Here is a 51,163-nt window from a genome sequence, read left to right as displayed (position 1 = left end):
ATATTTATAAGCATATATGAACAGTATTGTTAATGATAATGATTATTTATTATTTACTTGATTTTTTGGCTAATGTATAATATTTTCTAGTAACTTATCATATTTGCAATTGCATGTATTAGTAGAAATGGTGGTATATAATTAAGTAATGTAAACATCAGCTCATATTTTTAGTTTAATTATGAAATTATTATGTATTCAATATACAAACACTTTAGTAGTTTTATTAGGTATTATGTTATTTCAATTAATTAATTTCTTTATTTCTTTGAAATGTTAGATGATGTTATAAGAGTTACAATAATGTTTTCTCTTAATCCTGGTCATCACAAAACAATAGGGACTAAAAGAAAGAGTTAAGAAAGCAACCAAATTGTAAAAAACTTTTATTTGTTGATGCTCGTGAAAAGTAGAATGATTTAAAAGAATATTTTGCTAATACACGCACTTGTTTTCGTGCTAATATAAATGACGGTGAAATAATTGAAATTTCACAATTAAGTTTAATTTATACTTCAAATTTAGTAGAATTAAATATGTATTTAAGGCATGTATGTGGGTTAGTTTTAAACTTTAGAGATGATAGTTATGTTTAGACCGAGAGATGAGAATAGTATTTCTGGGGCTTGTAAATAGTAAATAAATTTTGGGCCTTTGAGGTTGAGACGGGATCATATAAACTCAAAAAGAAAAGAACCACGAGCTCGTAAGTTTGTGAGGTGCATGTAGTGATCAAAGAGTTTATCTTAACTTTTCCTTTCTTTTTTTTCTTCTTCTTTCCCTTCTTCAAAAGGAGCCAAACCTAAGCTCTTTTTATTTCCTTTGAGATTTACAAAATATAAGATAGTTGAAGGATAGTGTAGAACATCCACACAGAACTTTTACATTAAGTAATTTATTTCTCATTTCTCCAATTTATATTTTTTTTTCTTATGGGTTTTATGTATGCTTTAGATTTTGAGAAAAGACGGGCTTTTGAGTTTTAAAATTGATTTTGGGATGTTCTAAAAATTAGGATAAGAGTTTTTTAGGTGATCAAGAAGTTTTTATAGTGTTTTGTTTCATCATCTTCGGTTTTCGAATAGGGTTAGAACCAAAAGAATGATTCAGACCACTCATTCGGTCGGTCGACACTTCACTTCCTCCTCTTAGTTGAACTCTCACTTGCTCCTCCACTCCTCCTCCTTGCTAGCTTTGGACTCGTATGGTACCTGCAAAAGGTATTTCGACGCTCAAGTCAAATTTCAACACTCGGCACTCAATATTTAGGATTAGATGATTGCATACATGATCCATTGGGATATGTGCTAATTTATACAATTATTGTGGCCCATTGTGGTTAATGGGCCTAATAAAAGGAGATTAATAAACATTGGGTCATTAGTCAACCTCGTTGTTGGTCATGTCAGTCACTCTGGACCGAGTGCTAAGTCAAGGTCTCAGTCGTGCGAACCTCACCGGTACATTTGCCCCCAGACTCGAGGATGATTAATCCGAAGAGTCTTCATTCGAGATCATAGTGACAGTTGGACTTCCCAAGGTTAGACGTGACGTTGGCGACATCGAACGCGTGATGTGACGTGTAATGATGACAGGGCTTTTTTAAGCCATTTGATGAGAATTGTTGGATCGAGGGAGATCCAACGGTTGAGATGGGAGTGATGCTTCGTCTCTCAAGCCTTTCAAAGACTATAAATAGTGGTCCCCTATAGTTCCGAGTCACTACTTTACTTACTCCGACATCCAAAACCTAATCGTCATGGCGCGTTGCTTTCCCTACACCCTGAAAGGTTAGTCATGTCTTCTTCCTCGTCCTCTTCTCGCTTTTCATTTTCGTCTTCCTCTTCTTCTGGATCATCCACGACTGAGCCCTTGTCAGTCAGGACAATTCAAACATTGCCCTCGTGGAGTATTCTGTAAGGGTTGATGATCCAGAGGATGCTATCGATTAATCAGATTCCCTTAAAGAGTCATCTCATAGTTCAGGAATTTATACAATTATTGTGACCCTAATGTGATTAATGGGACTAATGAAAGGAAATTAATAAACGTTGGATCATTAATCAACCAGTAATGGTTAGATTGTGTAATGCTTGAGATATCTTGAAATTGAATTGATGAGTTTTTTTTGTGTGTTGATTCTAGGATGATTAACTTATGTAATCATGGTTTCAACATATTAACTTGTTTGTAGTTTTCGTATTTTGGATTCAAAAAATATTTCAATTCATCCTCTTTGTTGCAAAATTTATCAGGAATCACATGAATGTGCTTCTGGAGATGAAATCCTTTGATAATTGATTCTGCTTGCTACAATCGAGTGAGAAAGTTATTATTAAAATGTTTTCAAAAGATTGCATTGAAAAAAAAAAAATCTAAGGATTGAACTGATTGAATGTGAAAGCCATAAAAAAAAATTATTTAAGTTAAATTGATACCGTATAAAAAAAAAGCAAAGAACATGAAAAATAGAGTGAAGAAAAAGAGAAAACAAACGCATTCAATGTTAATATTTTAGATTCAATGAAACAAAAAACTTACTTACATAGAAAAGTGATTTATATATAAAACAACCCTAAAAACTTACAAAATATAAATGATTTATTTTTCTTTTTTCCTCCGTGATCATTCTTTCCATGTTTCTTTGGCATTTTTATTCCTTGCAAGTCATATTCAATTAAACTTTAACAGTTAGTTATTATGTTTGAATACGTTTTCAATTCTTTACACTTGGAATAAATTTGTTTTTTTCTTTTAAAAAATAAAAAATTATTTTTAAATCAATTTAAATTGAAAAAAAAAATGTTTTAATTTTACCATGTCCAAACATTTTCTTCTTAAGAGGGTTACCAGAATCAATAATTTGAAAAGAAAATAAAGATTTGACAGAATGTTTGATTCCAAGAATGGTACTCTTTGTGTTTCGATCTAATTAAGATGTTATGCTGCTCTCAAAAACACATTTTTATTTGACAGAAAGTTAAATAAACAATGGAGTAAAATTTATATCACTTTGGAGTGGTGAAACTTAAATTAAACAAAGAACAAAAGGAAATAAAAAATTATATATTTTTTTGTAATCAGATAATTTTTTATTTTTTTTCCTTAATTAAATACAAAAGTATATTTCAAACATATCTCATATTTTTAACTGTAACATCGTCCAGTTTCTTTTTAGAATGCATATATGATACCGTTCCCATTATGTCATGTACATCCAGAAATTTGATGTGGAAATATTATTGAATATTATAATATTAAAATGAACTTTATGTCAAATTAGTGTGTTTTTAAACCAAAACGTCATGTCATTCATCTTCTTTTTCTTTATCAATTTATGATTTGATTGAATAAGTATAATCTCTGTGATTTCTCTCTTACTTTATAAATAAATTAGTTATAAAAAATACTAACGCTAAAATCTTCGAAATGAATTATAAAAAACTCTTTAGGACCTGAAAATTTGTTTATAATGGATAAGAAAATATAATTTTTCCTTTTTTTCAATATATTTTCCTATAGTTAACGGATAAACACCCACATGTTAATTTATATCTATAAAGTGATATAATATAATAATAAATAATATAAATTGTTACCAATACCAATATAAATCTACATATTTTCATTTGTTTCCATTAAAAAGGTATCTTTTTAGAGACAAAGTAAAAGAAGACATAGAGCAGAGTCAAATCTTATTAGGTGAGTAGACCCTCTCCGACATGATTATGGTTTGTGAAGTAAGGGAACAAATGAAGGTAGGTGTTTGGTGTGGAAACCTTCTTCGACAATATTTGGCCTCAAAATTTCACATTCCTACAAAGATTTGTTAGTTATAACGTTGGAATCTCACGTCAGTTAAAAAGTAATTTTTTTATATATAAGATGATATATAAATAGATAAAACTATTTATATATTAAAACTTCATTCACCTAAATCTTAAATTTGAATATTGAATGCTTAAAAGATCCTGATTATATTTTTATGCAGATCAACAAAATTTAGTGAATGTAAAGTGACAACACTGGTCATATGAACCAGAATCAATTTTTTCAAATTATTATCAACCTCAAACATTTACATACTAAAATAAGTAAGATGAATTGACTTCATCACATTTCATTTCCATTTAAAAAAAAATCAATACATTTGTGTGATATAACTTTTTTTATCGACAATAAATAAATAAAATGAGACATTTTAAGAGTGTTTCAACTTTTATACAAAAATTGGCTAAAGCAAACTTGTTTAACATTAGACCAATATACATTCTTCAGGTTCTACAGACCACCAAACCAAACCTCAATTAAAAGGAATGACAAATAAAAAAAAAAAACCTTATTACCCGAATCCTTAAAACCACTCTTTAACCTAAACAATACACACAAAACAAATCCTACCACATTCACAAATCCTACCACATTCACAAATCCTACTAACACAATTACCATGCCAAATTGAATTCTCTTAAAAAACTAACGAGATATTTATATCACTCTTTTTCTCTTCTTATCAGAAAGTGCATTTTACATACTGTCTTCACAAAAGTCACGTATCTTTTTTTTAAAAAAAAATCCAAACTATTTTCCTTTTTATTGTTACATGATAACAAATTAACCATCTACTTTTATATCATAAATTAAATTATTTAGTATAAATATAAAATATATATGTGTTGGAGATCCCACATCGACTAGAGATTAGAGCTTTTATGTATATAAGTGGGTGCAGACCTCAACCCTATGAGCCGGTTTTATGGGGTTGAGTTAGGCTTAAAGTCCACTTCGTAATATGGTATCAGAGCCATTTCGAGCCTATCCTAGTGAGTGTTTGTGTTGGGCCTATCGTGCCACCCGCTATCGGGCCGCTATTGGACCACCCATAATATATAGTCCCACGTCTTTCATTGTATATAAGTGGGTGCAGACCTCAACCCTATGAGCTGGTTTTATGGGGTTGAGTTAGGCTTAAAGTCCACTATTTCGTAATAATATGTATAAACTTTTTTTTTAAATAGTACGTACACTACAAGACAATCATGAAATAGAAACCAATTTTAGAGATAAAAAATAATTACTTGCTATACTGACTAAATTAGAGATCATTTAAAGACTAAAAATTTTTAGTTTCTAAATTAGTTTCTATTATTGTTAAATAGTTTCTAAATTGGTATCTAATTAGCTACCAATGTTTTAACTATTAATTATTTATATTCATATTCTAAAATTGGTAGAAAAATTTTGTTAGCTAATTAGATAACAATTTAGAAACCATTTAACAATAATAAAAATTAATTTAAAAATCAATTATTTTTAATTTTTAAAATAATATTTAATTTAATCACTATAATAATTAATTATTTTTTATTTTTAAAATTAATTTTTATTTTATGATTTTTTTTAGTAGTAGGATGCAAACATGTTAAGGTGCATATGTTAAGCTGCATATGAATATTAACTATTTTTAAAATTGAAAACTCGCTTATTCAATTGATTTAGTTGCTTTTAGTTAAAAAAAGGAGGCCCAACGGCCCAAACTGATTTAATTCTACCATTTTTTCATGCAGTAATATCTCGTCTATTTATTATAATATATCAATATTAATTTTCTTTTCCTTAAAAAAATCGTTCTTTTAAGTAAATTCATATCATTGAATATGAACTATATTAGTTTGATTTTTTATAATACGTCTATAACTTTTTTTTATCTCCTTTTCTATGTAGAAGATTTGTTATAGATCATTATTAGATAAAACATTATTTAGAAGTTAGAATGTAAAATATACGCAATATCACATTTCAAATGATGCAATATTTTTCAAAAATAAATTTAAATAATTAACAAACCTGATTGGTTGCCTGGGGTTGACAAAACTCTTAATAGTTTCCGTGTTTACACTTTTATAATTATATTATAATAATATGATAATATGAAAAAATAATTAACGAGTTAAATAAAATTAGTATTTAGTTGTACATTTAAAATGAAGTTGTTTCTATGACAATAGAAACTATCATGATATATTATAAATAAATAATTAAAGCTATATATATATTTCATGGAGATATTTTAGACTAAATATATTATTTATTAGTAATATCAAATGTTTTTTTGTGTGTATTGTGTACAAATAAATTGACATGTTATGAAAGTTAGTGTTGATTGAAGAGTTTGAAGAGAGACAAGGCTTATGCTAATTGGTTGTGCATCTTCTTTCTAGCATATCAAGTGATTTGTTTCTTCACTATTTTAGAAAGTTTACATTCAAAGAAAAAGTTGAACAATCTCCAAAAGAGTGTGTAATTATGCATCTAATTAAACTCCAATGACTAAAGAATAAACCAATGGTTAGTGTTTAGTCTTAATGGCATCACAAATTTGGGAAAGTTTGGTGATAAGATAGGGTTTTTTGTTTGAGGTGTCTTAATGTGAAAGTGAGAAAGATATAGTACAATGGAACCAAAACAAGTCATTGTCATCTTGTTATTCACACTTATCTTTTTAATATTTGTGGTCACTGACTAAGCCATGATTGTACATTGTATGAACAATGAAAATAGTTACTTTTTCACAAATATGTAAGTTATACATAATTATTTCATAATTTAAAAAGAATGGTCAAATTAAGTAATAGCATTCAATTGAATTGTAGTTATAATATATTTAAAATTAATCACCCTTGAATAATTAATGAATGAAGAAAAAAAATAGAATGATAGAGTTTTAATTGTTAAAACTAAATCTTTATAAGAGGGGGAAAGAGATAATTATTAATATTCATCATTTATACACTAAATTAATTAAAAATATTTTGATGAAAAACAACCAAAATAAACTCATAAAACGGATTAAAAAGATTGTAAAATAATTTCTTAGTTTGAAAGAATTTTAGAAAAGCAAACCGAACCATAATAATTTTAGAAAACAATTTGATTTTAATTTCTCTTCAGTGTTGGAGTTACTTTTGTGTTTATCAAGTATACTTCACTTTTTGCATAAGTTAGGTTCCACTTTTATATTGTATTCTTTGAATTTTTTAAATTTTGGTACCAAAGCTAAGAAGTGATGATAACCATAGTCAAATTTCTTACTTGCTTTTCCTTTATCATTTTCTTTCAGCATTAAGTATATACTATTGTAGTTATGGACTTAACACCACCTAGGTTTCCTTGCCTATGCAAATTGCTTTTTCTTCCTTCGATCATTTAAAAAACATTACATTTTTTCAAACTTCGATAATTTATCATTTGATTATTTATCTTCTTCAATCAAATGTGGTATACATGTTTCTCCACTATAACCACTTTATGGTGTGTGATCATTGTTGATTTTGGCTTAATTCCAAGTACCACATCGGTGAGTTCATTGTTTGGGAAGGAGGTTTGAGGGTTATAAATTAAACTCTCCTCCTTCACTGTTATATATCCAATTTGTAATATCTTCTCTCATAATAATAAAAGTGAGATGTTTTTGCTGTGCTCGGAGATTAGGCTAAATTGGCCAAACTCCGTTAACAATTTTCTGGCGTGTTTTTCCTCTTTATTTCTTTTATTATTCCGCTTTATTTATTCAATATTATTTTTCGGGTAGCTCTGTTAGGGTTTTGTTTTAGTAGGAAAATTATCCGTTTTTCCCAACAAGTGGTATCAAAGCCGAAGGTTCGCCCTTGGGTTGTTTGAAATTGTTTGTAATATTGAATACAATATTTTGAGTTTGTGATGGCAAGAGGTTGTCAGCAAAGTCACACAAAGGGGAGAAGAGGGAGGTCTAAGTCTAAAGGTCGAGTCGTTGCCAAAGATGAGTGTGCTTTCTGTCATGAGAAAGGACACGGGAAGAAAGACTGTCCAAAACTGCAGAAGAAAGGGAAGGCTTCGCAAGATGCAAATGTTGCAGAATGCAAAAATGATGTGGAATTAGATATCTCTTTAATTGTCTCGCTTTCAGCATCATCGTATCCAGATGAGTGGATATTGGATTCAGGTTGTACCTATCATATGTGTCCCATTCGGGATTGGTTCTTTGAATTTCAAGAACTTGATGGCGGGGTTGTTTACATGGGTAATGAGCTGCGAAATCATGATGGATCCACCAGAATTTTGCGGGATGTACGGTACATGCCAAAGTTGAAGAAGAATCTCATCTCATTGGGGGCTTTAGAATCTAAAGGCCTAGTTGTGACGATGCGAGATGGAATTCTTAAAGCAACTTCAGGAGCACTGGTGATGTTGAAAGGCGTGAGGAAGAACAATTTGTATTACTACCAAGGTAGTACAGTGGTGGGGAGAGTAGCGGCAGCAACTTCTAGCTCTAAGAAGGATGCTGAGGCAACGAAGTTGTGGCATATGAGGTTGGGACATGTTGGAGAGAAATCCTTGCAAATTCTTACCAAGCAGGGATTGTTGAAAGGTACGAAGGCTTGCAAACATGAATTTTGTGAGCATTGCATTCTGGGAAAACAACGAAGAGTGAAGTTTGGCACTGCAATTCACAATACCAAGGGTATTCTGGATTATGTGCATTCAGATGTGTGGGGACCTGCCAAGACTCTGTCAATCGGAGGTAGGCATTATTTTGTCACTTTTGTGGATGATTTTTCCAGGAGAGTTTGGGTGTTTACTATGAAGAACAAAAACGACGTGCTTGAAATTTTCCTTAAGTGGAAATCTCAAGTTGAAAACCAGACAGGAAAGAAGATTAAGGTTCTCCGAACAGACAATGGAGGAGAATACAAGAGTGATCCGTTCCTGAAGGTATGCCAAGATTGTGACATAGTTCGGCACTTCACTGTTAGAAAAAAACCACAGCAGAATGGGGTGTCGGAGCGTATGAACAAAACACTTGTGGAGAAAGTTCGTTGTATGTTGTCTAATGCTGAGTTAGGCAGAGAGTTTTGGGCTGAGGCTGTGACATACGCTCAACATCTCGTCAATCGTTTGCCATCATCTGCTATAGATGGCAAAACCCCGTTAGAGGTATGGTATGGAAAACCTACAACTGATTATGATTCTTTGCATGTTTTTGGTTCTATTGCATATTATCATGTGATTGAATCAAAGTTGGATCCACGGGCAAAGAAGGCTCTTTTCATGGGCTTTAGTCCTGGAGTGAAGGGATACCGTTTATGGTGTCTAGGGGCAAAGAAGATGATTATTAGCAGGAATGTTACCTTTGATGAATCTGCCATGTTAAAGAAGGTAAATCCAGAAGGAGTTGATAGTACTCCACAACAGGTGGAGTGTGCCCGGAAGCAGGTGGAGTTTGAGCCGACAATGGTGATCCCAACACGAAATACCACAAGTGACTCTCCTATGACAGAAGAAGAGTCAGATGAGGAAGAGGTTCCTACCCAAGAATCTCAACAGCAATTAGTGTCAATTGCAGTTAGAAGATAGAGACGAGATATTCAGAAGCCTGCTCGTTTCATGGATATGGTTGCCTATGCACTTCCAGTTGTTGATGACATTTCATCCACTTACTCAGAAGCCATTCTGAGTTCAGAGAGTGGTAATTGGGCAGGTGCGATGGAAGAGGAGATGCATTCTTTGAAGAAGAACAAGACGTGGAAGCTGACACAATTACCAAAAGGTAAGAAGGCAATTGGGTGCAAATGGGTATTTGCAAAGAAAGAATGATTTCCTAATAAAGAATATGTTCGCTACAAGGCAAGGTTGGTTGCTAAAGGTTTTGCTCAGAGGGAGGGAATTGATTATAATGAGGTATTTTCTCCAGTTGTTAAACATTCCTCCATTCGAATTTTGTTGGCCTTGGTAGCACAGTTGAATTTGGAGCTTGCTCAACTTGATGTAAAGACCGCGTTCCTACACGGTGATTTGAAGGAGGAAATCTATATGACTCAACCAGAAGGATACAAGGTTGATGGTAAAGAAGATTGAGTTTGTAAACTTAACAAATCGTTGTACGGACTGAAACAATCTCCGAGACAGTGGTACAAACGATTTGATAAGTTCATGAAGGATCAGAAGTACAAGAGAAGCAAATATGATCAATGTGTGTATTTGCGCAGACTTGAAGATGGTTCCTACATTTACTTACTCTTATATGTTGATGATATGTTGATTGCAGCAAAGAGTCAAGTTGAGATTGACAGGTTAAAGGCTCAGTTGAGTAAAGAGTTCGAGATGAAGGATTTGGGGGAAACCAGGAAGATTCTCGGCAAGGAGATAAACAGGGACAGGGAGAGGGGAAAACTTTGGCTGTCACAGAAACAGTATTTGCAGAAGGTACTACAACGTTTTGGTATACACACAGATACAAAACCTGTAAGTACCCCACTTTCTCCTCATTTGAAATTGAGTAGTCGTTTATCTCCGACGACTGATGAAGAACGAGAATACATGGCGAAAGTTTCATATGCAAATGCAGTTGGAAGCTTGATGTATGCAATGGTGTGTACGAGACCAGATATTTCACAGGCTGTGAGTGTTGTTAGCAGGTACATGCATGATCCGGGCAAGGGTCATTGGCAAGCTGTGAGATGGATTCTACGGTACCTCCAAAATACCTTAGATGTTGGATTGACATTTGAGCAAGATGAATCATTTGGTCAATGCATAGTTGGATATTGTGATTCTGATTATGCAGGTGATTTGGATAAGCGACGGTCTACAACTGGCTATTTGTTCACTTTAGCAAAAACGCCAATTAGTTGGAAGTCTACCTTGCAGTCTACGGTGGCTTTGTCTACGACAGAGGCAGAGTATATGGTGATTACAGAGGCTGTGAAGGAAACAATTTGGCTTCATGAGTTGCTTAAAGACTTGGGAGTTGGTTAGAAACAACTTGAGTTATATTCTGACAGTCAAAGTGTTATTCATTTAGCAAAGAATCAAGTCTTTCATGCACGGACGAAGCACATTGATGTTCGTTATCACTTTGTGCGTGAGATTCTCGAAGAAGAGGAGATTGTTCTCCGGAAGATTCACACTACGGAGAATCCTGCAGATATGCTCACCAAGGTGGTTACAAGGACCAAGTTTGAACACTGTTTAGACTTGGTTAATATCTTGCACATTTGAAGTTGGCGCCTGGAGGCGCAAATTTGAAGCACTGCAAAGTTTGTTTTTGTTATGTTTTGAGAAGATTTGTTTTAGGTGGGACTTGAAATTAAGCCAAGGTGGAGATTTATTGATTTTGGCTTAATCCTAAGTCCCACATCAGTGGGTTCATTGTTTGGGAAGGAGGTTTGAGGGTTATAAATTAAACTCTCCTCCTTCGCTGTTATATATCCAATTTGTAATATCTTCTCTCATAATAATAAAAGTGAGTTGTTTTTGCTATGCTCGGAGATTAGGCTAAATTGGCCGAACTCCGTTAACAATTTTCTGGTGTGTTTTTCCTCTTTATCTCTTTTATTATTCCGCTTTATTTATTCAATGTTATTTGTCGGGTAGCTTTGTTATGGTTTTGTTTTAGTGGGAAAATTACCCGTTTTTCCCAACAATCATATCATAAAAATGGTAAAAATAAGTTTAAAAGATGAGTCTTCCTAGTTTATGACTTGAATATGATTATGTATTTGTTTGTGTTTCATTTACTACTCTTAGGACCAATGTTTCTTGAATTCTTCGTAATAGGTAAAATACATGTCTTAGTTACTGTGGAAAAATCATATTTAGGATTTCTCACATTTTTTGTGAAAGAAATGCATGTGCTGACAAGCTTGCTAACTTATGGTTTATTCATAGAAAAAAAATTCATTGGTATAATATACTTTTATCTAGTTTTTTCTTAGAATTATTTATTAATAGGTATGGATTATCTAAGTATCTTTTTTGTTAAAATTTTTATATATAGATTTTGGTCTAGTCTCCCCATATTTTGCTTGTATTTTTTTTAATAATACTTTTTTCATGTGATAACCGGTGATATTATTATTTAAGGTCTCAACCTACTTGAGATATCAAGTTTAATAGTAATGCCTATAAGAGTTTTTATATAAAAATAAAAAAAAAACTTTGTCATATATATTCCATGCTTATATAAAAATCTATTTCATCTTTATTTTCTTGTTAAATAAAAATTTCCACTAGTTTATTTAGATGAAAATAAATAAATAAAAGTGTGCGGATTCAAAAAGAAGCTTTTTTCCTCCTTCCATTTAGGTGAATTTGACAGAGAGAAAAAACATTGGTGTGCTTACACTAACACTTTGTTCTCTATATGAAATTAAAATAGCTATCTTGAATTAAAGTATTAATAAACGAGTTAGTTTTGTTGACGTAACGTTATTTGAGTTATAATAAATATTATATATATACGCCCACAAAAAAGGTGTTATTATATAATCAAAGAAACTTAATCGTATTATTGTAATTTAAAGATAAACTTATTGACAAAGATAAGTTTGAATAATTTTCCAGTCGCAAGTTCTTTATAATTTAAATTTAATTGCTTACACGTGTATAAAAAAAGAGAGGAATGTGTAAATAGTCAATTAGTCTAATAATGAAAGAGATTAATATTCCGCTGAGTGAGAAGTTTTATTTTTATTAATAAATTGAGAAATTGTAATTATTGAATTAAAATTACCAGTAAAAATTAATACTTACACAACTTATTCAGTTAATTATATGTGGATTTTTAATTATATTATTTAACTTTATTTTCTAAAGTGAATTAAAATACTTAACTTTTGAGTAGAGTTTTTGTTACCAATTTATCACCACAGAAGCTATGAACTATTCTGTCGATAAATATTGCTTTATGCCTAATTAAGACGGACAATTAATTCTACTTATATGAATTAGGTATAATTCAATTTAATCAGTTCATCAATTAACTCGATATATATCTCATTTAATATTATTAAATTTATGTAATTAAATTTTATATAAAAATAAATAAATTATGGAAAATAGTTATAGTTTTAAATTGAGATAAGTTTTAAATTGAATATTTTTTTATCAAGTCAAACTTGGTTCTGTTTACTTTCTTCTTGTTGGTGTATCTTTTAGTTTGGCTAGTATGACAATATCCAAGTGTCTTTTGATTAAAAATCAAACAATGGTTATTAATGGATGAATAGAGTCTAAAGTGTCATTGAAGAATAATAATCAATAAAGTTGAAGTTCATGGACTATTAATCAATATTATTATGCATATGAATAGAATATTATATTATAAAAAGAATGGTTAAGGGTTGAACATTGATAAGGAGAGAGTAAGTATTTGAAACGTTTTGGGAAGGTAATCTACTAAGGATAGATTATTTGAGACATTGTGGTCAAAGAATGTTTGAATATTAATAAAAAAATATTATCTTGAAAGATGCCCAAAGATGAAATTCGTTCAAGTGTTTAAAAAATATATTTCATAAAAAAATGAAAATATAATAAGTGTTCTTGAAAAAAAATTTAATTTTAAGGTTATTCATGTTTCTCAATTTGTCGAAGAAGATATGCGATAGCAGGGGATAAGAACAAAACAATGAACATAGTAAAGGGCAAAGAGAGAAGATAGGCACAAAAATTAATCATAACTTTTTTTATCAAAATCGAATGTGTTTTACATTAGAAAATGAGTACATGTTAAATACACCATATAATTGGGCTTGGCCCATACAGAACAGAAAAAAGTCTAAAAAGATAAAACTTCCTTCAAACTGGTGGGTGAATGTTCTGTACACTAAGTTTGTTAAGAAGTCTATGAAAAACTTCACTCTGTAGCGGTTTTGTGAGAAGATCTGCATGTTGGTTTTTCGTGCTTATAGAAAGTAAGTTAAATAAATCTTGTTGCAGTTTCTCCCTCACCACATGATGGTCGATATCTAAGCGTTTAGTCCTTTCATGAAAACTGCTATTATGTTCAATGTGCCTCGAGATTGACTATCACAGTAGAGGCTCGTTATTTTGTTGCTATTGATATTCAGGTCTTCAAGCAAGTATTTAAGCCATTGAATTTTACAGCACGTAGATGAAAGTGTTTAATATTCAGCTTCAGAGGAAGACCTTGATATAGCGCTCTGCTTATTTGTTTTCCATAATACAAGAGATTCTCCAAGAAAGATGCAGTATCCAATAGATGAAAAGTCCAAAACTCAGCAAACAAAATATAAGTGAAGAACCTTACTATTAGCACCCAAACTATTGCTATTCAAACTGCCCAAGTTGGTGGTATTATTTATTTTAATTAAATTGTCATTCACAACAAAAAGCAAGTTTCTGTTTTCTATCTATCCACTACAAAAATAAGTTTCCCATTTTTAATGTGAATTTTTATATTTTTTTCTTCATATAATTTATTTATTTTTAATAATGATAATTTACGGGAGAATAAATTATGTCATTTTTCAGAGTTTTATCCGCATCAAGATAATATATATTAGATAATATTAGGAGATCGCCTAAGACACATTGTAGTGATTTGGGCCTAGAAACTGATTTGGGCCTTTAAACATAAAGTTTGACCTAATTATCTTTGTCATTATAATATAGAGGCAAATTTTCTTCCTGCACCCAATATTTTCAAATTTTCAAAATATCCATTTCGGATTCTACATCTGGAATACAAATTTGTATCTTAAATTGTAAAATTCAAAATAAAAAAAATTACAAACTTTAACTTCCAGATGTTATAATTCTAAAAATATCCAAATTTAAAATTTCAGAATTAAAAAAAACTTAATGAAAAATATGAAAGGGTAATTTGAATAGGGGTGCAGGAAGAAACGCATAGAGGTGCAGTACGAAATATTAGATAGAACCAAGCAGTCTCTTACTTTATTTGAAACTGAAATTAGAAACAAAAATGATTGAATATGATAATATTTTTTAAGAAAATGAAGTAGTTTTTTGATATCAAACTGTTAAACTTAAAACTTAGGTATGAAAGAAAATTTAATGAAGCATCAATAAAGAAGATTCTCTTCAAGTATTGAATTTTGTTTCTTAAACAAGAACAATATAATGAAAAGACATACAAAATAACATTCAGTGTGTAATTTTTTTTATTAAAATTAAATGTAATGAAATTTCTTCTCTATATGTTTAATATTTATGTTAATTTAATAATCTTTGATTAGCATCAAACAATGTTTTGAAAAAAAAAACACCTAGTTAAAATTAATGTTAGGAACATATTGATTTTAGTTAGGCATGCTAAAAGTGTTATTCTATTATGTTGATTAATTATAATTTGTAAGGAATTAAATTTATAGTCAAGCAATATATGTTCATTTACTTAAAAAATTGAGATTTAAATAATTTAATAAAATAAATTTATAATTTAAATTTATCAGGATAAATTTAATTTTAAGTAATTTATATAAAAGATGATTTTGTAAAGTTTAACCTTAAAATAATATACTTATTATAGTTTATTCATCATATTCTTTTAATCTATTAATGGTTTAACATCTTTTTCAAATTTAATAGTTTAATTTCTTTATCTTTTATTATTTATTTTAATTTTATTTAATTTTACAAAATATTAGAATTAATAAATAAATAAACGTTCAATCACTTGGATAATGTGCTATTTTTTTAAAAATCGACACTTAAAATTAAAAATCCGTTTTATTACATATGAACTTAGTATACCAACAAAAACCATTAACACAATATACAACACAAACAAACCTGTTTTTGTGTTTATTAACGAACTAGTAATTCTGATATATTTGAATTAAATTCTAAAATTCTAAAATTGTTTTTTTAGAAGTAACATTCTTATATATCCCTCTTTATTTGGTCTACTAGAATTCAATTCATAAAAAATATATCTTTTTATTTTAATTCAAACATAGTTTAACTTTCAAATTCTGAACAAACTCTTTTATTTCCAAAACAAGTTTTCTATGTAAGTATCTGAGGAATGAACCATTTACTTTTTCATTTCTGTTATTTCATATTTTATGATAAAAATTTCATTATAGTTCTATATGTTAAATTTTAATAGATTAAATATTTACAAGTATCTTTAAAAACAAAAAATATTACTTTAAACAAATCTATTCGAATGGGTAAATATGTGTCAAAAATTAAAACTACAAAGTTACAAAAATAGAGAATCCAGGAAAATACTATAAAAAATGTAAAGATATAGAAAAATAAAATAATAAAATGTCTAAAATAAATTAAAAAAATAAAGAAAATGTAGAAACTAATAAAGTGTCTAAATTAAACTATAGAAACGTATAAAAAATAAAAAAGATAAAAATATTTAAATATAAATTATTTTAGTGAAATAATTAACAATTTTATCAAATGATTAACCAGTCCATGACATAGAGTTGATGTGAGAGTTTAGAAAATTTTAACTCTATTACATAATACAAATAATATGTATATATATCTTAATTATCTACTTTTTAATAACTTTCGTGGAATGTTTTTTTATTGTATTCTTAATATTCTAACCACGTATTATACTACTAAAAAAAATTATAAAATAAAAAATAATTAGTTATTATATTAATTAATTAATTATAAAATTTTAATTATGTTAGATTCTAAAATTAATAACTAAAACTTACAACTTGATAACGAACTACATATAAATTTAAAAATTTTATTATATTAAAAATTATTTTATATATTAATAATTTTTTACTGTTTAAAATAATATTTAATTTAATTAATATAATAATTAATTATTTTTTATTTAATAATATTTTTTAGTTTAATGACAATTTTCATTATTTAAAGATGTGGCATTTCACTGCTTTTAAGATTGAAGACATTATGAAGAGCTGTGATAACCGATTTGCAGTGTTATGAAGAGTTGTATGGCTGTCATTGACTTACAATTTTATCTTATCATTTGTTAATTAGCTTTTGTCTCTGTTAGAACTTCCAAATTAAAAGCTATCTTAATTGTGTCCTTCTTCGTGAACAACTAAGCTTCTTCCTCAGTCTCAATACTCAAAAAGTCAAATTACTTTTTTTTTAATTATTTTTATTTTAAGGTAAAAAGATTAAATTCATTTATTTAGAAACAAAAACATAGACAGAGTCGAACAAGAAAGTTTAATAATGCTGCACACGGTTGTTGGGCAATGATGTTGGATACACAACAATAACTCTCAACACTCACAGCATAAATACTTCTAACATAAAATATAATTAATTTGACTCAATTATAATAGTCATTCTCTTTAGCTACTATGTAACTAATTTAAGTGTTAATTAATCTATTTTAAAGTGTATCGTATTTTTAACATATGCATTTTAATATAGTTTTTTAATAATATTTTTTATGTAATGACAAGTGATTATTTTTAATTAAGATAATATCAAAAGTTTTATAATAATATCCAAAATAAAAGATTTTATTAAAAAAAATACTTTTAAATTCTATTAAGGATAAATTTAGTGAAAAAAGCAAGTTATGATGCAGACCGAAATGATTATTTTTATTTTTGGTAGACCAATTTATTATTTTTATTTTTCATATTTTTAAAAAGAAATCTTATATATTTAGAATACAAATTAGTAGTTATTAATGTTTTATATAAAAAAAATTTTACGTAATTTTTTTTTATATATTATTTAATTTATTAAAATAGGTTGATATTTAGTTTATTTTATTAGATATTAAACTTTTTTTATTATAATATTTAAATTTTGTTTAATTTATTACTTTTTTTGTATTTTATGGTTTAAAAAGTAAAATCAATTAAAAGATGGTGGATCTGTCCACCAATCCATCTTATGAAGAGATGAATTAGTATTTACTATTCATACAAATTCATTTAATTTTTAACAAAATAATAACAAATGAAGTCAAAATAAACAAACTAACCCATTTTTAAGATGTACAACAAAGCTCACTAGAGAAAGGGTTAGTTTAAGATGTGTAGATAGGGTTGGTGTGGGCTCTAATACTACGTACCATTGTTCATTATTCTCTTTTAAATTGAAAGAATTCATAACATGATGCGAATTAGGTCAACTTCACACTTAACTCTTAATAATTAATGCTACACACCAATCTAAGTTAAACAGACCAAAAAAAAGTTTACCTAGCTCAGAGACACAACTTGGATCCTGAATAGCATCAACCTTTCTTTTTTTATTTTTTCCTTGAACTGAAGGAATTAATTAATATTCTCAAAAAATTGATGACACCTCACTTTTGTGTGCTAGTTGTTTCTTGCAGAGACTGAGTGGGTAAAAGCAGAGTTAATTTTTTAACCTACCAAACCAAATTTGCAAAATATAGCATATGCATATAAGTCAAAAGTCTGCATTCTTTCAAATTAAATATCTCTGAAGAGGTTCACATGTCACATAAACAACTAACTCATCTTATGTTATTTATGTCAACTTTGCATGATTGTTCAATCCTCCAAAAAAAAATTTATGTTTTGAGAAGGGAAGGTATTTATATGATGTTACTCCATAAAATACTATTTCTTAAAACAGAACAACATTTGAAATGTATAATTATAAAAATTTCAAAAGGCATAGAATGTTCCAATAGCTAAAGAAAGATGACATCTGTGAACAGTGTAGATGTTCCTGCATTAAAAGGTGTGTTTAGCTTTCTAAAGGTGATGATGGATTAGGGTTGACTTTGATGAACTCATTCATTTCTTTAAAATCAATTTATAAGTGCATATCAAATTGGGTGATTAATTTTTGCTATATATTTAGTTTAATTCAACTATATTATGAATGTAATTCTTTAAAATACATAATATATAATTTTCTTGTAAAAAAATGGCAAAAAATTAAACCCTAAACAATTAACTTTGTTTCGATGATACTTTACTTTTTTTTTTAATTATTGATCAGAAAAATAGTTGTAAAAGATGTTTAGACACTCTAAGTATTTGATATAATAAATACATAATAATAATTATTAAGCTTATTTATATCGTTATGATACTGTTGTGTCACATAGTACGTGAATCATGACCGGCCTTATTAATATTTTTTAACCTTAATGCATTTAAACATGTCTTGATCAATACCGGATACTTAAACACTCCGAGACCATTTAACCTTGATAGTACACTACAATACAATTATGAAATAGAAACCAATTTTAGAGATCAAACATAATTAATTACTATAATGACTAAATTATAGACCATTTTAGGGACTAAATACTTTTTGGTTTCTAAATGAGTTTCTATTATTGTTAAATGGTTTCTAAATTGCTATCTAATTAACAACCAATATTTTTGCTACCAAATTTAGAAACTAAATAATTGGTAGTTAAAACCTTGGTAGCTAATTAGATACCAATTTAGAAACTATTTAACAATAATAGAAACTAATTTATAAACATTTTTTTAGTTTCTAAAATGGTTTTTACTTTAGTTACTATTGCAACTAATTATTTTGGTCTTTAAAAATTGGTTTTTATTTGATAATTTTCTTGTAGTGATATATATATATATATACATATTATTTTAATTTTTTTAATATAAACAATATCAGGGAGAAAAGAAAATAGAGATGCAAGAAGAAAAAAATCTTTAGTTTTGGTTCAATAATAAAGGCAACTTCTTATGTTAGATAGATACAACAAAATTGTTGGATGTACATTTACTAGATATAACTATAAATAAATTCGATAATGATAATAAGTGAAACTTAAACAGTATTTCTACAACAGTACTCAACATTAAAAATCATCAAAATGTATCACTCACCACATTCTTTCAATGTAGCAAAACCTTTGAAAAAAGATAAAAATAAATAAGTTTTTTCTACCTTTAAAATTAGCTTGTATTAAAATTAGTATTTCTAAGAAAATTTAATAACTTTTATTTTCTAAATTTAATAAATATGTTAATTTGATTCTAACAACTTTTAATTAAGGATGTTTATACTAGTTTTGATACTGTCACTTGTTAATACATTTACAAATATTTTATTAAGATATTACAGGTTAATTTAACGGTAATAAAAGTTACTATTAATATTAAAATAATATATTTATTAATTATTGAATAAAAATGCTGATTTTTTAGGAATTTTATTTTTAATATAAATTAATTTTAAAAATATCAAAAAACTATTCAACAAAAAAAATTATATAATAATAATAATCCATTATACACTAATTATGTCTATAATGATAATGTTCTTTAAATTGATTTTGAAATATTACTTTATAGTTTTCTTATAAAGGAAATAAATATGTTATTTAAAAATTATATAAATAGTATACAAAGATAATATAGTAATTTTAAATATTCTTTTATTTTTTTCCTCACTAAATAATTTTCTAATTATACTTTCACTAGTTTTTTCTTTGAATAAAATATTTTTTTACTTTTAAATAGTGTCAATTGTCTTATAGTAGAGATTATGTAGACTTACAGTCCAATCATACACTAGAGATTATATAAATCTAAAAAATTCAACCATTTATGGTTAAATTGTTGAATGTTGGATAAACTGCGACAAAGATCAAGTGTTCAAGTTATAATTAAATTGTGATATTTAAATTATATAAAGAATTATATTATAATGATTAATTATTATTTTTAATCTAATAATAAGTATTTAATCTAACAATTAATATTATAATTAAAATTATAAGATAATAATTGAGATAAAAATTATTATAAGTAATATTTATTATTATCTCATAGAAATTATTAAGTGATCCAAATAAGTATGAAATAGTATTTGAGTTACTATAGTAGAAAAATCTAGAATTTAATTCACTATTATCTAAAAATAACATAAAAAAATATTATTTTTTTCAATATATACGTCCATATTATTCTTTAAAAATAATTTATATATAGTTTAAGGTTTATCAAGAGAACAAAGATAATAAATTTCACTAGAATTTGAGAATTATTTATTAATAATTAAATATATTATTTTAATGTGATAGTAAAAATATGAGTGAATCTAAGAAATCAACCAAACTGTGCGAACATTTTTTAATGCAAAAGTTTATAAGATCTTCTCATAAGATCTTATTTTACTTTGACCAATCTTTTATATAATTTTTAAGATTTTCTTGTAATTTTGGTTTAAGTAGTGAAATCTCATCAAACATATTCTTCCAATTATTTATTATATTGACACTTCAATTCTGTATGAGTTAACAAATAATTTAATTGTATAATTAATTTTTTTTTTAATTATAAATACTTAAGATTTTATAAAATATTCAGACTTTCATCATATCACATTACATATTACAACGGATGTTTTCTTTTATGGGATTAAGTCTTAAATTAAAGATCCTAAATAGAAATTTGCATTGAAAATATCCTTATAAAGGGCAAATACAAAATTATCATACAACAAAAAAAACATTGGTTTAACTTTATTGATGATGTAAATATTTTGTTAATGAATTTTTTTTCTAGAAAATTTACAAAATTTTATATTTTATCTTGCATTTGTACACTTTAATAAATATATACATGTAAACTAAATAAAAATTAGATGAAATATAGAAATATAACAAAAAAATAATAATTAATATTGTTTTAAACTTTAAAAATAAAAATAAAATAAAAACCTTTCGCAAATACATCACTTAAAAAACAGAAAATAATTTATAAAGTTTAAAGCTCTTACTCGCGTTGACAAATTCCTGAATCTAATTTATACATTAATTTTTATTTAAATAATTAGGAGAATAAAAAGAAAAAGAAAAAGATAAAAATTCAATTCCTTAATTAGGGTTTTGTGCTCAAAACGCAACCATTTATTACCATTACGACATCACGAGTTTTCCAATATTTTGAGGGACCACACTGTCCTCAACTGCAACGCATTCAATCTTCTTCTTAATTATAAACACAAAACTAACTGTAAACTTTTAAAAATGTAAATTGAAAAATAGATATATGAATGGAAAGACATTATATTCAGTCAAAGAAACGTTTTGTTTGATTGCATGCTACTTTAAAATAATATTAATTATTAACAAAGAAAAATATATTAAATTTGATAATAATATATGAGAGATAAAAGACATGATAAAAAAATATATTTTAATGAAAAAAATAAATTATTTAAATGTAAGACAAAATAAAAAGTTTAATATAAAATATTAAAAATTGAAGACTAAATTTGAGTAACGGTATTAAGAACAAAATTTAAAATACCTGTTGATTTAAAATTTTAAAATTATAGAAAAGTGCTACACTATGTTGAGAATATACAATATTTTTACATTCAAAATTACTATTAATACTACTACAAATAATAATTAGTTTATTTTGGAATAAATTTTACTTATATATCTTTAAAACAACTATACATATTATCTTAAACAGTCTTTTTTTCAATCATATTTGTATATTATTTAATTTTTATTACTTTAAACATTTATAATGTTAAATTTATATTAAAAAATATAAATCATTTTAATAAAAATATTAGTTATGTTTCTATATACATTTAAGACGATTTTTACTACTAATTAAAGAGATTACAATTGGAAAACTCTCTCTCTATATATAGATATACATATACATATACATAATTAATTTTTGTAAAAAAAATTAAGCTTTTAATATATGTTTTTCTCCATATAAATAAGACAGTTAATTTTTTTCTCTAAATATATTTTTTGGTTTCTCACTTATTCTCATATGTGATCCTAATAATTCATAAAAATATTTTATTTTTATTTTTCTTTATTTATAAAAATAAAGATCACATGCAAAACATTTTTGTTAAGAAAAGACAATAGACAATATATTTGAAGATATAAAAATAAACATTGTAAGTAAAAATATATTAATAACGCCAAATATTACATTTAAAATATTTTTAATTTTAATTAGTATTGATTATAAAAATAAAATATTATTATTATTATCATTATTTCACAATAATTTAAAAATTTATTTAACTGTTATTAAATTTTGTTTGAAATCTAAGTTATTTGCCATCAAATTTACCATTTATGTGAATAAGACATCATCACCACCTCATTCTTTTTAATTATATTCCCTGGTCCTCAAAGGAGAAATAAAAAACAATGTTATAAATCTATTAAGAAACGAACAACCCATATTAATTTACAATTATATTTTTGAACAAATAAATGTAAAATAAAATTAATAGCATAGTTAATGTTTACCGTTTGCATTTATTTTCTCACACACTTTCTCTATTAGTCTCTCGCAAATGGTGTCACCTTCAAACTCCTCACAATAATTTCCCTCTCAAATGAAGAAGAAGAAACTCACACCTTCCCAATGACACCACCCTTCACTCTCTCCCTCTCCCTCTTCGCCGTTTTCTCTATAACCGCCGTGCACGGCCTCGGCTCCGCCGCAACCATCGCCGTCACGTACGGCACCGCAACCGTGTGCGGTGTCGTCGCCGGGGAGCTCCACCACCGCATACAGTGCTCCCGGGACGGCAGGCGCGTCCCTCTCACGCTCCCCAACGCCTCCTTTGAGACCATATCCGGCGGCAGGAGCTTCTTCTGCGGTCTGCGCTCCGGCGGGTGGAGCCTCCACTGCTGGGATACCGCCGCCGCAGACGGTGCGTTCTACCCCAAGAGGGTCTTCCACAGCGACGTGGTGCAGTTGGCCGACGTGTCTGTTGGTGATTCCCAGGTGTGCGCGAGGGAGGTGCAATCCGGTGTGGTGAGGTGCTGGAGAGGAAACGGGAGGATGGAGCTTGTTTCTCCCTCGGAGAGCTTAAGGTTTCGAAGCGTCACATGTGGTCGTGGTTTTTCATGTGGGATATTGAGAGAGAGCGGGAGGGTTGTCTGCTGGGGTGGTGGTGATGATGAGGGTGCATATATCATTGGTCAGATTCAAAGAAAGTTTGAGAATATTTCTATGACGAGTTTGGTTGCTGGGGTGTCTCATGCATGTGGTTTGACTCTTCATGGGGCTTTGATTTGTGGAGGGAACAATAGTTCAGGTCAACTTGGAAACAGTGTTTTTTTAGGTTCTTTAGATTTTTCGAGTCTTGCTTTGGGAGACGGTTTCACGTGTGGCATTAGGCGGAGGAATGGGGTTGTTGTGTGTTGGGGGGGTGGTTTTGATAGTGATGTGGTGAAGGGTGTTTCTTTTGAGTCTCTTGTTGCTGGTTTGGATTATATTTGTGGGTTGATGACTGGGAATTTGTCTGTGGTTTGTTGGGGTGGTAAGGGTGGGTTTGATGTGCCTAATGAGATTCCATTGGGAGTGATTCTCCCGGCTCCTTGTGTTGAGGATGGATGTGGTAGCTCTTGTGGTACATATCCTGATTCTGATGCTCTTTGTCACGGGTCTGGGAAAATTTGTTATGCTTGCCACACTGAGGTTCCACTGGCTGTGCCATTGTTTCCACCAGAATCATCACAAGTGTCTTCTTCACATGAAGGAAGAAAATTGAAGGAGTTTGTGGTGTTTATGGTTGTTGGATCAGTTGGGGCTTTTGCCGGTCTTTGCACTATTGTTTATTTCCTCTGGTTTGGTGCAAAGAGGGTTTTGGTGAGGAGAGAAGTAAGTAATAGTTCTGTGAAGCCTACAAGCTCAGAGAGTGATGCCTATGTGGATATAATCCCAATGCCTAATGTTGGTTCAAATGGGACAACCTTTAGAACTTTTTCTAGTAAAAGCCATGGGTCAAGAAGATTGAGGAGGCATAGGAGTGGTTCATCATCCAAGCATGTGGACAGGACTGAGAGTTTCTCATTGCGTGAACTGGCAACAGCCACTGAGAATTTCTCATTGCATAATAAGATAGGTGCTGGTAGCTTCGGCAGTGTTTACAAAGGTATGCTTGGAGATGGTCGTGAAGTGGCTATTAAAAGAGGAGATACTAGTACCATGAAGAAGAAATTTCAGGAGAAAGAAATTGCTTTTGATTCTGAACTGGCCATGCTATCCCGGCTTCACCACAAGCATTTGGTGAGGCTAATTGGGTTCTGCGAGGAGAATGATGAGAGGCTTTTGGTCTATGAGTACATGAGCAATGGCTCACTTTATGACCATTTGCATGACAAAAACAATACTGAGAAGAGTAGCAGCATTTTAAATTCTTGGAAGATGAGGATCAAGGTTGCATTGGGCGCTGCTAGGGGAATTGAGTACATTCACAACTATGCTGTGCCACCCATTATTCACAGGGATATCAAGTCATCAAATATACTTTTGGACTCAAACTGGAATGCCAGAGTATCAGACTTTGGATTGTCACTAATTTGGCCCGAGACTGAGCAAGAATTGATGTCCACCAAGGCAGTTGGAACTGTTGGCTACATAGACCCTGAGTACTATGTGTTGAATGTGCTAACCACAAAGAGTGATGTGTATGGTTTAGGAGTGGTGATGCTGGAGCTTCTGACAGGAAAGAGAGCTGTGTTCAAAACTGAAGATGGGTCAAGCCCTATAGGGGTAGTGGAACACACAGGTCCAAAGATAGCATCAGGAGAGCTTTGGAGTGTGTTGGATTACAGAGTTGGACAGCCAGAAGTAAATGAGGTTGAGTCCCTTGAGATCATGGCTTACACTGCTATGCACTGTGTGAACATGGAGGGAAAAGAGAGGCCAGAAATGACTGACATAGTTGCTAACTTGGAGAGGGCATTGGCTTTCATTGAAGGCAGCCCTACTAGCATCTCCCTGGCATCCTTCTCTGCCCCTCTTGAATGAAATATCATCCTCTAATTCATTCATGAAATTCTTTTATTTATTTTTTCTTTACCTTTTATAAAATCATTCTTTGGATTGTACACCCATGAACTTTAGGGAAAGCATACCAAGAATTTATCATCTGAGATATACAGAAAACAAAACAAAAGCATCAGGATTGATCATCAATTTTCATCCTCAACAACTTTGCTACATGTATTTGTTTATAACTTTTCACAATATCAGATGTAACAAAACAGCAATCACAACTGCAATAATAGATTAAAACTTTGTAAGATAATTAGTTAAGCATCTGCAAAGTGAGTAGTTAGCAATTGATTACATGATTCTGCTATAACTGTGCAGTCTTGAATCTTGTGTATGAAATAATGAGGTAGGTGTTGCTTCAGAGTTGTTGGACTTAAGGAGTGAGGGCAGCTTATTTGGTTCTTCTGAAACCGCCCAAAAGTAGTAGCCATTCAGAGGGTAACAATGTTGAATAGATTTAATTAATGAATGGTTCTTTCATCATCTTTTGCTTAATTTAATTGCTGGCCATGGAGGCATGGGACATGCAGAATTAATTAGTGCTAAGGTAAGTCAAATGCTGCCAAATTTGAGATCAAAACCACGTTGATGGCACATTGATTTTTAAGCCCATTTTCAACGCAACCAGCGGTCTTCATGCTTACACGCAACAGATGGTGATCTGTCCTAGATCAATCAAGTGTAAATGGATTTCTTTCTCAACCATTCTTTACTTCATATTAAATACTCATTATTTATGCTCTTCTTAATAAGAAAACTAAAATAAATTTCTTCTGGACAAGTTTTTTGCACAACTTCTACATAAGTCATAACCTGCAATTTTCTAGAGAAATTAAAATCACCTTTCTGAAAGTTTCTTTGCAGTTGTGTTAATCCACATCATGGAGTCATCACTAATTATGAGTGTGGTTTTGGATAAATAACTTGAACTCATGATATGTATAATCCAAAGCTGGTGCCTGGGAACTTTCCCAATTAACTAGGAAATTCAGGTCAAGATCGATCTTCACCAATGACCACTAATAGTTTATTTGATACAGAAACTTTTATCTCAGGTGTGACACCAGTTGACTGGTTTTGATTGATTGATTGTTAGTACTGTGATTATTTTATCCAAAAAAGTATTATTATATTTATTGTCACACTGGCGTATTAACACTGTCACGATACTTATACAATATTTGTACATAGCAGTTAGACATTTCGTGCTCATGTTCTTACAAAAAATAATCAGATCTCAACTATATACAAAAATTAGTTTATTAAACAACAATTACACTGTCATAAACCAGATTAGTCTCTAGTTATGATGTAACAATATTAACATAATATTAAATTGTTAAATTTATGTGGATAGTTGTAGATGGAGTGACGTTATGTATAAGAGAATGGTGGGTTTGTGTGGACTCAAAAAGTGTTGTGGCATTAGTTCTCCTTGCCTGGTCTCTGAAACTTTCCCATTATGGTTAATGGCTGAAACGTTTTGATTTTTAGCTAATTTCTTTTCTTGATGCATTACTTGTTGGATTAGGAGATGCTGCTACAACTCAATATATGATACTCTTACAAATTTCCATTATTTTAAAGTGTGCATCAATCTCAAAACATGAGTGGCTTCTAAGAAAATTCTACACGGAACTTCACTAGAGTCACCATGTTTAAAGAATTTTAAAGTTCACAAATTTACATGACGCCTGCAAGTGTTGTGATATGATGATGCATATGAAAAATCAAATGAAAAGCTTGTTGCTTTTTAAACAACAAACCACATTCTACCCTCAACCAATTCAACAACCAAATATCTCATCCAAAATTTACTTATCAATATCAAACAGTGCCACATAATCGTCACTCCAGAAAATGTCATAACAAGAATGCCAAATGCAGAATGACTAGCATTTTAAAGATCAAGGGTTTAACTAATTTAAAAATGAGATAGTATTTTTTTTTAATTAGAAACATATTATTCTTACCATTATTATTATCAATCTGCATTGTAATTCAGTTTTAATACAATTTGACATCAATAATTATAATATGAAATTATAATTTAATAGTTGATGATTAACAAAATTCATTTTTTATATAGAATTATTAAAATATAGTATTTAATAAAAATTAGGGTTAAGTATGTTTTTTTTATCTGTATTTTCACATTACATTCATTTTCGTTCCTAGTTTAAATCTTAAACCTTTTAAACTTCCTTGATACTCGTTAGATTGAAATTCGTTTACGTTCCAAAAGTCCAAATCTTAAACATCATCAGATTGAATTCTTATCAATATTATCTCCAATACAAATTAGAATATTAAAATATTTATGCTAATTTATTACTAACATAAATATTATAATATTATAATACAGTGAGCTTAAGAATTCATTTGTTAACTAAACAAATGTAAATATTTATTTCAATAATTTCTTTATCAATTTCACCTTAAGTAGAAGAACAAAAAAAACATATTTAACCTTAAAAACTACACCTATCTCTAATAAATATTAGTAATAAATTGACCAGTTATGCATTTACTCTATGTTGGCATACCTTCTCTGAAATACACCAAGAAAAGTGTTTTTCTTTATTCATGAAAAGTGGTTGTTTAGTTAGTTACCTAATTGTGTCTGTTGTTGAAATAATCTCTTGAACCTATGACTATTTCCATTATGATGAAAAGTTAGTAGTCACATCACGAAAACATTCACTGCGAATCAATCTCAGATGAAATTTTACTCAATTTACAACACTCAGACTGGTTCGTCTTATTTTGGTTGTGATTAAGAAATTTATAAAAAAATAAAAAGGGGGACAAAGAAACAAAAGAAAGTACAGAAAAAGAATGAAAGGATGACCTATTACTAAAGCTAAATCTTGTAAATTATAACCTACAAGGCACTAAATTTTTACAATAATTAAAAATGTGCAATTCCTTTTGATGTCAGGAACCGTGATTCCATGTTGTTGGATATTGCACATCCTTAGTATTTTTGTGGTGAAAACTATAGATGAGAACTCTAGGTAGGTTTGATAGTGCAGGGAGGGGTTTGTGCAGGGAATGTAGTTGATTTACGGAGAAACGTCCTCTGCTTCTCATCAGCATAGCAAAGCAAAGATTCCGTACAAACTTCCAGGGAAGTTGGTGGTGGAGTAGGCTTGAAGTCTTGAAGTTTTGAGTACTCAGAAATAAGGTGGAACATGTATTCATAAATTCGATCCATGGTCAAGCTTCCCATAAAATCCTGTCCTCTTTTCCCTATAGCCTCTGCCTATAACAATACAAAACCAACCATATCATTAGTCAAATTCATTTGGGTACAATTTCCCACAAACATTTTTACAAGTCGAATAACTAAGGTATCAGAAACCTCACATGTAATTGTTGTACCAAAATACTATTGACATTACTTGAATCATTTCATGTTGGTAAGTAGCATGACAATATCACGTTATGAGAGAAAAAGACACCAAATAATTATGGTAGGGCCTTTCATTATTTGTGTAGGGTCTATTAATTTATTTTTACGTCTCTTTATAACATGATAATATCATGCTCTATGCTGGTATGAGACAATCCTCGTTCCTAATAATCATGGTCTTCGTAATTTTCAGACGAAAAAAGAATAGCTATCACATTCATTTTGAGCAGTTAAATTGAGCATTCATTCCAATTTCCAACCATTTGAATTTGAATTTGAAAATTTAACTACACAAAAAGGACAATCATAATTTATCTCAACATATAATCCTAAGCATGTGCCGTGTCCTTCTTTATCTCAACCTCCATGTGCTGGAGACATGAATTTTGTTTAAGATTTTTAATTGTAGGTTCTTTTATATGTTCCAGAGAGTCCTGAAGGTAGTTTTTCATAATACAAAGGCTGAAATTTTACAGTGAATACAAAATATATGGGAGGGGAAAATATTTCTTTTTAAAAAATGAGTTGGAGAGAAGGTATAGCACACTACATTAGTACTCATGGATCAATAATCATTAAATAAATACCTCCTCTAGGTGTTGATTTCCCCATTCTACAGCATACTTGATAGATGGACATAGCTTCAGGGGATCAACAAGCCAATAGTTTTGCTCTGGAATAAGACCACGGCTGAAAAAATCTTCATACTGGGGTGCTATAAGTAATGCAACAGAATCACATGAGAGAATATATTTCAAACTCACAGACCACGCATACCCTTCAGCATAGATCTTATACCTGTAGGAAGAGGCATATAAGGAGGTGACGAAAAGGGAAAACTCGGCTGCATAATATGAAAAAATCCTAGGAAATATGTTACTTTTCAAAACGGAACACAAATATAACCAAATTTGCTTGTTCAAATGAAGAAACTCAACAATGTGCACCATTAACTGTTCAAAAGAATCCATTTGTATTTAGTGTGCATTGTGACCAATTTAATACTCACCGGTGAGTACACTGATCTGAAAGTCTTGACTGCTTAAAGTCACCCCTAGCTGCTTCATCCCAATCCTGCAATGCAGATCAACATACACAACAGATTTGGTAAAAATGGTAAGCATGGCAAACTGAAATTACCAAACACAACTAAGGTTCACATTATGCAAAACAAGTTAATCCAACCTGACGCATAATTTGTGCTCCCCACTTCCTAGAATGATTACAGGTTAGTAACTCGGTACGAATAGGAGATGAAACATCTGGGTTTCCCTTCCAGTATGCCCTTGGTATCTTATTTTTCCAACTAACTGCTTGAGAACCTCGCTTGATATCTGGGAACTCTTCATTCCAGGGTCTTATGTTTATCTCTGACCTGAGCAACAAATGTTCAACAGATTCACGGTTCAAGTCAAAACAAACACACCAAAATGATCATGCTATTTGCACCTTCACACTAGTTAATTTACGCTAATCCTATGGTATGATCTGTTTCTTTTAGAGATTATCTTCACTTTCTCGGTTGACACTTTCCCTCACTCAAAAGTGATTTTGTTGCATTTCAAAAGTATTATAAACATTTGCAAAAGAAAAGAGATTATCTTTTTAAAGACAAGCTCGCCACTACTTTCTGGAGCAAGAAAAGGCAAAACTTGTATTCTTAAAATACACAAATAAGATATATTAACTAATAAATCTTTCAAAATTAAAATCATAACATACATTAAAGTTATGGGTGATTATGGTAACACTCATATTATAGAAGGCAACAGCAGGAATTACACAGAAAAAACAAGAGGAACATAGATTATTCAAATAAGTCCTAGCCCAGTTCCAATTTCTTGAAACAAAACATTCCTTGCCAGAGTTTGTCTGCAAACACACACAAATAACAATGCACATGTCGTTAAATTTTAAGAACCAAAAAGTGCAACGCACATTCCTCTAAAAGATATTTTTTTGTGTGAATCGAGGTATCCCAAATCAGATACTACTAGCTCAAGATACTCAGATCCATTTAAGAAATTTCTATTTTTCAATAGATATTATTTCAGTCCACATAAAACTGGGAGAAAGTTAATAGATATAATTATTTATCAACCATAGCATATTCATGAAGGTAAAGGTGAATAGAATATCTTTAAAAATACCCCTTACACAATAAACAAGTGGATGAAAAATCAAAGGCGTTGAATTGAATGACCCCCACAAAGCAACAAGAAAAAGGTGGCATTTTGGCGCAACCCCGTTGAAAATCTTACCAACCCCAGAAAGACCAATCCGGAAAAGGGATGTCAAAGTGTTCCTTTGTGGTGCAATACCGAAAGAGGGGTACAGGCATTCCTTGGTATTCAATCCTGTTTACAGTTGGCTTATCCATGCAATCAAACATCATATCCACATCAGGCACCATCCCAGGGTACCGCCTCAGAAGCTGCAACAATCCCCACAGAGTGAACATCGCCCTACTCTGCACACACGCATAGTACCAATCCACAAACATCTTCCCGTCAACAATCACCACTCTAAATGCCGCAAGCCGCTGAGCCCCCGCCACGTGCCCCTTCGTGATCCGGCTCTCCATCCACGGCTCCAGGTCCCTCCGGATCGACACGAAAAAATCTGGACACTCCCCCCCGCCGCCGGGGAACTTCAGCCGTTCTTCGCCGCCGTCTGCGGCGGCATAACGGCACGTCAAGTAGGAGCACTGTAGGATTCTGTACGCACGCTGCTGGCGAGTCTCCTCGTCGAAGGGCTTGTGAGGGAAAACGTGCCACGGCGTTGGTTCAAGGTTGTGACCCACCACCGTGCCGGTCCGTGAAACGACATCATCCACCTGTTCGACGAAATTACCCACAGAAGGCAAAGTTACTGAATGCGCGAAAGAATGTTACAAAACGAATAAGGAAAGGGAAATGGGAAGTGGGCAGGGAAGAAAAAAAAATGGGGTGGATGAAATTAAGGACCTTGTAGAGGAGAAGCGCGGTGAGGGAGAAGAGAGAGAGAGCTAGAACACAGGGAATTAAGTACGTCGGGGAACGAGGAGTGTGCTTAGAAGAGACCACCTTAGAAGGGAGCACCATGTTATAAGAAGAAACGAATTGAGAATGGCGAAGAAGAAGTAGAAGTAGAAGAAGAGAAAGAGTTGTTTTGGTGCATTGTTTGTTGGGGCTGTTGAGTGGTGCATGCAATTAGTTGTGGGAAAGGCGGGGTGTCCTATTTTGAGACGCTCTTTTAGTCTTTTTAGTTAGTTTTTGTTTCTCTTTTTTCTCGTGGTGGTGAAGGGTCCCTCTACCCTACCCTACCATCAGCCATGACATGGTGATAGCATTTGCATGAAATGTCACAGAAGTCAGGTGTAGAGGACACGTGGGTGAAGTGAAAGGGTTTCGAATGTTGAGACTTTAGGTGATGACGATTTTGCTTTGTTTTTTGACTTTTGTCTGGTGATGCATGATTGCATGACAGAGAAAATGCGGAGACACTCTCATTTTAGAAATTTTACAAACACATGGTGGACAAGTTATGCCGCACCGAAACTCAAGTGATCACTGTTTGAAGTTATGACATTTGGACGCTTCTTCAAACTTTGGTGGACAAGGTATGCGCAACAAACTCAAATCACCACTGCTTCAACTTATCAGATTTGGACGTTTCTTCAAACTTTACAATTACTACCTCACAACTATCTTCACATGAATTCAATATCATCTATTTTACATTTTAACTATGCTTATTATAAAGGGTTTACTAATTCAAAATATATTGAACTTTTTTTAGTGTCAAGACTTTACTTTCATTATATATGAATAAATGTTAATTTGTCGTTGTAATTTTTATAGTTTAAAATAAAATTAAATAAAAAAACATGCGAACGTCAGAAGTTTTACAAGTATAGTTAAAATAAAGCCAAAATAACATGAAATTTTTTAACTTTAAAATATATGCTTTAAAAAATCAACCTCTTAATTCTTTCAAATATTTTAAATACTTTTAAAAGTATAAAAGTTTTTTAGATTATATTTTCTTATGTTGGGCTTGTATTTGGTCAAAGCTTGGAAATGAATATATGGTTACCTATAAATAAGGTCAAATTTGTTTCTCATACCTAAAAATAGCAAATAAAATCAAAGCCAAGTGTCTGAGAAAAAAATAATTAAAATAATCTATTATGTTGCACCGATTAATATTATTAGATTATCCTTTACCGGAAAAATCGTGACTTTTAGAATGAGGAGAACTTTCTTTTTAATTCACTGTTTATAAGATTTTTTTTTATTTAGACTTAATTAAGATTATATTTTTTGTAAATTTATATATTTTTAGTTGATTTTTTTTGTTTATTAGGTATTTTAAATTTTTATAATTTTTAGTTGAGTTATTGTTATTTAATCTTTTCCATTACATGAGTATTATTTTGTTTCATTATTTTACTTAATTATTTTTATTTTAATTATTTATTTTCACCTACATCTATTTATTTTTACCTTCATCTATTTATTTTTACCTACATCAATAATAGTATCAATAACAGTGATGATAATAGTTGTTCAAAGGGTAGGTGATAATCTTAAAGTCATGAGAAACATGACAATTTCTATATATCATTTATATTAATGATGGTCATAATCATTATCTTTTGAAAATGGAGATGGTGGTGTGAAAGTCATTAATAACATGACGATTTCATTATTATATACGTCCTCAATTAAAACGATAAAAATTACATATATTTTTATATTAATTTTAATATTATTTTATATTAATAACAAAAACTTATATTTTTTAATATTTGAAGATAAATAAATAAGATGATAGAATAAAATAATAACTGTTATCAAGATAATAATCCCGTCATTTAATTAAAAACACCATAAACTTAAATAAAAAGATATAAAAGTTTAAAGTTCTCTCAATAAATAAAAAATTATGATTTTTATATCTTTTTGTGATATAAAAAATTACTCAAATTTATGAGTAACTTTTATGATGTGATTTTGTATGATATAATTTTGCAAAATTATAGTAAATAAGGAAAATGAACTAATGTAAGGAAAAAACAATTAAACCCAAAATAAAGTAAAAAAGAAGAAAAAAACTTGTCATAAAAAAAGAGTAGTCAGATAAAAAAACTGAGTATAATGCCCACACGTCTTATTAAACCGTGACCTTTTTACTTTCTTCAATTTTCTTTTGCCATTTGAAACATGTGAAGGCTTCTGCAACAATTCCACAAAAGGCAATTTGTAAGTGTTAAACTCAAGATTAATGTTAATACACGAAACTCTTACTATCATAAATTCAAGAAAAAAAAACTTGTTTTTACTAGTGGATTAATGTTCACTAAATGGATGTGTTTTTTGAAACCTAAAAATTTATACATTTTTCTAAAGATAAAAGTAGACCATTTTACACATTTTAATCTATACTTATACAAATGTTATAAGTATAGATTAAAATTCTACTATTATCATTTTCATCAATAATTATTGTCTATAAAGATTTGTTGGACTTCATATATGTACACCTCAAGTAACACTTATTTTTTGGCCAACATGAAATTTTAGCATTATATATGTAAGGAAATTATGATAGTGTTGAGTTTTGGATTTTTTTATTATCAAAATAGTTTTAAATATAAGATAATTATGCTCTACTTATTTAGATGGATGGAGAGAAGTCGTGTTAGGATAGAATTAGAAAGTTTCGTTACTATATAAAAAATTAAAAAGAAAAATGAAGATGAATAATTATTGTAATTTTTTTAATTATAGCTTCGAAATTATTTACTGTTTGATCAAATTTATTTTTGAAAAGTATGTTTACTAGAGATGATTCATCCTTTTCAACAATTCGACCTCAATAGTGAATTTGCAGTAACATCTTTGTTTATTTGATACATATGATTCATTATTTTTATCCTTTTACATTAAAAATTATGTCTCTTTTGTGTTTGTAATACTTTTATTTTTTATTAATCAGTCTATGATTGATGAGTACCATGTTAGAATATATGTTGTATGAAATAGATATACGCTATCAAAAACACTTCCAGTTTTATGACAACGTATATGAAATTGTTATGCAATGATTATATGTATTTTTTTTTTCACACGATTATGTTGAATACTGTTTCAATTCTTTTATAGACTTTCAGACACTAAACACACTCTTCTCTTTAACCTAAAAACTATAATTTCAACAAAAGTCTACTTAGAAGGTGATTATAAAATAACAAAAAAAAAAGTAAAACAAGTATGGATAGTTTTGATAAAATTATTAACTATTTTCAACTTCACTTCTTGTTTTGATTGGATTGATAAAATTGATGATTATCAATTTTTCAACTTAACTAAATTAATAAAATTATTAATTATGTTTAGTTCGACTTCCAACATAGTTGGAGACTATGTTCAACATCAACTTCGACTCGTTTAGAATGTTCAAAAACTAATATCATCATACGATATTTATAAAAGTTAACTTTATCAGACGACATCTACAAAAGTTGATTTTATTATACGACATCTACAAAAGTTGATCTTATTGGACGGTATCTACAAAAGTCGACAATATCGAGTGGTATTTAAAAAAACGACTTTATCAAGCGGTATCTACAATAAACAACTTTATCAGATGATATCTACAAATATTGACCTTATCAGACAGTATGAACCTAACTCTCTAACATTTGCTTAAAGTCTAACCTTATGTGACACAAGTAAGTTTGTTTTTCTGAACTTAGACAATTGTCAAGCCTTAACCTCTATGATAATTTTGAATATGGCAATCGATAAAATTTTGAGAACAAACATGACCATAAACCAATTAAACAACTTATGTCTATTGGACGATCTAATATTTTCATGCACCATAAATCAACTGTGCAAACTTATATCCTAATTTATTTTTGACTTTTTTATTGAATAAACCTCTTTAGATAGTTAATCTCATTTCCTATTAAGAGTGAATGTTTTATCTAAAGTCGGTTATAGTACATATTAATCATTTATAGGTAAATTTAATAAAACTACCGAAAATTTTATCAAAAAATAAACAAATACCCACTTGAGATACTTAAAATCAATTAAAAAAATATCAATTTTAAATATTAAATAATATTAGTGAAAATTAAAAATATAACAAATCACTTAAAACTTATAAAATACATTTCTTATCACAAATAAGAAAACTTAATTGAATGCTCTGCTTTAAAGTGATCTAAACTTTGCAGCTTGAACAGAGAAAGTATAATTTCAACAAAATTCAATATTTAGAAAGTGATTATAAAACTAAAAAAAAGTTGATTCAATTTGTCACCCTCTCTGCGTCGACACTTTCACTAATCTATATACTTGGATTTTATTTTATATTATTTCAATATAATATTGCATTGGGGAATAATGGGTCATATTTCTACTCAACAAGGTACTTTTTTTTCATGTTTATATAAGATTAGTTAGTAAATAAATGCATGCAATATATATTTAATCAAATTTAAAAGGACCACCCTGAATAAGGTGTGGAGAAATAGGCTGTCAAATTTTTCGCTGTAAAATATATACGCTTGATAAATCATTATAATAATATAATAATATTTTAAATTAAAAATAAATAAAATATGATTAAAATATTAGTTTATTAGTATATGAAGTGTATATATTTTAGTGTGTTAACATATCATGACTAACCTTTGTGATGAGATCAAAAGAAGCAGAAAGCATCTTTGGCAATTTCAAGGAACAAAGAGCTAACAGTGTAAAAGACATGCAACTGGGAATCTTTCTTCAGTATTTCTGCAACATCAGATAGAGCACAAAGACATTTTATCACAAAGAATAGCATCTTCAGAGATTGTAAGAAAACACAAAATGCTGCACATGTGTCTATTGTTAGATTTAGATTGAGTCTTTATTATCAGATAAAAATTATAACTAATTAAGAACTTAATTACTTTGCAGTTAAGTATTATGATTTGATTGGAACTATTGGACTTAATGAACTCTATAACATGTTCCACCGGTTAATTCAACTTTAAATTTAATTCAACTTCATAAAATTGGTTTAAGATAAGTTTTACATCCATTTATATATTATGAAATGTTTTAATTTCTAGTTGATTGTCGAGGTTATCAACTCGTACATGAGACTATATATTATGAATGGTTCGATAACAGCCCGATAGCGGATGACCTGATAAGTCTAACCAACAATCGCTAGCTATGATAAATTTAAAATGATTATGATACGATACTAAGAAGTGAACTTTAACTCTAACTCAACCTCATAAGGTGAAATTCACATCTATTTATATATTATGAAACGTTATAATCTTTAGTTGACGTAGAATTAAAAAAAAACAAGAGCAATGGATGTTGGTATGCAATATAGACAAAATGAATAAATAATTCATAATTCGGTTAACAAAGTTCCCATCTTATTTATATACCATAGTATGAGCACAAAAAACTGGTTAATGAGTAACTAGGATATTTACAAAAGCAAATTACACTTTCTAAAGAAAATAAAAGGTTAATATTTCATTAAAAATAATATTTTTTCATGATACAAATTAATAATTTACAAAGCGGTTACATATTTTAGGGTTTAATATATTTTCAGTAATTAGATGTCTTAAAATGACTTTACAAAATCTAAATAATTTTTTTTATGAAAGTGTACAATAACAAAATATATTTAACTTAATATTTGATATCAGTAAGATGAATTAAAAGAAAATATTTTCTAAAATTATGTTTAAAAGAGATTTCTAAAAAGAATTAGTTTTTCGGTAATATAAAATGTTTTATAAGGAAATATATACTTACTATATTTAAAGAAATTAAAATTCTCTCTTTTTCTCTTTCTCTCATGTTTTCCGTCTCTCTCCTCTTTTTTCCCTCAGTGCTCTCTTTTGTTTCCTACTGCCTCTCTTTTTGTCACTATTTTTACTTTATATCTTTTTTTCCTCTTTCAATTCTCCTATTTCTCATCTATCTTTTTCTCTTTATTAATATAGTTATAAAAATGACATTTTAAAAAAAATTATTAATACTATTTTATTTAAGATTTTAATGATCATTCACCTAGTATAGATTTTGAATATGATTTTGATATGAAGTAAATTTTATAACACACAATTTATTTTCAAAAGCACTTTTTTATACAGTCTCGTATGATTTCTGAAACGAATGTATAGAATCATAAAATTAAATACACATAAAGAGTATTATTGGAATATAACAATTTTTTTAAAAAAGTAAGATAAAGAAAACACAAATTAAATTGTCCTTTTTTTTTCTCACTTACACTTATTTTTTAAATATTATAAAAAAAATCTCAACTTTTATATTTACATAAATAAACTCGTTTACTTTTTACACATGGAATTTAATCTCCATAAAGCTTAATTCGAACTAGAAAATAGTGGTCTTCCTTAAAATTACTACTGTTCCCATGTCAAAATTTGACTTTTTCCTATGAATAAGAAATGAGCCTATTAATTCCGTAAGCAAATATGGAAAATTTATTTGTGTAATATTTTAAAAAAAAATATTTACTTGGGGATTTTTTTTTATTACTTGGGGATTCACTTGTCCTTTAATGTTTTAACTGCTTTTATTAGTTAAATATAAAGTCAAGTACTTGGGTAATTTAAGTCAGAAAATAAATAATGAAAATGAAGTCGATAATGATTACAAACTCTTGCATGAAAAGGAGAACACCATAATAGAGTGTAAATAACGTTTGTGTCATCCAACCAAAAGCTATGTTTGTTTCAAAGTTTTCCCAAGAAAATAAATTTTTGTGCCCACATTCTCATAATGAAAGTGTTTTTGTTCTTCTTTTTGACTTTTATTATACAATAATAAAATAATGTCAGGAATTAAATTTATAATTTTGTTTTTTTATCAACAAAAAATTAATTAATTAAAAAGAGATACTTCCCAATCCGTTTACAGATAAAGGCATGATACCCATCTAGAACTAGAACAAATATCACTTCTCTTTTTAAAGTTGTCTACCAAGAACTAGAAACAATATACACTTAAAATAGGTACTAAGCCAAGAAGACTATATCCTCAAAACAAGAGTTTCTTTAAACTAAAACACCAACAACAAAACAAGAGTTTCTTTAAACTAAAACACCAACAACAGTGAGACTTCAGATCCTTATTTTGAACGAACAGGATACCTATCCATCTATAGCACATTTACCATACTCTTTGAGCGACTGAACACTCTAAGAAAAGGTGTTGAGTTGTCTCTTCCAAACCTTGACACATCTCACACGTAATAGAATTAACGACCACCTCTCGCCTGATCAGACTAAACCTTGTTGGTATTTTATTCAAGATAATCCTCCACGCAGTAAAGCGAACATTAGGAAAAGCTTTAACTCGCCAAATCAAATTGAACAGATCATGGTTCTCACCTGGATTTCGCACAACTTGACACTCATATGTTGATCTCACAGAAAATTTCCCTGAATTGTTCCCACCCCAAACCTGTCTGTCATGTAGCCCTCTATTAAACATATATATATATATATATAAATTTTGCTAACCATATCTTCGTCCTGTACTCCTTCCCAAACAAACTTGACTCTCCTCCATCTTAACCGTCAACTCCAAATTGGATCCTCCCAGTGTAAATTATGCAACAAAAAAAAAAAATCTGATTATGATGAGTTTATTTTTTTGTTTCTTGAGTTTTTTTTGGTCTTTTTATCATTATTTATTCATCTTCATTTTTTTTAATTCATTATCTATAATCTTTATATACGTGTATAAAAGATTAGAGTGATTGAAGGAGAATTGTATTCATCATTGTTTAAGAAAAAGAGAAATGAAGACAAAAATATTAAAAAGATAACAGATAAAGTAATTGAAAAAAATAAAGAAAATATAAGAACATGTCGACCAAATACACCAATAGTTGAAAAGGGTAGCATTATTCAATATTTGGTATTATTATTTAAATAAAATAATAAGCTTTATCTAAGTTTGAACTCTAAGACTTCTTTATATACAACTAGCATTCACATTAAAAGAAAAAAAAAAGATTGAGACTTGTGGTTGTGGCTGACACACAGATATAAAATCTAAGCTTATGAACCTCAGATATTACATTTTGCAAGCACAATGAATTCATTAGAATCTCTCCGTTATGTTCAGAGAGATGTTTTTTATAACCAAGTATCATTCCATGCTTTCATGTTGCTCACAATAAGAGAGGTTCAAATAACTATTTATTTCATTGTTATTATTCTCCGTTTTATCATCTAACTTTTGAATCAGGTTGAGGAGTGGAAGAAGAATCATTCATGACCTCATTCTCATGCTTCTGCATCTTCTCCTTCTTCTTCTTTAGCTGCTACCCTCATTTCTCCACTAAAGCAGAGACCATGAAGGAGCAAACAATTGGGTTGGTGCGGTTTAGCATGGGATAATCAATGACAATTTCCTAGTTGGTTAGTTTATGATGAACTTCTTCTGCGTTTTCATAAATAGCAATAGCGTAAATTATATTAATATCTCCTCATATCAATTTTCTTTGGTACCTCTTTTTCTTGTTTATTAAATATCCAACACATTCTTTAATTATTCTGAATTATTTTGAGACCGGTAACTCTGTTCACGAAGTTAAACTCTGTTCACGAAGTTAAACTCGTGTGTTAAACTATATATTTATAAGAAATTCCTAGTAGTTATAAGTCTAATAAATTATTATTATAATTAAATTTTAAATAATTTTGATATTTTTTTTCAAAATAAATTTTAAATTTAATTCAATCTTATAAAATCAATTTATAACATAAAATTTATACTACTTATATATTATAAAATATTTTAATTTTTAATTAATGTAAGATATTCAATTTTTTATAAAAAAAATTATACCGTATATATCGTGCACACCTATTTAAGAGATTGGTTGAAACATTAGAACATGTTTAAAATAAATTTTATGTAGTGATTGGACGAGAAATATCAAAAATTTTAAAAATTTTAAATATTTGAAAATTGAATTAATTTATGTTATGATTAGATGAATCAATTTAAATTTCTTTATATTTAAATATATATATAAACTAATAATAATAATAGTATATAGAAGTGAATGGAAACTTCAATTTATTAAATTTGATTTTTTACGGTTTCTTGTTACTCTTATCTTCAGAAGATGCTTTAAATAATCGGAATGATCCCTCTTTGCGTGTTATTGATATAACCTACGAATATAGTAATTATTGTAATTAAAAGATTACATCTTATTAATACAGTAATTATTGTAATTAAAAACGATTGTGTAAGATCTGGAAGAAGAGAAAATGGATTAATGTAGCGTGTTGAGACTACATTCAACCGACAAGTAGAAATTTGAAATTAATAAGAATGGAATCTGATCGTGCAGGCTTAACTGAGAACGCAATATTATTTCAATTTCAACATGCTAAAAAGATGCTCTGATGGACCAAAAATGATTTCGAAACTGCACACACAACATGCAAATTTTCTAAAATTAATTAAATTTGTAACCTGTTACTAATTTAATTTTAGTCAACGTTCCTTAATTTTTTTTTTTGGGGTAAGAGTTTGTACGTTCATGATATAATTAATATGAATGCCACACATATGTTCATATTGTTTTTGCAATATAACTTTGATTTATTTTTACTTGTTAGGTTATAGGTTTTGTTGCCAAACAACCTCTTAGTTCCACTTATGTGTTACGAGCAACTCTGAAAGGTTCAAATAAAGCAAATTAAACTTAAAAAGGTTATTACTTTTAATATTTTTCAACAAAATTGAAGTTGGAATACTCATGTTAATGGAAAAGTAAGAGGATATTTTTGTGTATTAAATAATTTTATATTTATTAAAATTTGAGATTAAAGATAATTTAAGATTATGAAGTGAAAGTAAATTGTGGGTGGAGAAGAGAATGAAAAACACTTGAAACTTGTCTTTACCATTGAGAAGAAAAATGGAATGCTCACATTCCAACATCTTAAGTTATGAAGTGAAAACTTATGAAAAGAAATACACAATAATGAGAAAATGGAGAGAAAAGAATGAAGAAGCTCAGCAAAAGGACACCCTCCCATGAGGCAGCCATTGATGAGCTTGTGTATGATAAGAGCTTCTGATATCATAATTTGAACCTTCATGGTTGGTTTCCTCTTCATGAGATTCTTCTTCCATTCTTCAACCTGATTCAAAACATAGATAATAACCTAAAAAGAATAAAAATAAAATATATGATTATTTGAACTTCTCTTCTTGCGAGCAACATGAAAGCATGGTATGATAGTTGGTTGTAGAAGAAATTTCTCTGAAAATCATGGAGTGACTCAATTGAATTCATTGGACTTATAAAGTGCAATTGCTAAGGTTGCATAAGCTTACCAAGGAGAAGTTCTTATTGGTTATAACGAGTGAAAGTGAGATGGGAACTTCATTTTTCTATTTAATTACTAATATATGAATATTAAATAATGATTTCAACCTACTCTTTATCTGTTGATATTCCTCAAGTAAAGTGGTTTGCTTTCGGTGTTCATATATTTTGGGGAAAATCTTTATTTTTTTCTGATACTGGGAATTTTTTGGAAGCAATAAGAATAAATTTAGAAAGTGGCATATTTTGCATATTGCAAAAGTAGTAAGTATTTGCATATATCAATGGTAACTATACACTGAATTAAAGTAGTAAGAAGGTTGTTTCCCTTAAGCAAATTTATGAAGTTTTGTTAATAAAAAAAATTGAAAGAAATTTGTCCCTGTAATGAATGAATTAGATTCTATTTGAATTATTGGGAAGTAAAATAATTTGAACATAGAAAGTTGTAAAAAGAAAAAGGAAAAAAAGTAATAGCAGGTGGTCTTTTACTTTTGCACGTATTTCATTGCAGCATTTGAATATAATAAGGTCCAATTAGATCAAATGGAATCCAGTTTATTCCGGCCATACATTTTGGTGGGGGAGGAAGTCTAGTTTTATAATATAATGAGTTGAGTGATTTTAATTGTTGGAAATCATGTTTTAACAAATTTTATTTATTTTAGAATCTTCTACGATAGCAATATTTTATAATATATAAGTATTATAACTGGTTAAAGTTAAGTTAGATTTAAAATAATTTTTTATATCTTCTTCATATAAATCAGAATTATAAAATATTTATCATAGAAAGATTATTAAATTTATCAAATCATTCAGACCATTATCAAATAGAAACTAATTTTATAAAGTTAAATTTAAAATCTATTTTTTAATATAAGTTATACTAATTTGGAATAATACACCATGCCCGTAGAAAAAAAAAACCCTACAATCTCAATGTGAAACAATGGATGTGTGAACAAACAATGTTTTCCTGAAAACATTTGGAACATTTTACGTTGTTAATAGTACAATGGTTCATTTAAAATTATTATTTAAAGTAGTGGGAAATAGTAACGATGTTGCATATAGGTATTTAAATAAATTTTCTACAGTTTGTAGTTATTTGAGATTTGTGAGAAATTAAATTACATTAATGGACAATACGGTTTACAATTACATGTGGTGTTTTAAAAATCATATTATCATCAAATAGATCAAAATACTGAGATATACTGAGATGTTTAACCTTAACTATTTAAATTAATTAGAGAATTTGAGTTCACAATAAAGTTATGTGAATTGGACATATGAAATGTAAATTTCTCTTTATGGCAGGAAGAATTTGTTTGTTTAGATCTCTATTATCTTCTCTCTTACTATTTTATATGTCTTTTCATAAGATGTCTGTATTGGTTGTGAATACAACTAAGAGTATAAAGAGAACATTCTTACGGGGATAAAGGAAGGAAGAGAGAAAAATAGCTTGAGTTGTTTGGAAGAAACTATGTGATGCAAAAGAAGAAGGAGGTGTAGGGTTAAAAGATATTATTTAATAATGGTCTACTAGGTAAATGGATATGGAGAATTTAGGAGGAATGTGAAAAGAAATCCTAAAGTCTAAGTATGGTAGACGGAGAGACCTTATAAGGAATATAAGGAGTAGGAGAGAAATTAAGTGGTGGAGAGATTGGAAGAAAATCTAGAATTTGGCTGAGTGGGGAAATAACTTTGAAGATAAAGTGAATTGAGTTCTAGGCGATGGAAAGAGGATAAGGTTTTGGGAAGATAAATGGAATGAAGGAGGTACATTAAGCGAGAGATTCCCAAGACTCTTTTCAATAACGATACTTAAAACGTTTTTCCTCTGTCAGGCAGGATGTTGGAGTCATAATCAATGGAGTTGAAAACTAGTATGGAGAAGATCGTTATTTAAATGGGAATTGAGAGAGAAAAGGCATCTTATGCAAAACTTAGAAAGCAAATTTTTATCAAAGAAAGAAAGGACTTGTGGGTTTGGAAGGAAGACGAAAAGCTAGAGTATACGGTTATATCTGCTTATAGGTTGTTAAGAAACGACATAGACAGGGAATATAGACCTTTATTTGAACAGTTTTGGACCACAAATGTCTTACCTTCGACTCATATAGTAGCTTGGAGGGTGCTAATAGATAGGTTACTTATGAGAGTCAACCTGAAGGGTAGAGAAATGTCTTTGGAAAGTAAGTTGTGTGTGATGTGCAAAATCGAAGAGAAAACAAATTTAAATGCAAAATTTCTTGGATGACATGGAGTATGAGTAATAGTTAGATCATGGTGAAGCTAGAAATCACTTTATACAATTTTGTATATGTTGGGCGTCAAATAAGGTGATTGGGGTTTGGGGTTATACAGCAGTGGTAGGAAAGATTTAGAAACAAGAAAACCAAATTTTTATTAAGAATGATAGAGTGAATAGTATTGAGATCTTTACTTAAGTTAAGATGTGGTAATGGATTACAAACAAAGATAAATAGCTAATTTTACATATTCACAATAGTACATGGAACGGAAGGAGTGTTTGAAGTCAATTAAAAAGAAATAACCAAAGATGGTACAAGGGGGGTGAGTATGAGAATATGGGAGTGTGGAGAGGACTTACCTCGGGTTGGAAAGCCCAACTGAAATAAAAGAAGTGAACCTATAAAATGTAAGTCTATCAATTTTGGTATTTAGTATGCAAATTCAATATCTAAATAATGTTGCAAATGGATCCAGCTTTAAGACACAAATATGAACGTAAAAATTATTTTTTATGCTAAATAATTACATAATTGCTTACACGCATTCTCAATCTTATTATTTAGCTTTAAGCTTCAATATTAAACTTTATCTAAAAAAGTGATTAAATTTGGACATGATCTCCCTTTTTAGAGTCTTCTTAAATAATTAAAAAGTAAAAAGGACGAAGAAAAAAAAGAACATATATATTGTCAATAAAAAAAAATGCATTAGAGAACAATAATTTTAAGCTTCCCAAAATAACAAATCCCAACTATTCTGAAACCTATCTAAAATACCTAAGTTGGAAGGTCTTCAACATGTTTTGAAAGGAATAAGATTTCGCATTAATGAACAAGGGTATTGTAGTAAATACACTATGACTATAGGGTGCTAGAAGAAACTGTACTGGTGTTAGAAGAAACTACGGGAATGGGGTAATAAGGTGCCGAATAGAATAAGCTTTCCTTTTCTGCAACCCCATAATTTCTAATTGCACTATCATAATTTTTACAATGATATTTTTCCTTTCATAGACTTGATTTCTGGATTATCTATTCTCTTTTTTGAAATTTCCAGAACATGACTTTTGAAATAGGATTTTAAAATAAATTTTTGGAATATGCTTTTCCAAAACATATAAAATACATAAAAAAAAAATAGAAATGAACTTTCTAGAATATATATATTTTTTAAAACAGACTTTCGATAACAGTTTACAAGAATGAGTTTTCTTGAATAAAAATAATATATGAAATACATTTTTCAAACACAAAATTACCAAAATAAATTTTTAGAAATATATATATTAACTTTCAAGTTTAGCATTTTGGATTTTTTTTTTTTTTCGAAACAAGATTTGTTTTCTCCTTAATGATTTAAAATACTTTATCCTTTAATATTCATATTCGCAATTCAAATTACAAAGTTTCAAATAGACAAATTACATTTTTGATTTGATCATCCGAAAGCTTATCTGGATTGCAATAAATGACATTTCAGATGTCAAGATCCATAAACAAACATAAATGAGTTTCGGATCCTGATCTTCAACATCATTTACAACACACCATTCCAAATATGAAAATTCAGAACTCATGACTAACTTTCGGTTATGGTCATCCAGAAGCTTCAATGAAACACGAAAATGACCTTCTAGATATCTAAAATAGGAGTATATAACACTACTTCCAGATTTCCACATCCGTTAGAGTAATGTTGAGTTTTAAATTTTATGTTGAGTGCATGTTTAAAGTGATATGTTATAGGGAGAAACAACTTTTTTTTTTTTTCTTTTTGTGTTAATATGGAAGTGCAGTTAGAATAAAGAAAAGGCCTAGAATTATTGAAGGCCTAAAGTTGAAAAACAAGGCCCAGTTAGATAACCAATTAGATCAAACAAGTTCAAATAAATGCTTACGTGTCAAATGCCGATTGGCTGAGATGACAAAATCCTCTTATAAAGTGACAATCTCCGACATCTTCATTACTTCACTCACTATCCCAGTCGTAGCGGCGAAACGGAGATCACAGATGGCGAAAACGACGTCGTTGCTGTTCTGTACGCTGCTTCTCTTTGGAACCCTAGCTCTCATTCAGGTCTCAATTTGCGTATTCAAACTTAGATGTACTCCGATTTCTCTAGGATCAAGGGAATGGGTTAACATTTGAGCTTGAGATCGAGATTATGAGGGGGAAAATCAATCACTATATCATCTCAATATAAATCAAGTTCCATGCCATAGAAATATATGAATTGCTATTGAGTTTGGTACAAATTTCAATTCTGCTTCCCTTTTTCATTTTTCATTTTGCATTCACAGGCGAAGAAATCAAAGGAGGAATTGAAGGAAGTCACCAACAAGGTTTTCTTTGATGTTGAGATCGATGGAAAAGCTGCAGGTCTCTAACCTTAATTCTTTTTATGCCTTTTATTTAATCTATGTGTTGTGTCTATGTTTTACTCTCATTGATTTGATTCAAAGTGAAATGAGATGATAGATGACTAAAGATACCTTCTAAAATTATAATTGAGTAATGTTTCACACGCACTTTAACACAAATCATTTCCCATGAGCAAATATTAAACAAACTTATTTAACCAACAATCTACCTATAATGAAGGAATAGTGATTCATGATAGGTAAAATATTGGTTAAATGAGTTTGATTGATATATGGTTTGTGGAAGTGATTTTGGATGTTTTGGTGATGTAAGTGGAACTGGGAGTGTGTGTCGATTTTTTGCTTAATAATTAATCCTTGTACAATTCTAAATGATCAGCATTCCCTATGTGTGTAAACTTAGTTGGTAGAGTTTTGGGAGAACTTTGTTGTTTGTTAGAGGTATATTTTTTTTGTCCTTGATCAGGTATCCTTATAGCTAAAGCTGTAAGATTAGCCCTTAGGCTGGGGAGTGGTTAGGTAAAATCCTCCCCAGAACGGCAACTCAAATTACAAGTAAAATTCAGCTGGGGTCACAATCCACTTATACTATAAATGATATAGATACGTTAGTGCACTGTTGTTAAATGAAGGCACCGTGGTTGCCATGGCAGATTTTTTGCCAACCGCCATAAAGGGAGGCACGCTATGTCAGCAACATAATGTTATTTTCAATTTTTTCCTTCCACTATCTGTCATTGATAACGCTGAGTTGATGTTTCATCATTCCTTTTCCCCAGAAATTTGAGTATGAAATTTTGACCATTGGTATTTATGCTATGATGATTGACTTTCCAGGTCGTATTGAAATCGGTCTTTACGGGAAGGCAGTTCCAAAAACTGCAGGTTGAGTTATTAAATTCTCTGCATTTTGATTCTTATCAAGTATCATTTAATGTTAACTGAAGCCTTGTTTTTATTTTCGTTTCTGCAGAAAACTTCCGAGCTCTTTGCACAGGTGAGCTTGTTTCTGCTGCTTCTGTGTATTGATTTATATAATAGCTATAGAACTTGTTTCTATCCTTTTTTTTTAAAGTTTCATATTTCAGTTGTGTTAGAATAAATAGATTCATTCAATGTAAGAACTAATGAGTAACAATCGACCTGTGATTAAACTGCTCTACTCATTAGAACAAATGGAGGACACATTTATTAGGAAGATATAGTTGAGTTCTTAGAGTGAAGGTGGATTGTTTTTTATTCTCGTGGTTCTTTTCACTGATATCTGAGTCTAATAACATTTCCTCTCTCCTTCTTAATGATATAAGATAATGATATCACTGCTTGGATTTATAATGTGCACATGTTCATCTTACAAATTAAAACATATTTTATATTAATTTTACATTTTGTCCAAATTATTAGGTGAAAAGGGAATTGGTAAAAGTGGAAAGCCTCTCCATTACAAAGGTAGCTCATTCCACAGAATTATTCCTAGCTTTATGATCCAAGGAGGTGATTTTACACATGGCAATGGAATGGGCGGAGAATCAATTTACGGAGAGAAGTTTCCTGATGAGAACTTCAAGTTAAAGCATACTGGACCAGGTAATATTCTTTTATTATTATAGTTGTTTGTTAAAACATAAATTCAAATGAACCTATGATGGCATTAAAGCTTTTTTGTTATTTTTTTGTATGAACAGGATTTCTGTCAATGGCAAACGCAGGTCCTGATACCAACGGTTCACAATTTTTCATCACAACTGTGACAACTAGCTGGTAATTTAATCTAGATCAATAAATTCGCAGAAGAAAACAAATATCAAATCTTATGTTGTATATTTCATATTTGAAGTGTGCATAATACTTTGATTCTGCTACAATCTTATGACATACATCAATCTGTTCATTGGTGATTTACGTGGTTGCCATGCATTAAGAAATTACTAACTATTAATGTATATATGTATTTGATAGGTTGGACGGAAAGCATGTTGTTTTTGGTAAAGTTATTTCTGGAATGGATGTTGTTTACAAGGTTGAAGCGGAAGGAAGGCAAAGTGGCACTCCCAAGAGCAAGGTTGTGATTGCTGACAGCGGTGAACTTCCTCTATAAATGTATACGTTGATTCTCAACCAGGACTTGTTCAAGGTGTTTCTAGTTTTTTATTCTGTCTACGAACTACTTAACTTTAGCTTTCATAAGCATGTGCTAATAGGTTTATTAGTTGTATGTTTGTGACACTCGGAAAATGGCATTTGTGGATGAAATTTTAAATGAACATGACCGTCCCAAGATAAATAGCTTCCCTTAATATGCCAGATCTTAACTTTTGTTCTGCTAATCAACCATTGAGAGCCTATGAATTATTTCTGGACTTAAGTATAAACAAATAATCTTAATTAAATCTATTATTTATTTCATCTAAATCCTAATTAGTGTTATTATTCTAAAGAATATGATTATGATTAAACTTAAACATCATTCTCAATAAATGTAATTAAGGGTACTGCATAATTTAGAAAAATATCTGTGGTATGAACTCAGGAATATTAAATGAATTGAACTAATATATTTAATCAATGTAAGATTAGGTAATTTTGTTTATACATGCTTAATTTTATACTGTTAAACTCATTTAATGTTCTTGATTTCCTAAAATAAAGTAAATCTTTTAAATGATCTTCAATCATATTTAGTGTAGATGTATAAGATTAACTTAAAATCAGAGCATTAAAATTGAAATTTTTTTATATTTAAATTTACTAAAAATGTTATTTTATATTTAAATTTAATATTTAATTTTACATATATAATTATAGTGGATGGATAAATTTGGATTTAAGAAAATAATTTTAAATTTTTAAGTATAATTGTGTGATTTAAGATGTTTTGTTTTTGACAAATAAAGCTGTTTTGATCGTGGAGCAAAAACTTGTTTTATTATTGGTGAGAAAACTATATTTTTTTAATTGATCCTAATCTTTTACTCAAGGCAAGAGGTTAAATTTCTTTTGAAAACTAAACATGGTTAAAAGTATATTTGTAAAAAAATTATAGTTAAAAGTACATTTTTTTTTCTAAATTATCCTTCATGTAAAATCTCAATCTTGTTACAAACCTTTTCCCTCAAACCTAAGGACAGTGACATGTGAACCCACATTCTGTTTACGTATACATAAATTAATACATATATATATATATATATATATATATATATAAAATCAATATTTTTAATTTAGTAAATTTTAAGACCCCAAAATATTTCCTATTGGTCTAGTTTCTTACAAAAACTATTAAAAGAACATATTATCTTCTAATTCTTTTTTTTTAAGTTTATTGGTTGTAGGGAATATCCATGTCCTGAAGACTCACTTCATTCCCACAATAGTTCTTCAGTATTTGTCTATAAGCCTATAAATACTATACGTACCATCCTGATATATAAAAATCAATAATAGAGTAGGATAAAATTAATATATATATATATAATTGTTAAAATCCTTACTTTGATAATTAATACCAATTCACAAAAAAGTGTGGTAATCAATTGTAGAGGTCTTTGTTACAATCTGGAACAATTACTAATTTCCACTCTAATGATAGGAGGCAAAAAGTTTTTTACTTAAAGCTCACTCTTTTTACTCACACAAGCCTCTATTTTGAGTATACAATAAAAAAAGTTGAGAAGTTGTTAGCTCCAATGATATTTTCAAATTACCTCCTACCTTATTGAATTAGTGTAAACAAGTGCAAAAGTGCAAGTATGGATTAAAGCACTTCTTAAACGATCATTTATTAAACTAAAATGTCTATGCAAACTGTTTTTATAAACTCAACTCAGTAAATTTTACTAATATACTAAACTATATTAAAAGACCTATAGACACATTACCCTTGAAACTATAATTTAATATCACTACCCTGCAGAAAATTGCAATTGCAATTGCAATAATAATAATAATAATAATAATGAGTAGTATTTGTTAGCAATTAATTGTGTTTTTCATAGCACTTACCTATTATTTAGGGATTATGTGTCATGTATTTAAGAAATCACCTATTATTTAAGAATTAGGTGTCATGCATTTAGGAAATCATTCACATATAAATGTGTCATGTATTTAAGAAATCA

At 29.4% G+C, this 51,163-nt stretch overlaps 3 protein-coding genes across 3 annotated transcripts; 2 read left to right on the top strand and 1 right to left on the bottom strand.

Moving 5' to 3' along the window:
* The first annotated feature begins 23,042 nt into the window (after window positions 1-23,042).
* Window positions 23,043-25,838, top strand: LOC137831472 (putative serine/threonine-protein kinase-like protein CCR3). The gene has a single exon (XM_068639159.1). It carries the CDS (start codon window positions 23,154-23,156, stop codon window positions 25,548-25,550), a length of 2,397 nt encoding a protein of 798 aa, XP_068495260.1. The 5' UTR covers window positions 23,043-23,153; the 3' UTR covers window positions 25,551-25,838.
* A 2,443-nt stretch (window positions 25,839-28,281) lies between these two features.
* LOC137831471 (uncharacterized) lies at window positions 28,282-32,705 on the bottom strand. The gene is made up of 6 exons (XM_068639158.1): window positions 31,959-32,705; window positions 31,254-31,828; window positions 30,178-30,367; window positions 30,002-30,066; window positions 29,580-29,790; window positions 28,282-28,842 (listed from the first exon to the last, which is right to left on the bottom strand). Exons 1-6 carry the CDS (start codon window positions 32,073-32,075, stop codon window positions 28,591-28,593), a joined length of 1,410 nt encoding a protein of 469 aa, XP_068495259.1. The 5' UTR covers window positions 32,076-32,705; the 3' UTR covers window positions 28,282-28,590.
* Window positions 32,706-46,582: 13,877 nt separating this feature from the next.
* Window positions 46,583-49,329, top strand: LOC137831475 (peptidyl-prolyl cis-trans isomerase CYP20-1). Its single transcript, XM_068639162.1, has 7 exons — window positions 46,583-46,740; window positions 46,965-47,043; window positions 47,883-47,930; window positions 48,019-48,042; window positions 48,450-48,632; window positions 48,731-48,806; window positions 49,005-49,329. Exons 1-7 carry the CDS (start codon window positions 46,585-46,587, stop codon window positions 49,141-49,143), a joined length of 705 nt encoding a protein of 234 aa, XP_068495263.1. The 5' UTR covers window positions 46,583-46,584; the 3' UTR covers window positions 49,144-49,329.
* Window positions 49,330-51,163: the final 1,834 nt, after the last annotated feature.

This window comes from Phaseolus vulgaris, chromosome 6 (assembly GCF_000499845.2).
Source record: "Phaseolus vulgaris cultivar G19833 chromosome 6, P. vulgaris v2.0, whole genome shotgun sequence".
Taxonomy (NCBI): Eukaryota; Viridiplantae; Streptophyta; class Magnoliopsida; order Fabales; family Fabaceae; genus Phaseolus; species Phaseolus vulgaris.
The sequence above is the reverse complement of the archived record's forward strand: the minus strand, read 5'-3'. Positions and strand labels throughout refer to the sequence as shown.

Bases quoted from the DNA above. Each gene is read 5' to 3' on its own strand.
- LOC137831471 (XM_068639158.1), bottom strand. From the start codon at position 32,075: ATGGTGCTCCCTTCTAAGGTGGTCTCTTCTAAGCACACTCCTCGTTCC. The intron at 30,368-31,253 runs GTAAGATTTTCA...TTTGTTGCTCAG, and splicing joins GATTGGTCTTTCTGGGGTTG to GTCAGAGATAAACATAAGAC. The intron at 30,067-30,177 runs GTTGGATTAACT...TCTGCATTGCAG, and splicing joins GAGCACAAATTATGCGTCAG to GATTGGGATGAAGCAGCTAG.
- LOC137831475 (XM_068639162.1), top strand. From the start codon at position 46,585: ATGACAAAATCCTCTTATAAAGTGACAATCTCCGACATCTTCATTACT. The intron at 47,044-47,882 runs GTCTCTAACCTT...TTGACTTTCCAG, and splicing joins GATCGATGGAAAAGCTGCAG to GTCGTATTGAAATCGGTCTT. The intron at 48,043-48,449 runs GTGAGCTTGTTT...CCAAATTATTAG, and splicing joins CTTCCGAGCTCTTTGCACAG to GTGAAAAGGGAATTGGTAAA.
- LOC137831472 (XM_068639159.1), top strand. From the start codon at position 23,154: ATGACACCACCCTTCACTCTCTCCCTCTCCCTCTTCGCCGTTTTCTCT.